This window comes from Harmonia axyridis, chromosome 2 (assembly GCF_914767665.1).
Source record: "Harmonia axyridis chromosome 2, icHarAxyr1.1, whole genome shotgun sequence".
NCBI classification, from domain to species: domain Eukaryota; kingdom Metazoa; phylum Arthropoda; class Insecta; order Coleoptera; family Coccinellidae; genus Harmonia; species Harmonia axyridis.
Window position 1 is genome coordinate 26,625,618 of NC_059502.1, and position 72,089 is coordinate 26,697,706.

At 33.5% G+C, this 72,089-nt stretch overlaps 3 protein-coding genes and 1 non-coding gene across 4 annotated transcripts; 1 reads left to right on the top strand and 3 right to left on the bottom strand.

Annotated features, from left to right (window-relative positions):
- Nucleotides 1-22,072: 22,072 nt before the first annotated feature.
- Nucleotides 22,073-23,551, bottom strand: LOC123672326. Its single transcript, XM_045606404.1, has one exon. The coding sequence runs from the start codon at nucleotides 23,549-23,551 to the stop codon at nucleotides 22,073-22,075; it is 1,479 nt and encodes a 492-aa protein (XP_045462360.1).
- Nucleotides 23,552-23,953: 402 nt separating this feature from the next.
- LOC123672327 lies at nucleotides 23,954-25,867 on the bottom strand. Its single transcript, XM_045606405.1, has 2 exons — nucleotides 25,532-25,867; nucleotides 23,954-25,078 (listed from the first exon to the last, which is right to left on the bottom strand). Exons 1-2 carry the CDS (start codon nucleotides 25,865-25,867, stop codon nucleotides 23,954-23,956), a joined length of 1,461 nt encoding a protein of 486 aa, XP_045462361.1.
- A 46-nt stretch (nucleotides 25,868-25,913) lies between these two features.
- LOC123672333 lies at nucleotides 25,914-28,427 on the top strand. Its single transcript, XM_045606411.1, has 2 exons — nucleotides 25,914-26,849; nucleotides 27,303-28,427. Exons 1-2 carry the CDS (start codon nucleotides 25,923-25,925, stop codon nucleotides 28,425-28,427), a joined length of 2,052 nt encoding a protein of 683 aa, XP_045462367.1. The 5' UTR covers nucleotides 25,914-25,922.
- A 2,780-nt stretch (nucleotides 28,428-31,207) lies between these two features.
- Trnaa-ugc lies at nucleotides 31,208-31,279 on the bottom strand. The gene has a single exon. It is a non-coding gene; the product is annotated as a tRNA-Ala (tRNA).
- Between the last annotated feature and the right edge of the window lie 40,810 nt (nucleotides 31,280-72,089).

Here is a 72,089-nt window from a genome sequence, read left to right on the forward strand (position 1 = left end):
TTGTATCATTTTTATCGTGCCGGATCACGTTGCCGCTGCTGCAGTTGACGGACAAAGGTGGCTAACATGAAGAGATAAGTTTTTCTCGGTAGAAATTTCAATTTGCATGGAATGGGCTAATAACGAGAGAGCTGACACATCGCAAAGCATTTTTCATTTCTTGTAGTGGATATAATTAGGTACTTGATGGCGTGGAACTTTTGTTGCATTTTTTAGCACACATCAGTATGCATCGTTTTCAGCTCATTTAATGAGATCAGAAATAGAATTGCATTTTAATTTGTTGCGGCGAACAATAGTGTCGCTCTTATGCTCTTTTCTCGACACAAAGTACGGACTCTTCTTGTGGTCCTGCTCTTTACTCTAATTGTAGTCTGGTTTTCACGACAAGGAATATTACAGTACGATATTTTGCCAGCACCGGAGTGCCTTGTTACGATGAACATTATTACTCTCATTCATTGTAACTTTCCACAGGCTCATTACGAAAAAGAAATTTTTATATACTAAGTGTAATGTATAGTGTTATAAGAATATCTTGTAACAGTTGAAACATACTACTCAGTATGTTTTACTGTCACTCGACAGTTAAAGTGTTACGTCTTCCAGAAATAATTTAATCGAATTATTAACATATCATCGGCAAATTGACAAAGGGACGTATCTGCAAATTTTGACATTTTGAGATAACGTCATTTCAAATACCAGAACACTGTTTCTATCAAGTTATGATAACAACCAGGCGTTCAACCCCTTCGAAACCCAAAAAAAAAGCACCTGATTTGGATGGTCGCGTTTCGTCTGAAGAATTTGACAGTGAATCGTCACCAGAAGAGCTTGTAGGAAACGAGGAAAATGAAGCGGAAGGTGAGAATATTCGCATTTTAATTATTTATTAATTTGGTTTTTGGACAACGCTGCGTAGCTACCTGTATTCTATTATAATACAAAACAAAAAACTCTGTTTGGCGATCTCATGACTGGGTATAGGTAATTATTTCTTAGGAAAAAGTCTTTATATATAATGGGGATTTGCTTTCTCTCTTTGAAAAATATTTCCATTAGCAAGAAATTTACTCCTATCAAATTTGCTGTTACGGTGAAATTGTGACGATTTTTTTCGTTTATCACAGCTAAAGAGGTCTGTTATGAACTGTACTATACTCAGCTCTCATAAACCAGTTTCTTCATATGTTTTAAACGCCTTTTTACGATGTGCTCATTCGTTACATGTAAATTTTTTCGAATTTTGTGCACGTTTCGATTCACCGATGATGAAACCGTCCTCAAATTTGATTCTGTCCGTACACCATCGATGCAAGATGCAAGAACATTTTCGAAAGGAAGAACATGGATATAAATCAAATAATTTGACAACTTTGTGTCTAATCCTTCACAATAACATATCTATATGATATATTTGAATTTTCTTATGGTTGATTATGAAATTTGTCATTTTTAGAATTGGAATATATTCCAAGACAAAAATAAACTAAATATATCATATAGATATGTTATTGTGAAGGATTAGACACAAAGTTGTCAAATTATTTGATTTATATTAAATAGCCTTCAACAAGTAGACTCATTAAACTTTTATAAGAACATGGATACTTCGCGAATGTCAAGGTAGAGTTTGTTATGTGTAAGATCCGACTAGATGTTCCATAAATAATGTCTAAAAAATTTGGTGATAGTAGAAATAGAATAATAGCATAAACCTTCGTTCTAGGGATTCACGGCTTGGCTTGATATTCAAACTACTTGGCTCAAGCTCAAGTACCTAAAAAGGAATTGACTAAACATTGAAAAACTACTACTTGACTGGAACTTGAGCTGATTTCAAGTCAAGCTCAAGCTACATGAACTTGAGCTTGAGCCAAGTAGCTTGAATATCAAGCCAAGTCGTGAATCTCTGCTTCGTTCCAAACATGTTGATCGCATAACCAGAATCAAAAAAATTTCAAGAAGAATATCGAAAAACTTTTGCCCTATATTACCGTCACCACGGATCTTGATTGTTTATATGAAATAAGAATTTAAAATTTCGTTCGTAATTTCCAGTTGATCATATCATCAGAACCATTGAAAATTCCAGAATTCCAGAAGAATATCGGAAAAAAAGGTTGAGAGGGTTGGAAGGTTATTATTATCTGACTTCTAAACCATAGATAAACTAGTTCGAGATAAGATGAGTTCTAAACGTTTCAGTGCTATGACGTCAAATTGGCCTTATTAGCGTCTCAGTCACGTGCTAGTCGATAAGAATTAAACAATTTAAATCAATTTTATTAAATTGAATTCGAGAAATAACATAATGAAAATGTTATTTTAGTATTTAAAAAACGGCCTTTAATGTGGAAAACCTAAATTTATTTGTTTTTCTGAGTTTTCTGATCACAAATTTCCCAATTCATCGATAAACAATGAAAAGTGGCTGAACCTCATTTAAACTCGTAACAAAATATTAACTTTCATGATTTTCTTCACGGTTTACTTCGACCACACTGTAACGCATCACTCCAATTAAAAATTGAAATTGAGCTCCACAATAATTTATACTTGCATGCACATCTGGCTAGTTTCCGCTCAATTTCCATACCAGAGTTGAAATAATAATTAAGCCGTACACAATTGAATAGCAAACAAATAACGAAGAATGCTCAATGCATTGCGATGCGAAATTTATAGTGGTTGTTGGTGAAACCTCAATTGCTCACATATTTTCACGTTTTTGCACGTTCGTTTCAGGGGAAAGCAGGATATCGTTGAGCCGGAATAATTGTTATTTGTTATTTCATCGAGCTGAAATTTGGGTATTTGTTATTAATGAACAAAAACAATTGTCGTGAGTATAATTCAACAGGGAGGATGAAAATTATTATTGTTGAATTTTTATACTTTTTTCACAAGCTAACTTTCAGATTTTACCGAAATTTTGTATGTGAATACAGAGGCGTACAACTTTGCTCCCGACGTTTTTTTATTAAGTATATCGTATTACCTATCGTTGGCCACTTTCGAAGCGATCCATGAATCGATCCTATTTTTTACTTCTTCATAAGACGGGAAGCGCTGATCATCCAGGCCGTGTGTCATTGATCGAAACAGGTGATAGTATGAGGGTGCAACGTCTGGAGAACACGGCATGTGAGGAAGGACTTCATTTTCAACGTTTCCAAGTATGTCTTGACCAATTTTTCAACATGAGATCGAGCATTGTCATGCTGTGAAAACACTTTGTCATGTCTCTTGTTGTATTACGGCCGTTTATCTTTCAATTCTCGGCACAAATGCATTAATTGCATTCGATAACGATCGCCTGTGATTGTTTCAGTCGGTTTTAATAGATCATAACACACTATGCCGAACTGGTCCCACCAAATACTGAGCATGACCTTGAAACCATGAATATTCGGTTTGGCTGTCGACGTGGAAGCATCCCTATGATTTTCTGCGCTTGATATTATCGTAATGAACCCGTTTTTCGTCCCCAGTCACAATGCAATGCAGAAATCCCTTCCGTCTTTGCCTTGCAAGCAGCTATTCTAACGCCGTTCAACATTTCTCGGCTTCAACTCGAACGGCATCCAATTTCCTTGTTTTTGAATCATTCCCATGACTTTTGGGCGTTTTGAAATTGCTTGTTGCGTTACTCCTAATGATCCTGCTAATTCTTGTTGTGTTTGACACGAGTCTTGATCAAGTAATGACTCTAATTCTGCATCTTCGAAAACCTTCTCTCTTGCATCACCATACTAGTCTTCTACGTCAAAATCACCGTTTTTGAAGCGTTAAAACCACTCTCGGTACGTTCTTTCACCAATAGCGGCCTCATCATAGGTATTTTAGAGCATTCGACGAGCCTCAGGATGTAATTGACATATGGTGAGGTCGAGTCAGAGGCTTTAATTAATTTTTTCAATATTCCAGGATTCATTATTTCTTATTTGTGATCAGGTGATCAGTGATCAGGTTGAAAATATCACTTTGTTTTTTTAATTTGAAATAATTGTTCATATTTTCAAAAATGACATACATTCAACTTCAATACGCGGTATTACTCAAAGTTGTCACATCTAACATGATTTTTTTATGAATTTTTGAAATTTGACAAAATTCGAAAAATTTGATTTATTCACATAAACAGGACTGAGATATCTGGTGATTGAACATAAAGCGTAAAATTCTTCCTGAAAAATCATTTTGAAGGTCAGGAGCTTCATTGAACTCATTTAATGATGAAACAACAAAAACAAATGAAAAACATCGAATTTCAGTCATGAGCCATAAAAAAAATAAAACAAAACGAATGAATTCTTTATATTGGAATTGGAAAAAAGTTATTCGCAGAGTTGTTCGAATTGAAAATCATTCGCTTATTTGCTAATATATCACAACAGTATAGTTATTTATAATACAAGTGCAGAAGGCATTGATATTCTTCCACGAGTTCAAAATTCAAAAACGAGCCACGAAGTGGCGAGTTTTGGAATGAACGAGTGGTAGAATGAGCCTTCTGTACGAGTATTATACATTATTTTCTCTAATTCATTGCATTTTCATTGAAATTAATGAAATATTTCCATAAATATAATTTAGTGATTTTTGCATTGAAAAATGTTGGTTGGCAGAACTGATTTCTTTAAGGCAATTTGATGAATTGACAGATAAAGCCGTAGCGGAAAGTTCGGAGTGCCAACATAGAATAATAAAATATAACCATGAAAACTGTGCGTTTCTGATATATTCTCGCACGATTTTGTTCTACAAGATGTGGAAGAATGAACGGAATAACCACAGAATTAGATAAATAATTTTATTCAATTAGTCTCTTGACTGGAAGTATTTAGAATTAGCCATATCCTTCAATTCTCCCCATAAGAAATAATCAAGTTGGTTGAGATCTGGACATCGGGAAGATCTTAACTGGCCTTCTTTTTCTCAAAATCTCATAAGGAATCTCTCATTTTCATTGAGGAACAACCTGTATTTACTTATGAATATGTATTGAATGCTTCTGGCTCTATATTGTTTTTTTGGCTATAAATTCTTACCAAATATCATTGAAGATAATGTGTTGAATAACTAACGAAATTTGATGTGGTGTTCAAAAAAATCGATGTGCGCTTTTAGAATATACTATTCTCGATACTTTCTGGATTGAGTGCAGGTCATCCATTTTTAAGATGATATTTTTAAATACATATGATTTTTTTATCTTTGAAGTTCATAAATAGTATCAAATTTCATGCCTTTATTGTTCATAAATTTTCATGAAAAGAATGTGTCCGATGAAAGGACGTTTTTAGACATTCCGAAATCAACTGTGAAAAAAAAGGTCGATAAATCTTTTCCAGTTAATTATTGATAATAATAAACCATTAAATAACCACTATCCTAAAACTTACTTGAACCGACTATTATAGAGCATATATGCAAGTTGAATCAGAATGGCTAGAGAGTGAAGTGACTCCCCCTCATGCACCATTCTTTCCCCTTTCTCGATTCGCCTGCGCAATGGTCGTATAGACGCACAACACGCTTTCAACTTCCAACACGTGCTTCCCAGCTCCACCGTCCTGATCTGCCCTCTGCGTGAAAACCCACGAACTAACGCGTCTGTGGTCTAAAAAATGTGGAAACTCGTAATGACTACACGAACTCGCAAACATTGCCTCGGGAACCTTCCGAAGACATGTCCTGTAGGTAACGTTAATATCCATAAACACCATAATATTGCCTTGCCCTGAAAATGATCATTGCAATTAAAGGTAATATGAGTTCATTTATTGTCTGAATGATAGTTGGAATGAGTGGCCGGGTAGGCAGCAATTATTTTATCATTAGACGAAAAAAAAAATGCGTCAAGATAGTTGTTATCCAGTCAAGACAAGTTATCTAAATCTGATTTAATTGTAACAGGGATACATTTCACTCAATCATGTATGACAGAGTTTCTGAAAATAGATCTTTCGCAACTAATGATACATCAATCATTGCTTGGAGTAGGTATATCTTATTTATTTGTATGTTATTGCATTGATTACACTTGGCTTGTTCTTGCTAATCTGTAAATATGCCTCACGGACATATCCCACTGGGTGGTGAGTGTGAAATCGTGAAGAAAAAAAGTTGTTCTTGTTGAGTGAGGTGATTATTCAGAGCTTTGAATATTTTTTGCATCTTTCAACAAAGATAATAATAACGTGAAATAAAAACACCCTGTAACAGTTGAAATACGTTAGTTGCGTTAGGGCCAGTTTCATAAACGAAAGTAAAGTCTCGTTTTCCGTGAGAAGTCCCCTTTACAAATGAAAATTTCTTTATAAACCAATTTTGAGGTTATAAGTTATAGGTTTGAAGTGTCCTTCCTCATAAAGTCCCGTTATCGGCCCTTTGAGGCAAGAAAAGGATCCATTTCTTCACGCAAGCTCTATGACTACAAAACGTATTCTATTGTGTCATTTCCATCATACGTTTTTCTCTATCACAGAAACATTCCTGTTGAGATTGTCATATTTAAAATTAAGGATCTTTCATTTACTTTCACTTTATACACAAAATTCAAATTCAATTTCATTCAACATAATTTCAATTTCTATGACATATTACCAAATGCAGACAATAAATCAATAGTTCTCAGAGTAGCCAACCCTAAGAAATTCAATAAAAATAATAATAATAATAAAAGAAAGCTTTTTCAATATTATTATTATTATTACTTCATGCTCGAAGTACTACCAAACAAAGTTGAGATCAGGTACGCTTGCACACCATTCAACTGGATCAATCCCTGAAGCTGACTCCTCTTTATTAATGTATCGGTTTATTCATCGTTACAGATAGGAATCGTTTTTCTTAATTATCATAGAACTAGAACTATATGTCGAAGCAAAATTCAGTTGAATCCTTAAAACACCATATTTTGTGAACCACTGAATCACTCTTGTGGAAGGGATGCGACCCTTAAAGCCAAACAACTAGGACATTCTTCGCCTTCTCTGATTCTGATGCGAAATCATATGCCCTTGTTTTCAGTGTGCGGCATCAGTATTCAAATTTCTGTTAGACTTATTTGCTATTAGTCTGAATTAAGAGATTTTTCCGCCTTTCAGTGAGGAGAACATTTCCAAATTTCTTCTCTTTCAATACCTACTATGTTATGAATTGAAATATTTTCAATTCAATTCAATTTACTCATCAAAAATTGTTTATATAATTTTTAATATACTTATAACTAATTTAGCAGAAGAGTGCAGCCTAAGCAAGCGCGTATAACACACGCTCTGCCAAAAATAAAAGTTTAAATTCTCCATTCTTCTGCTCTAATTCAATATAAACAATTGAAAGAAGGAAATCAACATCTGTCCTATAATATTGCTCTAAACCTCTAACAATACGGTATAATGTATGATTTTATATTATTTCTATGTTTCTCACTTCTCAAATTGAATGTCTCCTTTATTTCAGTATTGAGTAAGTTATGAAATTTAGTATCGCAATGAAACAAACTTCTCTGTGTTTTTCGTTTTTCAAATTTCGGGACTAATTACAAAAAGAAATTGGTTTGAATTTTCTCAAAAAGTTGATAATTGATACTAATTTTGGCTATGAAGCAAAGACGCTCACAGTTCACACTTTCCGAGATGGTTGAGTCATTTTGTTTAATATTTGATTTCTAGTTCCAAACAGAGTTTGATTATGCATAGTTCTAACTTCTAATGACTTAATACATATTTAACGTAGCATGTTACAACACTCAGTAGGTACCACTAGGTGCTTAGGCTTTCAGAATGTGAAAAAATTGAACAGAATGCTACAAAATAGAAAATCGTAGCTGATAACATCAAAGAGAAATAGAAGCAGGACCAAAATTCGAAAATAAAAAAAAAATTACACATACATAAAACATGAATTCTTGCTATTCTTTTGGGAGTGTGCCATCCAAAATAAAACATGAATTCATCAGATTGGATGATGAACTTTCTTGTGGCAATAACCACATTCCTCTGAAAAGTGTAAACAATATAAATTTCGAAGACTAAAAAAAAAAAATTCAATAATCTGAGTACTGCCTGAAGATATAAAAACTACATGAAATTTTTTGAAGAGTTGCATGAAGTGATTAAATCCACAGTTTAGTTGATTTGTTCAATAAAATCGTACTGCTTATTCCAAAGTTATGTCACCTTGTATTTCCGAAACTAAAAGGATACACAACAAGTTTCTTTTCTGGAAGGCCAATTAAAATTAAATATTTTATTCGTATATTGGTAATCATTTACGACACTTTCTGAAGTTCAATAACTGCAATAGATTAACAAGACTCAAAGAGAAGAATACACACTTTACAATATTAATTCATACTGATTATCTTCTTATCCGCTAATCTCCAAGTTTTAATCGTAATCCGAACAATTTATTCTGTATGCAATCGTAAATCAAAAGGACTTTAATGAGAAAATTCATTTCATGGGTTTCCTTGGATAACGAGAATTCTGCAGGTTCTAGAGTTGTTACAAGTGCATAATACCAGCAGATACAAGGCAAAAATTATGATTAATTTTGTACAGCCATCGCTTCTGATTCGAAAACAAACTATCGGCAAAAATATGTAATTACTTGCTGGAGTCTTAGGATCAATTTAGGTATGATTTATATCGTATTCATTACATTTGAGTGAATAAATTGCTGCTTTATGGGTTTCCGCTATTTCAGGCTATAAAGGGTGCGGCACTACAACTCCATTTTTTCCTAAATGCAAGGCAATATATTTTATAATCCCATTTTTTTCAAGTGAATACATACCTATAGTTATAGTTTTACAAAGTTTCAACATTCACAACGGGTTGCGGATGTTTTATATAAGGCCTAATTTTGTAACACACACTTTCAGGTGCAATAGAAAGCATAGAAACGCTATACACTTGCCTGTAAAGTATGGAACAAATTCATTTTTAGCTAAACAGACCATTCTAAGAAATAATCCTGAAACAAATCGATTTTTGATTTTAATTTACCGTATTTTAAAATAATAATTAAATATACAGGGTGAATTACTTTCGAGTAATGACGTCACCGTCATTTTTTTAATTGGAACACCTCCATTTTGTCTCCATTTTTCGATTACTCTAGCTGAGCTGATTCCAAAAGTGTATCACATGTTGTTTCCAATTGGTACAGGGTGGACAAAAATACAATAGTTTTGTGTGTGCTCATAAAGTAACGCGTAACATTCTTTATTAGTTGAATTAACAATATTATCAAAAATACTTATTGTCAAGCGGCAATTGGTTTGAATGTAACACCCTGTAGTTTGTTACATTTTTAGATTGATAAAAATGAGCTGTTTTCAAACATGTGTGGTACTTGTGGTCTAGCAGACAGAATACGAAAGAAATTATTTCTTATTTTTATACATTTTTATTAATCTAAAAATGTAACAAACAACAGGGTGTTACATTCAAACCAATTGCCGCTAGACAATAAATATTGTTGATAATATTGTTAATTCAACTAATAAAGAATGTTACGCGTTACTTTATGAGCACACACAAAACTATTGTATTTTTGTCCACCCTGTACCAATTGGAATCAACATGTGACACATTTTTGGAATCAGCTCAGCTAGAGTAATCGGAAAATGGAGACAAAATGGAGGTGTTCCAATTGAAAAAAAGGACGGTGACGTCAATACTCGAAAGTAATTCACCCTGTATATCATATTATTATTTTAAAATACGGTAAATTAAAATAAAAATCGACGTGTTTCAGGATTAATTCCTAAAATGCTCTGTTTAGCTAAAAATGAATTTGTTCCATACATTTCGGACACGGTGTAGAAACAACCTATGAATATGAATATTGGACTTCAAATTGCCATTGTCAGTTCCAAACAGTATCTGCAACATGTATACACTTATTTGATTTGTATATACCTGTTTGTATACATCTAGAGTCACTTTGATAATACAAGGATTATCCAAGTTTCTAGCAATTCATTAGAGGCCGGGGTATTTTTATTGTATATATTTACAGTATTAAATAAATCCTTATATTATATCGGATCGTCTCTGGAACTAGAATGTGTAGATTTGGTGGTTTCTATTGGCTAATATAATTCACGTTACACTGCTTGCCGATTTGGTTACTTTCATTGGCAGCAACTGTCACTTCGTTATTTTCTTTCTAATGATGGGCATAGACCAGTGCGGACCGTATGTGGATTAATGGAAAGAGCTTTTTCACTCGGTTTTAGTTCGTTGTCTAACTAATATTTCCCTTTTCTTTGGATTAAGTATATTTAAATTCACTTGAATAGGCCAGAATATTTCAAATATTCAAGAGTTTTTCAAGTTACCAGAAATTTATCAGGAAGCAGGGTCAGCAGGGAATTTATTGTCTTACTTTCTTATTATTATTATTATTACCAGTCCTTTTGAGAAGATTTCAGTATGCTAATTTCATATGTAATAGTATGTGTCGCCCATGGTTGCGGTTTGACATGACGATATGATGGTCAAAAGGTCAAAGAGATTTTTAGAGTCATTCAAGTAAGATTGGAAGAACTATACCAGAATTCAGAGATGCGACAACCGTCCTCTATGCTATGAATATATCGATGAATCTGAATGAATTCTGAATTGCAAATGAATAATGAATGTCTCAGAAATAGTTGAAGACGATGATAACTACTGGCCTGCTCAAAAACTCGAGAAATCTTATATACCTAATGATATTCCCATGTTTTTCTTTTCGCAACCCAAATTTACTACTTAGAGGAAAACGATATCAGTAGAAAGATGAAGACATAAGACTGAATTTGTAGCAAGTACTGAAGGTGGGCCTAGAAAAGTTATTTGAATTGACACCTTACTCTGAAATCTGATCAATAAATTCGATGAATTTCGATTTGTTTCAGAAAATACAGTGGAAATCTGGAAAGGTACGTCAATATAATACATAACTTAATAAGTTATATGGAAGGAATTATTTCTTTTAGAAGTGCAATGAACTAACAAAATATTCGGGGAAATGAGCAGCATAATAAACTTATGAGTTGATAAGATGCTAAGCCGTCAGCAGCAACATCCAACATAAAAATAAAATAATAATTATTATTCACAAAAGAATAGAGTAGGGGTTTCCACCCATAAACTCAAAAGCACAAAAATAAGACTAATAGTGTATTAACACATGTATTTCTACTCATTCAACCTTCTCCATAAACTTCAAGAAAGAAAATGGAAATTTTACGTAACTGCATGAAAACAGTGAATTTCCTTATTTACCAACTATGTTGACTTACTTCACTTAATAAAAAGATAACGTGAACTCGAATTGATAAATGGTATTGATAGAGAAATATACCTAATCTCAAAATTCTCCCCGCCCTATTCACACCATATTATCGTTCAATCGAGCCATCGAAAAATACAGAAAATGAATGAAATTCATCTAATCTATTCACAGCAGTGTTTAAGACACTCCCATTCATGAATATTGCAGTAGGACTGAAGTAATAAACCAAGATTGTTAATCCGATAACCACCTCAAAACTATAAAATTAATGCCACTAATGAATCTTCCTTTTAAGTCGGGACTCAAAGTCTCTCAACGCTCTCTATCGCTGGACAGAAATTGTAATCTCGTTTCCACTTTAATACTTAAATTCCTTATGAATTGAGTAATAAGACCACACGCAATTTCTGCATTTTATTTTCATGTGTATTTTCGGTTCCCCCATTTGTACAACGTGAAATTTTCGCTTGGAATAACAATTTTAATGAATTAGCTTTAATTATAGACTTTCACGGTGGGTACATGTTCGAGTGAATATCTCAGATGGTTGTTCAATGTAAGTGGAAGGGGACTCCGCCTAGGTTACCTCCTGCAAATGTTGCTTCCCATTTAATTGATTGAACAGGTACTGCAACCAATTACCAATCATAGGAGAACTTGTATGCATTATTGAGTAACAGAGATACCATTAGATACAGAGCAGAATTAAGCGGTTTGATTCAATCTTGTCAATCTTAAAGCCTAAACTTCGATCAAGAAGTTCTGATTTCTACTTGTAAATTACTTGTAAATCTCGACTAACAATTTATAATTTGAAACAGAAAGGTTATCGGGTATGTAGTCAAACTTGAACAATTTTAGCTCTTTATTGCTTCAGCCAAGCTTTCGGACAATAACTTGTCCTTCTTCAGGGCTACTGAAAATTACATAAAGTTGTAAAAAATACACAGAAATCAATACAGCAGAACTTACATCAATGTGAGTCCTAAATGTTAAAATTATTACAATGTCCATATATAACATGTAACTTGCAAGGAATAACTATACTTTTCTCAATCTTAACAACAGAATCAAACAACTAGTCAAATCTTAAAAGACATATGAACGAATAATGTCAAAGGTTCAAAACATAGAAAAAACACAAAGACAAGAGACACAGAGAGGAACGACAACAGAGGACGAGTGACGTCACAAAATGAGGAATCATAAGGCGTTTTATAGTGAGGGAATCATCTGTAATGCAAAATCATCTAATTTCACTCATATTAATCAATTGAACGATGTTGCAATAAATGGAAAAAAAAAGTTCTATTTCTGTTCATCTGAATAATCAAATGGTCTCGACTTCAATGATTCAAGGGGTGGCTCTTTCGATACAATTATAATAAACAATAACAATTCCATAATGATGATCTGATAGTTAATTATCTTAACCAGAATGAAATACTGGAACTCAATCAACGCAAACTGGCTTATGGACGGCTTTTGTCTGAAAATTTTTGCCAAATGAATTATGTAGCACCTTCTTCAATCCATCTCGTGTCTTTGCTTCTTTCATTTTCAAGATCATTACCAATAAAATTTTTAGTTAAGGCTTCAGAGACATTTTCCTTAGTTTGATTTATATTTTCTGACTGATAGAAGTGAGATCGTTAATATAGTAGAGAGGGCTCATCTGAGTTGTTCGTTCGATTTTGAGTTTTGGGTTCCTCAGGAATCAATTCATGGACCACTCATTTTCATCTTGCATATAAATGACTCATAATATCATTGATGAATTGATCACCATATTTGCATATGATACCTTCTTTGCTGTTTCACTACAGAGTTATGAAGAGTTGTTCGGCAAATGATCTTTCATCCTGACAAAAAAGTTAATCGAATGGTACTGATAAAATACTCTCATGGTTAACCTGAATTAGACTGTGTGAATTTTTTTCAATATCTGAGGTAAAAGCTCCACTCTTTCTTCTGATGAACAACTGATGTGGGATGATCATATTGAACATATCTGTAAGAATTTAAACAAGGCCTACTACGCAATAAGTAGAATTGTAGATTTACTCTCAAATCCGTACTTTAATGAGGTAATACAGAAAATGTTGATAGGATACTAAAGTCCCAAAATGAAGATTTATTTTAGGTAAGCCTAGGTCCTTCTCCACTCCCTCTTAAACATAGAATAATGACGATTTCATTCCCTTTCGATTACAGATGTTCAGTTTATATCGAGGAATGAATTAATTCAATATCAATCCTCAAAATACCATTCCTCTCATTATCAAAGTTGAAATTTTCAATAAATTACCCCTGCAGAGTGCAGATTCGATCATATGAAATCCCATCAGAAAAATTCTAAAAATGTGCTATATTCAAGGGCGTACCATTGTATAATAGAATGTTTTGATGATTCATATTTTTGTGAATTTGGTTAGGAAATATTTGTGCTTATTCATTCTTATCACGGTTTATTTAATTTCATATTGCTGAATTTTTTTTGGTTAATGAATTTATGTAACTTTTTCTTTATTCTCTTGACATTTCCCTTACATATTTTTATGTCTAAAGGGAGTAAATAAAGGTTAAAGGATTGATGATCTTATTCAAACAAGAGTTAAAATGTGAGGTAAAATTTAATTTTGAAAAAAAAGCTCTGTGCATTAACTCTCTCAGAATACATTCATAAATATAATAATTTATAAATATTAATTTCATTGATTGGGGCAATATTTTGTGGAAATTCTTTCCGTATACGTTATTTTAGAACTCATATTTCAATAATTTTTTTGAGCATCTACTTTTTCCGTCACGCTATCAAGTTCTTCTCTATGAAATACTTCTAAAATAATGATATATTTCATTGACTTAGAAAGCTTATAATAAATCAAATTATCAAAGCAGAATTGCTTTGAGAACACATGACCAAAAACAACAAATTTGTTGCATGTTATAAATATTTCTCTTTAAGTAGTTATGTAGTTATTATTAAGTAGTTATTGGTGATTTAGCTTCTGGGTCTGGTTTAGTAGAATGGCTTCTATGGTCTACAAAGCTTAATCCAAGTGACTATATAGCATGCTTTACTGGTAGTCAAACTAGATGCGAATTGGTTTGAAAAATGTTAGGGATGATGAGATAGCTGACGTTTGATCCATTCTACAATGAGACGGTTTGAAGGTGTACTTCAGTATTTGGAGCAGTGATGATAGACACTAAAACCATAGAAAACTCACAATGAAAAAAAAATGCTTCAACTCGGATTAAATTTACTTTGGGTTTGTAAAAATAACCGCACAAATGCTCATGCCAAATTTTGAGTGGATCACATAATCAGAAACCCTCAACTATGTGGTCCCCAAGGGCGCTAAAGCGCATTAATGAACGCTCAAAAGCTCCTGATAAGACGATGCTTTTTTCGATTTTTTCTATTGAAGTTTGACTGCTATAAATCAGGTCAGCATGCATGTTATTAATTTTCTACCTAGAATAAATAGCACAATGTAACATTTTGCATTCTGTAAACTGACGTTCAACCTTCTAGCATGGTGTTTCTCAACGCAATCTCAGAATGGCTTATCAACTCCTTTAGAAAGTATCCTAATGATGGATTTTATCATGATTTATGGTTAGTGTGCAGTTGATGAAATGGGTACGTAATAAAGATAATGAAAATATTATAATATGTGCATTTCTGTTGAATATTCCAGCTGTTATTAAGATATTAAATGTGAGAAATAGGATACCCACTAATCATTATATATATCATAATTTTTATTGGTGCTCATAAAATTCCCGGCCAGGTATAATTTTCAAACGATAAATGGTTACTTTCAGAATATATGGTTTCTATTCTTGGTACCGGACAAAATATCAGTTTGGTAGGTATGAGTTGTGGGATTGTTGCAAGAATATCTATTATTCGGTTTATCAACAGGGCTATTCGAATCAAAAGCCCACATTTCTTTCAAAAGTTGTTGATCGTAATGCTGACATTTTTTTGCAAAAGAATAGTCTTAAAGTCTCTTTCAATAAAAAAACTTGAAATGTTTCTTATATTGATTTTCATTTATGGTTTTTTGGTTCAATAGCGACCTTTCATGTGTTGATGCTGGGTGGGCAAATTTCGATGTTTCAGCACTACAACTTTTAAACCAGAGGAAATAGACAAAGTCTGATACCCAATTCTCTTTTTCTGAGAAACCATCGAGAGTAGTATTAATTTTTGGCAACCTCCTCTTATTTTCGAGTTATAAGCGAAAATTAGAGAAATTTTGATATCTAAAAAACTTATCTCCGCTAATACTGATGAAATTAAAACATTATACAGGCTTTTTATTACATATTATCCAGTGGCGTGCTAGTCTATCTATGTTTTTTTTTCAAATGGGAGCACTAGATTTCTGTGCCATTTTTTGAGAGCTCAATTTTTCATGATTTCAAAAATATATAACACCGTATGCTTTGTATCAATATGAATTATAGAAAACGGTCAACAACTTTTTACATCTGAAAGTCTCAATATTTCCATGGTTCCAACTGTTGATGATCACAGAAAAATTTAGCATCGTATAATTAACACAGTATCTTCCTATTAGTCTTTTCATTCCTTTGCTTTTTAAAGCAATAAACATTTTCAATAATCAATTTTTCTTCAGTACGATATAAACTTAATCATTGAGGAAATCTTATTATACCTACTATGGACGAATGTCTGGATGATAATTATGTTTCTTGGATAAAGAGAGTAATACTTCTAAATGTTCATTACCTAACTATAAAAAGATGTCCCCGACCCAGGGAAAAAATTGAAAAGCATAAAAACGTTGAAATCAAAACGTACTATAGTTAGGATGTCTAATATTCCACCTAGAAATACTCAATCAGAATCACTCATTCTTTTATTAACCCATATACATATGATTGTGCCAAGGTATGAGAGAAAATTTCATCCTCGATAATCCACAATTGCGATAAATTTAGAGCAAATGTTCAAAATCGAAGCGTCTATTTTCAAACATGCACCAAGCGTTCGTATTTTCCCAGTTTATTTGTGTCACATCTTGTTTTAGATTATGTGTCACTTCACTTATTCAAATAGTACCTAAATACAAATGAAAGTTTACATAATATTTCAGATGATCGAGATGCTCTAGTCATAAAATAATCTAATTCCATCTCATTTCATTGTCAGAGCCTCATTGGACTTATATAAACACAGTATATTATGTATTTATTTGATATCTAGTAGGTACTGTTATGGATCCCAGTAAATTAAATTTTGAAAAATTTTACAGCAAACCCAAACATGAATTCAAATCCGATAATTTAATTAACAATTTCATTTTCAAATAACAACAAAGAAAATTCAACTAACCTAATATAATTTTGAAAAATTAAACGCATTTCATACAAAAATATTAAAAATCACTTATCTCAAATACTGTTTCTTCAATTCAACGTCCCCACTATTTCCACTAAATTATATTGAGCAAACCCTATATCATTCTAAATTAAGAAATTCTTCATATACAGTATTATACAACATAAACCATTCAATTACATATTTGTTTTTCTGTTTCTATTGGCAGTTTCAATATTCTCGAATTTTATTTCATAATAATTCTCAAAAATTAATTAGCGAGATTGAAAACTGTTTTAAACACTACTCCTCACTAAATTCATCCAAAACACTTCATATCTCTCAAAATCATTTCTCCATTCTTTCAATATCCTTAGCAATACATTTTCAAAACCATACATTACTTTATGCATCTAAATATTATGTATGAAGCAAAATGAGATTTTATTTGAATTTGGATTGGTTTTCTACAGTTTCAAGATATTTTGTTTTCAATGAAATCTAAAGACTTTTCAAATTTCGATTAAGAATATCCTTAACAAAATCTCCCTAATTTGTTGACCGTCGTAATAATTAAAAAAAAAAATTCTGTGAATGGAAAACTAATTTTATCTTTTTTCTTGCACAATTATTTTTTTTATATTCAAAAAATATTTTAAACTTTCCTCTTCTTGTTCCTGAATTGGATCTTTCAATAAATAACTATTCACAAGATAATTTTTTAACGATAAATGGTCCTTCAAATTATCACATTTATATCGTTCTCTATTGGACACTCTCAGTGCTTCAACTATTACTAAATCCTTTTTTTTCTCCTTTGTTGCTCTTTTTCTTCTCGGTATTGTCTTTTGTTATTTTTTTTCTTGAGTTCTTTACTCGTATTATTCCTCTTTCTTCATTCTCTTCTAACTTTATTCTCCTTAATTGTTCTCCAGAAATATTCCATGGAAACTTTCGGATGGAATGTTCTAATATTTCTGCAAAATGTTTGTTTATTCTCTGTATTAAAAAAAATCATTCGGTATTTGTGTATTTTCAATTCCTGTTCATTTCTAGTGATATGGTATTTTTCTCTTGTTTATCTTCTTTATTTCTTATTTCTCTTCATATCTCTTATCTTATACTCTGTGTGAATTTTCTCTCCTGTTGTTTTGGATAAGGGTTGTTTGCAGGCTCTAAATTAGTTTAGGTTAGTCAAGTTTCTTTGTTGTTATTTGAAAATAAAATTTTTATTAATTATTATGAATCTAACTGAAAAGAATCATTTCAATTTGAAAATTCATATTTTCATTATGTTTGGATCTATTGTTAAATTTCTCAAAATTTAATTTACTGAGATCCATTACAGTATCTACCTAACTAGTTAAATTCGTACACGTTCCGCGATATGTTATAAAACAGTGGATGCTACTACTTGAAATAGCTCCCCAGATATCAATAGACATCTATAATTAATTCAAAGTGTGTTTCATCATCTAAATGCAAATACAATGAAGTAATTATGCACATATGACGCCCACCAGAACCACATGTTTCCTTTAGCTAGTCGTACGTTGAGGACACTCAGTTTAAAATCGACCTTTTTGTGCTCTTCTTTCAAAGAACAGGAAGCTATGACTCTACTCGAATATATTAATTAATTTTGATCGATTTCTATTTTTTTGTGACTTTTTCTAGGTAAATGGTATTGTAACGTATCATTTCAACTCTAGAAATAAATTTAATATTATTATAAATTTATTATTTCAATTAGAGAATATTTCGAGATTGTTCTAAGGATCAGGTTATAGACAATTATGAAGTATTATTGTTCGTTAATACGACAAATTTCGAATGAATGAAGCAGTTGAGAACTTGATATTTTCAGAATGGGTCTGGAATTTAAAAGTCGTGATCTAGTTTATTGATTGAATGACCTTATCGAGTGATTTAGAAGATATAGCTGAATGGAAATAATTCGAGAAATGAGTTCGAATACCTATTCAATTCCAGAAGAGGTAGATAAAAACACCGAGGGTTTTGCTTATTTTTGTGATATTTGTTCTGAAATTATGAAATATCTTGAGAACTGTAAATTCCAATAATTAAAAAAAAAACATATATCATGGTATAGTGCTTCAAGATTGTTTCAAGAATAGAGTAGTAAAACATATAATTTAACTTACACTTTGGCATATGTACTATCCCAGAAGCTCTGGTTTGAATTCTTGTCTTTTTTTTATAATATCTCAAATACTTCATAAAATAATATGAAGCAGGGTATTTCATTGGGAAACAGAAATACTCAATTGAATTCGAATAAAGGACGCCGAGGTGGTTCTAGATATACTACATTTATTGATTCTGACAGTCTGTTATCGAGATTCCTAGTGTAGGTTTTAATGAATTTTACTCATTTCTTCCTGAGATCATAAAAATCGAATCACAGTGTTTATTTTATTGATATTTGGCACATGTGTTTCTCATTTGATGTTTAAGTCAATGAGGAAATCCAGGTCCAGGATATCCCAAAATAACGAGACAGTCCTTGAAACAACACCCCTGAGTATATCGGACTTTTCATAATCCATTTCCATATTCGAATAAAGTACAAAATATTAAGATGACACTCATGCTTTACATTTCCGCGCAGATTTTTGTTATAAGGGACTTTTAATAAGAAAATATTGAAACAATTGGATCCATAATTATTTCAAAATTAGCAGGAAATTTTTCAATAAATTGATTTCAGTATTTGTAGCTGCAGAGCAACTCACTGTTTATTTTCAAGGTACTTGTTATAAGGAAAAAATTTAACGCCATGTATAAACATAAATAACTCAAAAGTATTTTGCTCACATGGGAGTTGAATATTATTTTCATGTTTAAGAGTGAGATTATTGAATTTGGATTGTGGCTATTTCCATTATGCTTTTGTAAAAATACACAATCATATCAATTCGTATCCAAACTGAAATCAAGGTATTCATGATTTTCACAGAATTTATGGATTAGTCGAATTCAATCCCATAGATTATTATATCTGAGGTCACTCAAAATATCTTACTTATTATTCTGGAATCAATAGTCAGGATCAGCTAATAATAAGAATAAAAAGAGCTAGTAGGGAAATAAAAAACAATCCTATAGTAGGTCCCAAATTTTTTGTTAACCAGGACTTTCTTGTGCTTGAAAAGTAATTAATTCCAGCTTTTAATGGGACGCTTATGTGACAAATTCGGGATATTCTTAAATGATCATAGAAATGTATCAAAAATGGGGGATATGTATTTCGAACAGTTTATTTGGTTCATTTTTTTTAAATTCAGTATTGGGTAACTATGTTCATTTGTTTCACTTCAAAATAATATTTCACATAATAGTTTAAACTAGAAAAAATCTATATAATTACAGTAGAACCTCGATCATCCGGCCTAATGGAGGGGAAACGGTTCCCGGATAATCGAAAAACACGGACAATCGAAATTCCTCAAAATACGCACAACAACTATGAAAATTAGAGAAATGTATGGGGTACAATTATTTATTAAGCAACGAAATCAATAGAATCATAATACCATATAAAAATATACAAATGAAAAACAAATCATAGCAATGGTACCTATAATACATCGAATGTATATATTTTAGTTGAAAAAGTATGTAATTTTTGTCTGTCTTTTTTTTATTATTCAACTTGTGACAAATGTGAGCCCGAATTTTCCTCAAGTGGAGGACATCAATATAATCCGTATCATTTTCTTGCTCTAAATAGTGCATCATACCATTTGCAAATCTCAACGCGTCTTTGGCAGAAACAGTGTTTCTCTAATTCTGTGGTTATTCCGTTCATTCTTCCACATCTTGTAGAAGAAAATCGTGCGAGAATATATCTGAAACGCACAGTTTTCATGGTTATATTTTATTATTATATGTTGGTACTCCGAACTTTCCGCCACGGCTTTATCTATCGATTCATCAATTTGCCTTGAAGAAATCAGTTCACCCAACCAACATTTTTCAATGCAAAAATCACTAAAAGATATTTATGGAAATATTTCATTAATTTCAATAAAAATGCAATGAATTAGAGAAAATAATGTATAATACTCGTACAGAAGGCTCATTCTACCACTCGTCCATTCAAAAACTCGCCACTTCGTGGCTCGTTTTTGAATTTTGAGCTCGTGGAAGAATATCAATGCCTTCTGCACTTGTATTATGAATAACTATTTCCTGCGTGGAAAATTCTTCAACACTTTAATCGACAATCGTCTGTATCCATACAGTGGTTAGCTTGGGAAAATTTTGATGCGATTTCTGAATCATCCAGTATCTGATAACCGGGTTCATTTAAATCCGAATTTAGCCATTCCTCAACATCATCGACTAAATTATTTTCAAATTCTACCAAATTATTACTATGGCGCATGCGTCATGAATTGAATCCCGGATAATCGAGTGGATGTCTGCTCGTGGGAACGGATGAGTGAAAATGTCGACGAGCACGGATTACAGAGTAAAACGGATAATAGGAGAACGGATAATCGAGGTTTTACTGTATTCTCATTTATTTTACTGAAACAATAAATATCGATTTACTTATAGTGCCATTATTTTTAACTTAACTTACTTAAGTACCTGAAAAATAAATATTTGATGGTATTTCAAAATAATTATGGATTCTTGGCTGAAGGACTCAGGTCGATGGCCACAAATACATTTATTATTATGGATTCAATAGATTCAATTGTTCACTATTGATGATCGTTTATAACCCTTTTTTGGTATTCAAGTTTTTCAAAACTCCACTTTCAAGTTGAAATTTCAAGCAGTCAAACTGTCTGTGCAAAAATGAAAAGCACTGTTTTAGTTGAATTCTTTGTGCTCCTTTCAAAAAGGTAAATGGATTTTCAAAACTACGATATACAGGGTGTTGTTTCAAGGATACAATCGTTTCATATTTTTTTGTGAATTGATTTAAGCATTAAATAAGAAATATGGGTGCCAAATATGAAGAAAATATACAGAGTGGTTCGCTTGTTATGACCCCAGGAAGAAATAAGTTGAATTCATAACTGTATATCTCGGTTACAAAGACATCAGTCAGCAAGGACGCTGCCGTGTATTTTGGCGATCTGCAAACAAAAATTCGCCGCCAGCCTTCACTTAATTTACCTGAATTTTCTTTCAAACTTACTTAAATTTAGTTTAAAGGACAACTTGTCGATTTCATCAAAAAACGTTCTGAATTGTTTAAGTACGACTCTCTAGTGCAAAAAGAAGACCCAATTCTTGAAGGTGCATTTTAATACATATTTGTATTTTCATATATATATTTTTTTTTTTTTTTTTTTTTTTTTTTTTTTTAACTTCACCACGATGGGGATGGTTCGCCAAATACACCGGTCCGCTTAGCGGACAAGGTGTTCAGGAGGTAGAAAGGAACTTTCGCACTATCCTTGTGGTAGCAAGAATAACCTGTTTCTGTGCAGTACTTATCAACTCTTTTTGTAGACCCAGCATGAGAGTGTACTCCTCTAGGTGTGCCTCAACCAGCCCACTGGTGGAAATTATGAGAGGGAGAATCACCACCGACCTGAGATCGTAAGTAGTCTTCAATTCGAAGGCAAGGTCTTGATACTTCGTAAGCTTCTCCGTGAATGCTTTTGATATGTTATCATCAGCTGGGACCGTGACATCCATGATTTTGGCAGATCTTCGCCCTTTGTCGAAAAGCACTATATCCGGTCTATTATGCGGTATTGGTTTGTCCGTTGTTATGACCATATCCCAATAAAGTTTATATGTGTCGTTTTCCAAAACTGTGCACGGAGTATACTCATATGCCTTCTTTGCTGTTTTTATTAATCCAGTTTCTTCAGCAATGGCACGATGAAAAACCCTTGCCATGGCATTATGCCTTTCTGTGTAGTCTGTTGGCGCTAAGAGGGAACATGAGGACACGACGTGTTGTATAGATTCCGTCCCCTGCAAGCATCTACGGCATCTATCAGTTGGTATGTTCCTTCCCGTTATGTTTTTTATATAGGATCTCGTCGGGACCACCTGATCCTGGATGGAAATGAGTCGGCCCTCCGTTTCTGGGTATAGGTATCCAGCCCTAAGGTAAGTTAGTGATTCCTTTTTATTGATGTTATTTTTTTCCAGGTTACCAGGATACCTCCCATGGAGTGCCTTGCCATGCCACTCCCGAATGAGTTGCACCTCTGTTACACCACCAACCGGCCTCTCGCGGCTGCTGAGATTTAATGCACTTAAATTCTCATCACTCCGACATATAGCCTGCAAAAGAGGTGAGTTTTGTGCATGAAAATATTCTCGCATGCTTACGATTGTTTCGTTGTATGTTTTTTCTATGTTCTGCAGACCTCTCCCTCCTTCCTGTCTTCGGATGTATAGTCGATTAGATGACGCATGTGGGTGGTGAATTCCGTGCCTTGTTAAGAGTGCTCGTGTTTTGATATCGAGCTCTTTCAATTCTGCAGCAGTCCACTTGATGACACCAAATGAGTACGACAAACACGGAAGAGCCCACCTGTTCATTGACATAAACATCGCTTTAGCATTCAGCTTGGACTGCAGTATTTTTTTTACTCTCGTAAAGTATTTTTCTCGAAAGATGTTCTTCATTTCAGGCATCTTTATGTCCAAAGCTTGTTGTATTCCTAAGTATTTATAATGTTCTTGTGCGCTAAGCCTAGGTATTGTTAAATCCTCCATGACTGCCAGCCCTTCGCCTTCCCGTATTTGCCCCCTTCTTACGTGAACCACCGCGCACTTATCCATCCCAATTTCCATCCCTATAGTCTTCGTGAAGGACGCAACTATCCTGAGAAGTTTTTTCATTTCCTCTTCATTAGCAGCATATAATTTGAGATCATCCATATATATATATATATATATCATCATCCATCATATATATATATATATATATATATATATATATATATATATATATATATATATATTTGATTAGTTAACAGTCGTACTATAAATGTCTGCAATTTTAAGGGATATCGACTGAAGCGAGGTAGATTTAAATACTCTTTATTTCTTGCCTAGCTTTCGGAAAACTTTGTTTCCATCATCAGGGCCAAAAATGTTGAGGTTATTCCTCAGTAATTACAAATAAACTTGAAAACATTGAGACAACAGTTCACAAGACAAGTAGTCAATTTTTAAAACGCAATAAATTATGCTTCGATAAATCTAACCTTAAAATAATTGATCACAGAGTATACAAATCAGTCCACAGATTATTCTGTCATAATGTTGTTCTTCTCTGACTTATTCATCCAACGGTCCATCATAAAAATTTTTTCGTTCTTTAATGTTAGGGTATGTGAGTAGATAGGTATATACATTACTTAGTTTCTGTACGTCGGTCTTTTTATTTATTGGGTCTTTCTGGTTCCTTATGTTTATCATCTCGAGTATGAGTCTTTTGTTATACTTTTTCTGAGTTGCCACTATCTCTGCACTGTCGAAGTCAATCCTATGTCCTTTCTCTACCGCATGTATGGTTAAAGCACATCGCTGGTTGTTTTTTGTGATGTCACTTTTGTGTAAGGCCAATCTGCTTTTTAGCCACTGGGACGTGTGACCAATATATGTGCACTCACATTCCGCACAATTCATCTTATAGACAACATTTGACCTAAGTAGTGTTGGTGTTTGATCTTTTATTCTGCTGTATAATCTTGAAATGCTTTTTGTATTATACGTTGCTATCTTTATATTTTCCTCCTTGAAACAATTTTTGATCTTACTAGTCAAATCTCTAATATTTGGCAGGGAACCATATTTTGTGTTTTCTGGCATTCTGTTATCATCTCCTTCTGCTGCTTCAGGTGGTTTTGGTTCAGGTTTAGGTTGTTCTGGATTATTATTTGACTCGTACAATAATTTGTTTAGTAATCCTCTCGGATAAGAGTTTTCTTGAAATATCCGGTATAATTTCTTCAGATTCGCATCCACCAAATCTGGGTGACAAATGTTCTTGATCCTGGCTTTCATTTCTTTAACACAATTTATTTTTACTTGTATTGGATGTTCTGACTGATAGTTGATGAACTTATTGGATGCTGAATTCTTTCTGTACCAGTCTAGTTTAATTGTGTTATTTATTCTACATACCTTAGTGTCTAAAAAGGGTACTGTTTTATTTTCATCTTCTCTCTCTATTGTAAATTGTATGTGTGGATCATAGCTGTTGAAAATTTGTTGTATTTCATCTATGCCTGTGTGAGGCAGTGCAAGGATTAGGTCGTCAACAAATTTCTTCAGGAAAATGAGATTGAATGACAGCAACGGTATACATACATCCAGTAGATGGTCCATTACATATTGTGACAAGATCGGGCTAAGCTTCGATCCCATGGCGCAGCCAAATGTTTGCACATAGAATTCATTCTGAAAGCAGAAGTAGTTGTTTTTTAGAATAAACTGTATTATCTCCATGAACAATGACTTAGGAATGTTGCAGTGTTCCTCAATTTTAGTCCACTTTATATCGATTACCTTCAATACCAATTCATTGTAAATATTGCCAAATAAATTTATCACATCGAGTGATGCTAGCTCATATCCTTCTGGAATGACTAGGTTGTTCATGCATTTGGAAAACTCAAAGGTGTCTTTTATGTAGTACTCATTATTTCTTTCATATGCATTCGATAGAATATTCGCCAGAAATTCCGCCAAATTTGATGTTGGGCTCTGTATGCTAGCAACTATTGGTCGAAGTGGGTGTCCTGATTTATGAACCTTTGGATTTCCATAAACTTTTGGACAAACTGAGCTGTAGCATTTCATGGCCTTTGCTTGTTCTTTACTGATAGAGTTAGATTTAAAAAGTCTACTTACATAGTCATTGCATTTGTTTTGCAATGTGGTTGTAGGATCTCTCGGTATTTGTTTGAAACTTTCTGAATTTATTATTGTATACATTTTTTGAGTATAGTCTTCTCTGTCCATGGCCACAGTGACTGCTCCTTTGTCGCTATTAAGGATGATAAGATTTTCATTAGCTTTCAGAAATTCCCTTGCAATTCTATATGGTCTGTCTGTTTGGTACATTATGTCCCTATTTTTGTGAATATAACTGGCTATGATGCTGGATACTTTTGCTCGGTATAGGTCTTGATTCTTCTCAGTTGTCTTCTGAATAATATCTTCCACATCGGCAATGAGATTGTCCATCGATATCTCCCCTACAGGTACAGCCAGACTGTTAACTAATCAAATATATCACAAAATGGGATTTTATCATGACATCGCCACAACTTATGGACAAGAAGAGGCAACAAGACTTAAAAGGTGGAGCTCAAATAATATCAAGCTGGCATCTGCCCGAAATAGGAGAATATTCCTGTTGGAGTGTAAGAGAAGAAATCTGGTACCTAATCATATAAATCACAGCATTAAAAGTGTTCAGAAGCTTTTTGAAATTGAAGGAGGGAAAAAACTAAATAAGAAAATCGATAATTTCAACAACAAGTTAACTAGTTCTATCTCACGCTTGGAGGTTAATCATGTAAACTTAAGAATCAGTCATTTAGAAACAGCTAATGAGGATATTATGAGGATGTTAAAGGACATCATGTCACGAGAATTGTTAATGGAGTTTAAGAAAAGACAGAGAATTCTATACAACAAACGATTCCATATAATAAAACTGACAAACATCAAAAAGATTGGAAAACTGGAAGAGATGAATAAGCCAAATTGGAAGAATCAAGAAAAATGGTTTAGGAATCTGTCGTCAATACAGATTCCTAAAGAAATAGAAAATTTTCTATCGTTAGGATCGAAGTTCAGCATGGCTGTACCTGTAGGGGAGATATCGATGGACAATCTCATTGCCGATGTGGAAGATATTATTCAGAAGACAACTGAGAAGAATCAAGACCTATACCGAGCAAAAGTATCCAGCATCATAGCCAGTTATATTCACAAAAATAGGGACATAATGTACCAAACAGACAGACCATATAGAATTGCAAGGGAATTTCTGAAAGCTAATGAAAATCTTATCATCCTTAATAGCGACAAAGGAGCAGTCACTGTGGCCATGGACAGAGAAGACTATACTCAAAAAATGTATACAATAATAAATTCAGAAAGTTTCAAACAAATACCGAGAGATCCTACAACCACATTGCAAAACAAATGCAATGACTATGTAAGTAGACTTTTTAAATCTAACTCTATCAGTAAAGAACAAGCAAAGGCCATGAAATGCTACAGCTCAGTTTGTCCAAAAGTTTATGGAAATCCAAAGGTTCATAAATCAGGACACCCACTTCGACCAATAGTTGCTAGCATACAGAGCCCAACATCAAATTTGGCGGAATTTCTGGCGAATATTCTATCGAATGCATATGAAAGAAATAATGAGTACTACATAAAAGACACCTTTGAGTTTTCCAAATGCATGAACAACCTAGTCATTCCAGAAGGATATGAGCTAGCATCACTCGATGTGATAAATTTATTTGGCAATATTTACAATGAATTGGTATTGAAGGTAATCGATATAAAGTGGACTAAAATTGAGGAACACTGCAACATTCCTAAGTCATTGTTCATGGAGATAATACAGTTTATTCTAAAAAACAACTACTTCTGCTTTCAGAATGAATTCTATGTGCAAACATTTGGCTGCGCCATGGGATCGAAGCTTAGCCCGATCTTGTCACAATATGTAATGGACCATCTACTGGATGTATGTATACCGTTGCTGTCATTCAATCTCATTTTCCTGAAGAAATTTGTTGACGACCTAATCCTTGCACTGCCTCACACAGGCATAGATGAAATACAACAAATTTTCAACAGCTATGATCCACACATACAATTTACAATAGAGAGAGAAGATGAAAATAAAACAGTACCCTTTTTAGACACTAAGGTATGTAGAATAAATAACACAATTAAACTAGACTGGTACAGAAAGAATTCAGCATCCAATAAGTTCATCAACTATCAGTCAGAACATCCAATACAAGTAAAAATAAATTGTGTTAAAGAAATGAAAGCCAGGATCAAGAACATTTGTCACCCAGATTTGGTGGATGCGAATCTGAAGAAATTATACCGGATATTTCAAGAAAACTCTTATCCGAGAGGATTACTAAACAAATTATTGTACGAGTCAAATAATAATCCAGAACAACCTAAACCTGAACCAAAACCACCTGAAGCAGCAGAAGGAGATGATAACAGAATGCCAGAAAACACAAAATATGGTTCCCTGCCAAATATTAGAGATTTGACTAGTAAGATCAAAAATTGTTTCAAGGAGGAAAATATAAAGATAGCAACGTATAATACAAAAAGCATTTCAAGATTATACAGCAGAATAAAAGATCAAACACCAACACTACTTAGGTCAAATGTTGTCTATAAGATGAATTGTGCGGAATGTGAGTGCACATATATTGGTCACACGTCCCAGTGGCTAAAAAGCAGATTGGCCTTACACAAAAGTGACATCACAAAAAACAACCAGCGATGTGCTTTAACCATACATGCGGTAGAGAAAGGACATAGGATTGACTTCGACAGTGCAGAGATAGTGGCAACTCAGAAAAAGTATAACAAAAGACTCATACTCGAGATGATAAACATAAGGAACCAGAAAGACCCAATAAATAAAAAGACCGACGTACAGAAACTAAGTAATGTATATACCTATCTACTCACATACCCTAACATTAAAGAACGAAAAAATTTTTATGATGGACCGTTGGATGAATAAGTCAGAGAAGAACAACATTATGACAGAATAATCTGTGGACTGATTTGTATACTCTGTGATCAATTATTTTAAGGTTAGATTTATCGAAGCATAATTTATTGCGTTTTAAAAATTGACTACTTGTCTTGTGAACTGTTGTCTCAATGTTTTCAAGTTTATTTGTAATTACTGAGGAATAACCTCAACATTTTTGGCCCTGATGATGGAAACAAAGTTTTCCGAAAGCTAGGCAAGAAATAAAGAGTATTTAAATCTACCTCGCTTCAGTCGATATCCCTTAAAATTGCAGATATATATATATATATATATTCTTTTGAGAAAGAGCAATACAAATTATTCCATTCAAACAATGAAGCATATGTGTCTATGAATCTCAGTATTAGCAGAGGAAATATAACGGGGCATCATATATTTCAACGTATGATACAAGAGAACAGATAAAAACCTCAGCAAAAACTCTGCCTCCCTGTATAGGTGTGGTGATTGGTTTATGTATTTGTTTACAAAATAAGCTGACCCATTTATATTGAAGGGCTTCTTCTTCATTCAAATGAAATCCTTTCATCCTTCCTCTTCACCAGAAGTTGACAACGCATATATTGTAATTAAATCTGAAAACAAAAAAGAAAAGAACCAGAAAGGAGCAATAAATGTTATAATTTCCATCCTATAAAACATTGAATGATGACAATTGACATCACCACAATGAATTGAAGGATAAGAAAGAATCAAATCGAAATTCATAGGCCAAAAACTAACTAATTATTTTCCAACATAATAAGCCAAAGAACAAACAGAACTCAATAGGCAATATATCAATACATAACTGCTAAAAATACTCTTTCACAGAGTTGTTCAGAAAATTTTCTTGAAGAAGGATGACCGTCACGTCATTGTCTATGACCAATGTCGACAAAATAAATCACTCTTGTTCTTAGAAATCCCTTCAATATTCAAGTGAATGGTACCAAATCTGCTCCAAAATCGGGAGGGTTTATTCAACCAGGACCGATTCTCCAAGTGATGATTTTTCGAATTCTCAGGTGTACCAGGATCGCTACAGGCCCCTTATATTGGGGAATCATCTCCCGTAGATTTATACTGATTGTATTTTATTAAAAAAAACGTTACAAAAATACAAAGAAAACATGACAACTTCTTGACAGTAGTCAATAACTAGTTGAGAAGGACTATTCGATTTCAATTGAATAAGAATTTTGTATTTCCTCCAAAAATTTGTATTTTCACTAAAAAAAACATTTTCGTATCAAAAAGTATGTCTTGTTTTACATTACCTGATTTTGCGCTCCTAAAATTTGACGCCCCGGCGAAATGTCCGGTTTGCCGGTCATGGCGGCGGCCATGTCAGTCAGACCCAGGAGACATTAAATTTGATATATCATCTAGCTAGAATCAACTCGGAGCCGTTTATTCGTATTTCAAATGAAATCTTCGTTTCCCAATGGAAAATGAAGCACCCTGTGTATGAACCAATGTACGAATTTGAAATTCGACAAATTTTTGAAAATCATGAATTTTATCGATGAAAATTTATTTTTTGGTCGATAAAAATATTTATTATTCAAAATGATGAATCAAAATTGGTTGACAGAATATTCGCTCTCCTCACTCGTAAACAGAGTATCAGGGGATAATATATAACTCGTCGTCAACTTAGTATCGCTTCGTTTCGTGTGACAGTGTCATTTCTTATAACCTCGCAGTATGTATATTCATCATGCATGCGTGATACTGCCGTTTCTGTCATTCAAAACGCTGGAACTGTGCTTTATCCGAATCCCGATGTTAGCGTAGGGACCATTACTCACTAATTATTTACACCTGACTTGAAATATTCTCGGAAATGTGTAAAAACGCCATACACGAAACGAAAGCTTATCGGGATCCCATGTCATTAAATTCAAAAGCGAGCCGCCGCCAGCACCGGCAAATCGGACATTTTGCCGGGGCGCCAAATTGTAGGGGCGCAAAACCAGTTGATAAAACAAGACACGAAAATGTTTTCTTAGAAGTAACATACTTAATAAAATTTCCAAGAGCCAATTCTTTTGAAATCGAATAGGCACTAAAATGCACCTTTAAGAACTACGTCGTCTTTTTACTATAGAGCATCGTACTTTCGAACAATTTAGGACGTTTTTTGATGAAATCGACAAAACCTCCTTTGACGAATTTGAGGAGGTGATTTTGAGTTGAAAAAGACGATTTCATATGAAATTAAAATAATGCCTGAGAGGAATAACAGAGGCTCCTTCAAAGGAAATCAGATAAATGAGGCAAAGCAGGGCAGCGAAATTTTTTTTGCCGGGGCACCAAAATATCTGGCGGCAACTGTTTCAGAAGAGCTTAGTTGTTTATGAAACAAAAAATGAATTCATTACTACCGACTTCTATTCCTAAAATGTGAAGTCATGTAGGAATTAAAGAACCCAGGAACAGATAGAATTAATCTGTCAGCTTAAGTGGACTGAATATCATATGTGAAACAGTTTCAATTCATGATTTTTGAGCCTATACGCAATTTTTGGACGCTTGTCTCCAAACTGATAGCTTTAACATTTCAAGATCTTGTACTCAAAAAAAAAAAAAATAGCTTCAAGATGGAGGGAGCAGGTGGCGTGTATAATACGAATTATCTCTTAAATATTTGTATTTTTAATTCAATATGTTTCTACCTCGGATAGAGAATGCTTATAAAATTATGAACACATTAGCATGTGCTAAATGTAAGTTTGATTAAAACTGATAAAAAGATAACTTGGAGATGCCGGGGATCGAACCCGGGGCCTTTCACATGCAAAGCGAACGCTCTACCACTGAGCTACATCCCCACAATAGTAACCAAGTAGGTTTGAAGATAATTGACATTTCATTTTCGACCTTGTCATCCATAAAGTAATTTTGTTACTAGTTACTGCATTTATAAGATATGAAACTTTCGGTTCTCACCATTCACCTATTTGTAGTGTGTGGTGGGAAAACAGTTTTCCCTTATAATTTTCGATGAAGGATTTGGATTAATTAGAGAATTTTGAAAGATGAAAACATTTTAGAGTTTTAGCTTTCAACATTATGCCATTTTTGAGAAGATAATGAAAAAAAAAAGTCTCAACAGGTAATATAGACCTTCTCTTTTACCCTTCTGTGATTTGGATATGCAAATCATCATTTACCATTGAACAAACAATTTTAGAGAATTGAATTTTATTGTTTGGTTGATGTTGACTATAATCAATATGTATATGTATACTTACTTCAAATGTATACTTCAAGTATACATTTTAAATGTTTACTTACTTTGAATTATAGATGTCGAATGAGCCTTCTTGATGAAGGCTATCTAAAATGAATATCAAGATTATCATCAAGAATATCATTGTGCCATCTGAAAATTGACATATCTTTTTGATATATACTTTTTTTCTAGAATTACAAATACAACTGACAAAATATCAAAACCAACCAAAAGGAAATAAATCATTCGAAACTGTATCTACAATTGAATTAAACGGCTAATAAATTGAATAACTGAATTAACATAGAGAGAGAAACGTACGTTTTGGAATGTTGAATTTTTTCAATAAATTTCACCTTAATTAGTACGATATAATTCAAAAAACTTACTGAATTTAAAAACTTAAAACTTGTTTATTCATTCCACTAACTTGCATCGAGAACTGAAAAGAAAGATTCCCTTCTGAAATTTACAGAGATAGTGTTCCAGAATTGGAGGTAAAAATAAAAATGAGAGATTCCTTGGACGATTTGAATAAACCAAACTATAACGCCCTGTATCTCGAAAACAAAACGTTTGCGCGCCTATGTTAATCGAAATTTTTTCTTGGAATTAACCGAGAATTTTCACATTTTTGTTTGTACAGGGTGGGCAAATAAACGAGGTAAGCGGCTATATCTCAGGATCCACTCATCGTAGAGACTTGCGGTAAAAAATTTTATCACTAAAGTGTACAAGAAAACACACTGAAAATTGTTTTGAAGTTCATACCTCTACCGCTAGGGGGCGTAATAGCTATCGTCGAGTAGAAAAATGAATTTTACTCGAAAATGTTTCATATGAAGTTGAAGAAAAAATATCATCACTGTAAACCTTGGAAAATTATTATCTATCTCTTTGAATTGTTACTTTCGATTTTACGACATCAAATAAGGGTAGGTGAAAGGGAGAAATCTGACTGATTGAAGTGGCTGTAACTTCAGTTTGGCTCAACATTTTTGAGCCAATTAGATCTCGTCTGAAAGATAATATCTTGTTGATTGAGGACAAAATATACTCATGATGAATTTGTTTTTGCTGCTTCCGATAGGGAGCGCCATGTCATAAGTTCATTGTTTTGTTCATTTTACACCGAAATTTCAAATTTAATGATAGGATTTTCTTAACAGAAATAGGAATTCCATCAAATTTGCATGAAAAAACCTGCAGGTCGCAAAGCGATAGTTTCGGGCGTTCTGGAGTTATGGCAGAAAAAAGATATTCTTCAACTAATGCACGGCAAAAAACCAAATTGTGTCTTTGAGTTCTGACAGAAACAGAAATCCCATCAAATTCGTATGAAAAACCCAAAAGGTCGCAAAGCGATAGCTTCAGGCGTTCTGGAGTTATGACCGAAAAAAGATATTCTTCAACTGATGCACTGAAAAACTAAATTGTGTCTTCTTTCGGCCATAACTCCAAAACGCCTGAAGCTATGACTTTGCGACCTTCTGGTTTTTTATACAAATTTGCTGAGATTTCGGTTTTTTTCAAAACCTAAAGACACAATTTGGTTTTTCGCAGTGCAACAGTTGAAGAATATCTTCTTTCGGCCATAACTCCAGAACGCCTGGAACTATCGCTTTGCGACCTTCAGGTTTTTTCATGCAAATTTGATGGAACTTCTGTTTCTGTTAAGAAAATCCTATCGTTACATATGAAATTTCGGAGTAAAATGAACAAAACAATGAACTTCTGACTTAGCGACCCCTATCGAAAGCTGCAAAAACAAATTTATCATGAGTATATTTTGTCCTCAATCAACAAGATATTATCTCTTAGACGAGATCTAATTTGCTCAAAAATGTTGAGCAAACTGAAGTTACAGGCATTTCAATCAGTCAGATTTCTCTCTTTCACCTACTCTTATTTGATGTCGTAAAATCGAAAGTAACAATTCGAAGAGATAGATAATTTTCCAAGGTTAACAGTGATGATATTTTTTCTTCAACTTTATATGAAACATTTTCGAGTAAAATTCATTTTTCTACTCGACGATAGCTATTACGCCCCCTAGCGGTAGAGGTGTGTGCTTCAAAACAATTTCCAGTGTGTTTTCTTGTACACGTGGTAAAAATTTTTACCGCAAGTCTCTACGATGAGTGGATCCTAGATATAGCCGCTTACCTCGCTTATTTGCCCAGCCTGTACATACCTCCAATTTAGAAAGAGCCTTTATGTAACTTTATTGTAATGCATGACTAATGAACATAGATAGTGGGAGCCTATGTTATTTTCAGTAAGCAAATTTTGTCCCCAACATGAACTAACAAATTTGACATGAAACACGCGGAAATGAAAACATATCAGTGACACGATATTTCACTCAATTCGCGAGTTTATCCTCAAAGAACGCACTCGAAATATATTATAATAACAATAACAATAATTTATTCATCGTCAATTTCAATCACAAAATTACAGTTTTCGGGAACTTGGCCTAAACAATGTTTGTGTGCTGAGGTTCCTGAAACAAAATTTAGGTATTCAACATTCTGAAAAATTAGATCAACAGTTAGAGAAAAGGACAATACAAGGAACCTTTGAGTACAGGATACGCGGAGCCACTGAATGGGAAAAAAAAAGAGAAAAAAAAATCCCGAAACTTAATTAATCAATGTCAAAATAATTTCTTAAAAAATGATGAGTTGTCAAGAATGAATGTTTTTAGTCTCCTTTTGTAAACTTTTCTATCTTTCATACAGTCTCTCAGTTCGGTGGGTAGCAGATTGTACATTTTCGGCAGCAAGAAAAGGAGAAATCGTTGATTTATGTTCTTATGATAAAGGGGCATGATCAAATTCTTACTAATGTTAAATCTAGTAGAGTGGCCGTGAGCTAGAGTTGGAAATATATCCTCTACTTCAAAAAGGAATAACAAAGAGCATAAGCAATATAAGTTGCGCAGGTTCATTAATCGGTGACACTCATATAATTCGTTGGTTGGGAATTGGTTGAGATGAATACCTAAATTTATCAGAAATTCAGAAAACAAACTTCAATCGCCCCGAACGACGTGAAACTAACAGATGATACTAGGAGAGCAATAGTTCCCAAACTTTGGATTTCAGCAAGTAGAAACAGAAAATAATGAATATTCTGCCAACAATAAATTGGACAATTAGGAAAAATATCGGATTACAAATATTCAAATTTGCATATTTAATCGGGAATCATTCAAATAAATATATTTCATTCAATATAATATACATTCATAATGATATAGTAAAATTGTGAATTTGAAAATATATCAACGTAATCTAACCATGTTGGGGATATGTAAAATTGCGTATACTCCCTCTATCTATGTTTCTAACTCTATGTTGTAATGCCACTTCGAAAATCAATGCATTTCATTGATATATCCATAACTTTCAATAGTTCTCAAGGATAACCATCCTGTCCGATTTTTTCACAAGTAGCATGAGAATAAGAACCTTCGGTTACAATTCGAAGGGGGTAACACACCACCGAACCGTCGGAGAATATTCAAATCAGTTTCTTCACAAGAACTATGGGTGGTTCCAACCCTTTTCACCCCACCTGGGAATTGCGAAAGCTCAAGTCTCCCAAAACTAAGGACCTTATGCAAATACAAGGTCTCGATTTGAATACCGCAAATACTTCTAATGTCCTCTTGCACGCAGAGGCTGATTAGATGCAAGTTTTTGTGCCCTGATGTGTGTCCGATGGCTTTTACCTGATGAACGGGAGAGAAGAAAAATTAGAAATTCAATTAAATCTGGAATATTTATAGCAAGGTAACGTACCTTTGGTGGACTTTTAAAGACTGTCGGCGTGAGAACTTCTAGGTTAGTTGGATAGTATAATAAAAATGGAAGGAAATAAAAGATCGGATTGAAATATGTATATGATTCGAGGTTGGAATAACTCGGATTGTATGGCATATGTTTGCATTTGATTTCAACGGAAATGTTTGCATGAATATCTGTCTTGAATGCAGAAATATCTGTCTTGATGAATATATTATTAGGAGGTGATCAAGAGCAGGAAAGGGTTGCTTTGCAAACAAAATCGGTCCAAAAAATCATATCTTTTCCAATTACTTCACTGAAAAGATTTCCACAATTAATCATGGAACAACATTCAGAACCAGACAGATCAATCAACAAAACAAATTTTTATTGTCGCTCAACTGAGATAAGTGTTCTCTACTAAAGGGTTTCCAATAAGAAGTTTCATTTTTATACTTCATTTTGAAACTAGAAAACGAGTATATTATAGGAGGAATAATGGATTTTTATTTCATTATAAAGGGGAAGGTATGAGAAGGTATGCAATTAGCGATGGAAATTTTGCCATAATCAACTCGCACATTCCCGGCATATGTCTTCGATAACTTTCACGCATTCCGTTTTTAAGGTCTTGAATCAATTGTGGATCATTGGCTTAGACTTTATTACCACAGGATCTCGGTAGCCAATTATGATCAACTTTTCTTCCAAATATTTTATGGTTTTGTTGCTTGTTTGGCATGTAGCGTTGAAAATAAACATCATCCACGTAAATATCTTGAAATGCCGTGCATAAAAAAATGATTAATCATAACACCTTGAGGATGGAAAGGCCTTTCAACAATTGTTCTTGATTTTTCTAAGCCTTAAAAGCAACAGTCTCGATGAAAATCCTGATGCGTTTCTGTGGATTTCAAGGACCAAATCAGCAAAAAAAGGAAGTTTCTGATGATCAATCGGCTTGCGTTCTTGTGTTAACTGAACTTTGACAGCCTTAAGACCTATGTCTTTATGCAAAATACGATGTAATGTCGTTTGTGGAATACCTAATTTTATACTTCACATCACTAAAAGCTCAAATTTTTCCACCAGTTTCACTATTGCCGATCAATAAGATACTTCTCGACTACCCAAAAGTGATTTGGTTTTGCAAACTGTAACAGCTAAATTTTCACCATTTTTGTAGTGTGCTTCCTTGAAGCGTGTATCGTTCCATTTTTAGTGATGGCGGTAGTTTTAATTTGACAATGTCAAAAGATGACAGCTTCAAAAGTTGCACATATAGGAGTCTACTCAAAAAAATTAATCGTCTTATCGGAAAACCTTTCAGAAAGATAAATGATGAATGACTCCATTTTCTGCTAGGGAACTGGATAACATTTTATAATTTAAAAGAAATTCGGAATTTATGATAAATTACAATACAAATGAAATATATAAATATAAACAAAAATACAACTTTGTGTCTATTCTATAATTCCAATTCTAAAAATGACAAAATTATGTTTGAAGTAATCATATCTCATTCAAATTAATTTGAAGATTAATTGATAAGAGTAGTTTTTCCTCCACGATTTTGTGCCAAAAAGATTAAATTAATAACCAACCAAAAGAAAATTCAAAATAACTAAAACTATACAATTGAGTAAACGATTAACGAATTTTATCTACTCCTATTGAATTATAAACTCATTATTCAACTGCTTTCGAGCAATTAATAGTATCTATTAACAAACAGCGTGATTTATAATAACTCACTACTATAACTCACTATTATAAATCGGAAAATATGGATCTGTGCTTCTATACTTCTCTGCTTCTATTCGATTGGCCGAAAGGGAACATTCCATTATTGTTATTGAGGGGAGGAATGTCCGAGGGAATGTCACTTTTGACGTTTTCAAATTAAGCTCATATCTAATTATTGTGAATGTTTTGCTGAAAACGATTAATTCAGATAGTGAAGATGAAATATTATAAAGGTATACATTTCCAACAGACAAACAGCTAATGTTACCATACAGAATTAATTGCCCGAAAAAATATAAAGGAGTTTGAAAAAATTTTCAAGATTGGTGTAGCAGTAAGATCTTTAAGTCATCGTTTACAGGGAATATTTTTTGGTATATTTTACTGCATTTTTACAGGCAATTATTAAGGTTTTTCAATAAATTTCTATGTCTGTACTCTGTACTGGATTCGAGCTAGCCGAAGCTAGTTCGATTGTGATTGCTAGCACTAAGATTCCATCTCTCTTGTACGGGATCGAGCACATTATGTTTATTTCCCGTTCCTTCTGTCTTTATTCTAAGTCTGTATTTTTTCCTTAGTATTTATTGATATAGTCGTAGATAAAGTATAGTATTCAACTTGCGGTAATGGTCATAACTCACTTGATGAATTACAGCACTCGCCTGCGGCTCGTGCTGCAAACATCATCTGCGTGAGTTATGACCTACATTACCGCTCGTTGAATAATATACTATTACTCGATTTGTATAGTCTTTGTTTGGGAATATCAATTTCGGAAAATATTGACGAGGTAAGCGGTTGCCATTATAATCTTTTTTCTGAGGTGTACCTGCTCGGTTATTATTTTTTCAATAAGTTCTTTTGTTAAACCAGCATTTTTTTATAGTTCTAGTTATTTTGTATTTTCTTTTGGTTGGTTATCAGTTCTGTCATTTTAAGAATTGGAATTTATATTCCAAGACAAAAATAAACCAAATATATCATTAAGATAAATTATTGTGATGGAATATACACAAAGTTGTCAATTTTTTTATATTTATATTGAATATCGTTCATCAAGTATAGACTCATTAAACCTTTATAACATATGAAAAACATGAACTAGATATTTCTTAATATGTAACTTCGTCTATTGTATTATATTCCATACCACTGTATAGGATAAGATTTCATTACATCAATTTCATTCTTAAATGTTCATAAAATGTGTTTTAAAATGAGAAATCTTTAATAGTCACCTAAACCTCATTTGACCTTTGATTTGGTAAAGTGGAAAAAATACAGTTTCGAATATTTTCCTTTAAATATTTTTATAAAGAATCAACTATAACATCATAATAACTGTTACATCATCGGCAGACAATCAAACGCACATTGCCCTCTTCTGACCCAGTATAATGTTTTGGCGATTTCCAAACAGAGCAACTTAATGTAGAACTTCCATAAACTTCGTGCAAACTCCTTCATCGATCCAGTAACTATTCAAGTAGAGAATATTTCAGGACAGAAAAAAAAAGGCAACAAAGAAAATATACCAACTGTTTTATGCAAACGCTAAAGGATTTATTCCATCCGTTTTATAAAAGACGATACGCTTGTTCATTTGCACTCTCAACTTTGTATACATAAATCTGCTTTCAAACACGAACTAGAGAAAAGAGAGTCTACAATAAGGGATCGCATGATTCTGTCATAAGGACAGAAGCAAATTGTTCGAAAAGAATGGCTGTAATAATTTCTCAATTCGATATTTGTTATGATCCTGTGGAGCATTCCAAATTTATTAATAATTTTCTGTATATTAAATATTTTCATCTTCATGTGAGAGTGTTTTATTGAATTTTCATTGGCTAAACTTCGGAATGAAAAATTTAAGCTCTAATCTAGAATGCAGCAAACTTGATGAAATTTCATTATCCTGATTTAAGGGATGTACACGTATTCTTCTAGTTCTTCAATTTAATTATCTTACTCAAAACTGGAAACTTTACACAATATTATTATTATTCTTGCCAAATATTTCAACTGATATAAAATAAACCTTATAATGAACGTCACCTGGATTTCAAATTTACGATAATTCATAACTTTTTCTCTATCAAGTCTGGAAAATATGATTCATTAATCATTGTCATCTTACTTATATGAGTTTTTAATTTAGTAACTGCATGTTTCGATCGCTTCTTTGTTTTGAAACTTTTTCTGAGAATAGAGAGGCAAAATCCCTCTATTCTTAGTACTGAGAAAAAATAGAGTTTTGAGATGTGCTATGTTATCACTTACGGAACTTGAAGGCCAAAGAAAATAATTGTATGAAAATTTTTCGTGAAAAATGTTATTCTTTAAATTTTTTCTTGAAGCGATAAAAAACTACACGAAAATAAGAAATATGTGTTTTTAGAGACAAATAATACATAAAATAATATTTTCTTCTCAAGTCAACAACTCAAATTCATCAAAACTCAATATTCTCAAATTAGAATCTATATTTCTTATTATTTCAGTCAATTCTACTCATAAAAAGAAGGGGTTACCTAAGCAAACCCTATATCTAAAATGAGTTAAATGAGTACTTCAAGATTTTTCGAGGAAGAACTTGAAACCGCAATTTCTAACTATGTTTAGTTTCTTATCTGTATATTCTGGAAGTCACAGACTACTACTACTTCTATGGATAAAACCATACGATGTTATATTTTTTTGAAATGAGGAAAAATTAAGCTCTCTGAAATGTGTTCCCATTTGAGAAAACATAGCTTTCGGCTTCCTAATTAAAAAACCTGTTAAAAAGACGAGCATGCCACTGGATTCTACGTTAAAAAGTGCCTGTATGATGTTTTTATTTCACAGCTCTTTATTAGCGGAGATATAAATGATTTTCGATATCGCCACTTTTCCAATTTTCGCTTATAACTCGAAAACTAAAGAAGTTGGCTAAAAATTAATATTACTCCTGTTAATTTCCCAGAAAAAGAGAACTAAAATGGGGTATCTGATTTTGTCTATCTCCTCTGGCTAACAAGTTGTAGTGCTAAAACATCGAAATTTTCCCACCCTATACAATGTATCAGTTTTGTTTTGTTGGTGATTTCGCGGTATTTTTTGACATTACCCTATGTTATAAACTTATTCAATATAAATGTCCAATACGGGTTATTGAAATTCATTTTAAAGATTTCAATATTTGTACGTAGTTTTGAATAAAAAAGATTAAAATATACCATTTCTTGGAAGTCTATTACAAGCTAAGCAATCTTTCCAATGATAATAGCAAAAAATTTTATAGATAATCATTGCCTACGTAAATATGAAAATAATTTCTTGTAGGGCAATAAAACAGCGTGATTTTCCTCAATATAATTCCAAACGAGCACTCAAAACTAACATACGTACCTATTTACTTTTCAATTTCCCGAGAGACCGAACGAAACAGAAAATACCGAAACAGCAGGAAATATCCATAAGAGAAACCATAACGATGGCGACAAACAAATGGATAAAAACCGTTTACCATACGTCAGTTTTTTTTTCTCATGCATACGAAATTAAAAAGGAAGTGTCAGCCATGTACATGTACGCACACATGGCAGCTGTACAAGTATGGAATTGTATAAGTTATGCATTAATTCTGATGAATGCGATAGAAAATCCACTCGTATGACTTGCTTACTAAGCGATTCCTCTAACAATGGACTCGTAAAACAAAAGAATGCATCTGAAAACCCTTCCATCCCCCGATTGTCGGGTTTTTTTCGTTTTTTTTTTTTCATAGCGGACGTGTCGATGTGAAAAAAACCCTTTGTGAACGACCGGACCTAAGCGGGAATTATATATATGGTTCATTCGAATGTTATATTAAATTATATGAACAACTGCTCTCTGATAAGGGAGATTTTTTTTTTAAGAGTTGGCATCGGATATCGCTGGGTGTAACTCGGTTTTCGTTCTGGGTCTTCCCTAGATGATTCTCGAAAAAAAAATGATGGTATTAGATTCCTGACGGTGTGTTACTCTAGTTTTTTTTTTTTTTGTTACAGGGTGGACATCCCACGTTTGTTCTGACTTCAACGGAGCACGACGAATGACTTCATCCAAAAAAAATTGCGATTGCATTTCGATTTATCTCATTTAGATATCAGCGTGCTTTTGAAATAGGCCGGAATCATCTGCTCTATATACCCTCTTTGTTATTAGGGATAGGGATGAGATTGAAGTTGCCCGATAGTAAGCTTGAAAAAATATTTAATTGTGAAATGAAGAACCCCTCAATGTTCACAATTTTTTTTATATATTGTTTGATTGTTGGATAAAAAACCTGAATAATTAAATTTATTAAAATTGAATTCGAAACACAAGATAAAATTACTGTGATTCTTTTATGCTTCTTCTCAGAAAAGAATTGTAGATCAATAAAGATCTATATCACCTGCTTCATTCACTATTGTCATAGATTTTTGAGTTCTTCTCATTCAAATTATAAACTTGAGAACAGAACTGATGTAAGGTCAGGAGCATTTTAGCACTCGTTCATTCATCCGCTAATAATAACGGTTGCTTATAGCGACTTGTAACAAGGGTAGCTTCTTTACGTGAAGAGGATTGAGGAAACGATTATTTTACTGAAAAATTTGCTACAAGTATGCTCAAGAAATTTATGAATCTTTATGAAAGAAGAAGAAGTGTAGGTGGCGCCCCCTACGATTGAGAGCAATAATAACATCAGGTTCGAATTCGACACCTCAAAAAACCTCTATATAATACTTATTTTTATTCAATTAAGGTCAGTATTTCGAAAATTATTTGAAAAAACCGAAAATGAAAATAAAACTCTAACACCTTTTATTGGAATCGAAGAGTTTCCACTTTCCAGATATATATTTATTTGGACGATTCATATTAGAATTTTGTGAGGAATTACCTCCTGAAGTATGTCATAGTACTTTTGAATCTCCTTGTATATTTTTGAAAAGGCAAAAAAGCGATTTTATTTGTTTGAAAAATTTTTATGATTTACATATAACAAAAAATTATTGAAATTTCAAAACTATATGCACCAAAAAAAAATTATAACACGAATGTATTCTATTGAAAAATGCCTGTACAATGTTTTTTTCATGTTTATAGCACCCCAAGAAGTTATAAGAACTTCTCATTTTACGCCATTTTCCAATTATCTGTTACCTATACAGGGTCTTTCACGAGGAACCTCACCCATATTTATACGGGAAACTACTGAACGTATTTTCATGAAATTCATCACTTATGAGTATTTCACGATGCTGATGAAATCTAAAATATTTTCAAGGCATGAGCACCTCCGGTTTTTCCGGAAATGACGTCAACTTCCGTTTTTCAAATTAGAACACCATTTTTTTATTGCAGAAATAGATTCCTTAGAAAATTTCAAGTTATTTTGATGTAACATTTTTCAGTTTTGGTTGGAAAATTCTCTCTGAGCGGGAAAATTCGAAAAAAAAATCGAAAATAGAGCTCCTATGAAACAAGAATAACTTCGAGGTTTTTGGATGGAAAATTTTCATTTTCGGAATTTTTCAAGATGTAAGATTGATGTATCCACTTTAAAAATCGAAATCGCGATTCATGATACAGGGGGTGAAAAAATCGCTTTCAAAGTTAGGGATGACAAAATCGTGAAAAATCGATTTTTTCAAATTAGAACCCCATTTTTTTATGGCAGATATTGAATCTACGTTGAAAAATAATGTGAGTGTATGCATCACACCCTTGCCATAAAATGGATATTTTCTGAGTTATTCACAAAAAACTGTTTTTCGTTTTGAATTTCAGCTATTTCTTTTCCCTTCACGCCAAAAAGATGAAATTTTCAGGAACTGTTATTTGAACCATGCTTCTTGAAACCGACTTCAAGTTACTATTAGGAGAACCATGGCAAACTCTCACAGTTATAACTAGAGAAGATGCTCAAAGTTTTGAGCGTTAATTTCTAGACATTTATTTATACGTCTCAGGAATGCTTCGTGCGTTGCTCTTCTTATTTCATCGGGAGGAAGAGATCTGCAAAAGTGTTTAAAAACCAAATTCAGTTTCAAAACTATGAATCTAAAAATCTAAACAAACCTGAACGCATTTCTGACTCGTTCTATGAAGTCCTCTTTATCAGTCAGGGGAGTTGAGTAGACAATATTTTTTATCCTACCCCAAACATAATAGTCTAAAGGAGTTAAATCGGGAGAACGTGGTGGCCAAAGATGTGGACCATTGTTCGCCAACCATCGATCTTCAAATAGCCTGTAGAGGATATTTGACACATTGAGTGAATTGTGTGGAGGCGCGCCATCTTGTTGATACCATAAGTCATTATGGTTCTGTACTAGCGGCTCAATTATTTGAGTCAATATGTCAGAATTTCATCTTTTTGGCGTGAAGGGAAAAGAAATAGCTGAAAATTCAAGACGAAAAACAGTTTTTTGTGAATAACTCAGAAAATATGCACTTTAGGGCAAGGGTGTGATGCATACACTCACATTATTTTTTAACGTAGATTCAATATCTGCCATAAAAAAATGGGGTTCTAATTTGAAAAAATTGATTTTTCACGATTTTGTCATCCCTAACTTTGAAAGCGATTTTTTCACCCCCTGTATCATGAATCGCGATTTCGATTTTTAAAGTGGATACATCAATCTTACATCTTGAAAAATCTCAAAAATGAAGTTTTTCCATCCAAAAACCTCGAAGTTATTCTCGTTTCAGCGGAGCTCTATTTTCGATTTTTTTTTCGAATTTTCCCGTTCAGAGAGAATTTTCTAACCAAAACTGAAAAATGTTACATCAAAATAACTTGAAATTTTCTAAGGAATCTATTTCTGCAATAAAAAAATGGTGCTCTAATTTGAAAAACGGAAGTTGATGTCATTTCCGGAAAAACCGGAGGTGCTCATGCCTTGAAAATATTTTAGATTTCATCAGCATTGTGAAATACTTATAAGTGCTGAATTTCATGAAAATACGTTCAGTAGTTTCCCGTATAAATATGGGTGAGGTTCCTCGTGAAAGACCCTGTATAGCTTGAACACAGTTGAACTTATAAGGTTGCGGTTTTCACCAAATTAATACTCTGAAAAATCGAGCTCGAAAATTATTCATTTTTTCTAGCTCAAAGGGATTCTGAGATCCTTTCACCAGACAACGAATTTGGACAACCGATACTCTGTCGACCTAGAACGTTATTTTATTAGACTATGCTGTAAAAAAATTTTTTGAAAAATATAATTTTTGTTTAATTCCCGGATTCTTTTCCGATATAGTATTGCATTATAAAAACATTATTGGTAATGAGACATACTATATCCCACAAGAAGCATTGTGGGTATACCTATCAATAATAACCACCTCAGGTTGTTGTTCATAAATCCAAGATTATGGTAGCTGATCTCCATCAGGATACCAACTTCGTAGTTCGGTTTATCGAGATCTCAATCTTTTGCCAATTACTCTGGCCTGTTCAACTCCTTCGCTGTCTCGTATCATATTATCACAATTTGATTGAAATAAATACCGAAGTTACAGAAATCCAAGGTTAAGTTCAAGACTGTTTCGTAATGGTCGATAATGTATGTGATCTGGCATATCGTTTGATGTTGCATTTATGACCTCCATTTGATGATTTTAGTATCAGATGAATGTTATACAGGTTGTGCACGCAATTATTTTCTTTCAGAAGTTCGAATAATTGGCAGTTAAGGATTCGATATTGAGAGAAAAAAGGGAAGGCGGTTCTGCTCTGTGCAGATATTATAACAGTTAAATTCCAAGGTGACTTTTTTTTCCGTTTTCTAATTGTATTGTAACATATTCTTTACATGTCGATTATGATGGATCTCCCTGCATATCTATTATGTTTCCTGGAATTAAATATGTTGAATGCAATTCTAATTGAAACTACTGAACATGTGATTTAGTTTTTTAATTCTTTGGAGATTAATATGTCTTTGATTTTGGCGTATTTGTGTCCATGAATCTTTCTTAACCGGAGGGAATTATTAAGATTTTTTGAGCGATGTTCTCATCCGAATAGAATACTCTATCATTTCGTCAAAATGTCTGTAGTTTTAGAATTTTGCTCCTTCGAATGTTGTCCTCAAATTTGATAATATTTCCGTTCTTATACACGATATATACGGAAGAAACTAGAACCTTGAAATATTCTGGATAGGTTTGGATCTCGAATGCCTTCGTTATTGGGCAAAATCTGACTAGGGTTTCCATAAATATGTACTTTCTAAATTTTATTTTTCTGTTGTTGTCGAAACTTTGGATTTGATCGATTTAAGATTTTGTCTTTGGAAGTATACTGGCAGTTTCAAGCCTTATGCGACAGTTCAATCACAACTCACAACTAGAACCATAGAAAAATCAAAAGATTATTGGAAAAGAAATAAGTACCAACAATTTTCGTGAAAACTGATCCGATCGGCTTGAGATTGCGTGTTCACGAAAAACAGCCATTTTAAGCTTCATGCAAAATTTCGTGTGGATAGCGTTGACAGAGCCATATATGCATTATTCATAGAGGTACCTACACAATTGTCTACCTTTTTGAACTTTGATTTTCGATGAATGTGTACAAGTTTGTGTACAAAAATTGTTTAGTTCTTCACAACATATTGCATAAAATAATCCAACGTAATGAAAACTTCTCTTCAACTTTAATTTCAATGGTTGAAAAAATTCAGAAATCGTTCAATGAACAAGACTGAAAAGTTTCGGCAACTATCTATACAGGGTGGGCAAATTTCCATGTTTCAGCACTACAAATTTTAAACCAGAGGAGATAGACAAAATATGATACCTCATTCTCATTCTCCTTTTCTAAACTAACAAGTATAGTATTCATTTGTGGCCAACTTCTTTTGTTTTCGAGTTATAAGCGAAAATTGACAAAATGGCGATATCAAAAAACATTCATATCTCCGCTAATACTGATTATAGAGCACTGAAATTAAAACATCATACATGAACTTTTTTTCGTAGAATCCAGTGGCGTGCACATCTTTTTAACAGGGTTTTAAATTACGAAGCTATGACCCAAACTTATGCTTTTTCATATGAGAACACTAGATTTCTGTGTCATTTTTTGAAGGTTTAATTTTTCCTGATCAAAAATATATAACATCGTATTTATATATTTCTATCAATATAAATACCAGAAAATGGTCAAAAACCCTTGTTTATCTAAGAGTCTCAATATTTCTATGGTTTCAATTGCTAATGAGCAAAGAAAATGGAGCTTCCTATAACAAGAGCAATGTCCTTTCGTCAATCTGATTATTTCTTTGCCTCTTACTGATTTCTACAAAATTTGAATTTAAATATATTTCATGAATTCTTATTTCAAAATAGATTCATCAGTATTAGCGGAGATATAAATGTTTTTCGATATCGTTTTCCAATTTCCGCTTATAACTCGAAAACAAAAGAAGTTGGCCAAAACTGAATACTCCTCTTGTTAGTTTTTCAGAAAAAGAACGAATAGGCTATTGATTTTGTCTATCTATATAAAAGTTGTACTTAGTGCTAAAATATCGAAATAGAATTTATGAAATGTCAACTGAAAATAAAACTTCACAAAATTAATTTGACCCCCCCTTTAACTTACTTTACTTTAACTTTACTGAAAGAGGTACAAAAAAAAACCTTTTTTTGTACCTCTTTCTACAAAAGTTTAACTAAATCCACTAGTGTTTTTCAAAATGATTTCATAAAACGAAATATATATAGAGTGGGAAACATATTGATTGCAACTTAATTTTTTCAAATGGAACACCATGAATATTTTTCTACATTTGACTAGCTCTTTTTCTCCTGATTTCGAATATATAAGATATGTTTGGCCTATCTCTTTTATTCTCAGTACCACAGAGTTTCAAATTTTAAGAACCACCTGGCATAATCCTGGTAATCAGTTTTCAAGAGGAATGCTGCGATAACTCAAAATGCCCTTTTTTGAGTTATCTCGCTGGCAACGATATATGACATACGTTTGTCATTGAATGAAACTATTCATCGGATATGCACTACACAGAAGCGGAAAAAATTTGAAATATTTTCACTTTATGTGAAGAACAATGAAAATAAGAAAGCTACAAGGAGAGAATATATGGAGTTGCATCCAAATCATCCAATTCCAATTTATAGTGGAAAACGTATGTCATATCGTTGCCAACGTGATAACTCAAAGAGGGGCATTTTGAGTTATCGTAGCCTACCATTTAAAAACTGATTACTGAGCATGACAGGTGGTTCTTAAAATTTGAAACTGTGTGGTACTCAGAATAAGAGAGATAGGTCAAACATATGTTATATATTCGAAATCAGGGGAAAAAGAGCTTGTCAAATATAGAAAAATATACAGGGCGTTCCGTTTGAAAAAATGAAGTTGCAATAAATATGTTGCCCACTCTGTATATATTTCATTTTGTGAAATCATTTTAAAAACACTAGTCGATTTGGTGAAACTTTTGTAAGAAACATTTTTTTGTACCTCTTTCAGTAACAAAATTGAAGTGGGGCGAGGGTCAAATTATGGTGAAAAACCCGGTACATATAAACAATTTTTTGCATTTTAAATACAATAACTGTTAAAAATGAAACAATTTGATAGAATTACTACACAATCAAAGAAATACAAAAATGTGTATATTTCTTAGGCAAAATTGATGCTATACCTATTTCAGTACAAATTTGTGTACATAAGGTTGACAATTGTTGAATTGTCTTTCAAGAGTGCATAGCCAGGCCTTCGTGTTCTTCGAAGAACACGAGAATGCCTTTGAATTAAAACCAGCTTCACAATTTCTTTCCCCATATTTGTGGCGTCTACCCGGAATTGTTCAAACTGGCATGAAGGAACAAAGTCCTCATCCCACAAGAAACTAATTAAGATGACATAGAACATGAAAACCTGAATCTGCCGCCCATCGCTCCGTGGTCCGTCCATCGGTAACCTGATACCACATGAGCTCAACTGGTAAAAATGCATTAATGACGGGGAGGCGACGCTCCAAGGAATCTTTTTTAATGACGCTTTGTGTCATAAATCTACTGTCTTCTAGTTGACATTGAGGTTTTATGAGATTCTTCAAATTAACCGAGACGATATCCACTGATGGAATGGGTGTGAGATTCGCGTCCTTCGACAATGTCAAGACGTGAAAGTCATGAGGATTCTCTATGGAATAATAGTTAGTAACTTTTTGAGCGCTGGTCTCCCAACAGATCGATTTATCATTTTGTTATTTTTCGCTGATAACGAATGCGTCCTCAAAAAAACTGATTTGACGTATACACATATTGCAATAGAAGATTCTTGAAGTCGAAAGAAATGCTTTCTTTCGCTGCCATTTTTTCTGGTTCGACTCGGTTGAAAAGATACTGGCTGTTGAAAACCCATCACACAATTCGATTTTCAGTTATATCTCGCAAATGGTTTTATTGAAGAAAACCATTTTCGGGATATAATTTTTCATTGAAGTGATGAATCTTCGCCGAACACAAAATTTTATCTACATTTTCCAATATCTCCAATATGACCAATACGTTCCCAAAAAATACCAAAAATTCAAAGAACCGTACTCTTAAAGATGGAATAATAATCCGAAATCGATTGCCTAAGAATAAGAATATTATAAAATAAAGTGTTTTCCTTTTTAATTTTCGCTTAATCGATCATAGAACATACTATGGAAGAATTTATTTCTGAGATAGAAAAATTGTAGATATCCAAGATCTTCCGACACCTGAAGTACGCAATGGACAAAAGACATCGTGTAAACAACCACATATATTTTCTACAACTATGCAAACTAAATGAAATCACACTTAAATTCTAAATTTTCAAGCTACCACCTAAATGTAACAGAGAAAGGATACAGAAAACACTTCTCAAAAGAGAGATTAGGAAACAATATCAGCAATATGGGATAATTGACATGAAGTTAAAATTCTTACACCACTACCTCCTGAAACACCTACATGCCATAGAATATCAGAACGTAGTAGAAAAGCTAGAAGAAGACATATATTACTTAAACTACGAATCGGGCAGAAAGAGAAGAGCAAATCTCAGAAAACTAATTGAAGACAAGAATAGACACATACAATCAAGATCGAGATCCCAAATAGAAGAAATGGGAGCAACAACATTGAACACCCATTTTACTATCGGAGGTAAACGACGAAGACGAAATGAAGGTTTTAAACCTGGGACAGAAATTTGCACCAATCTCAAAGTCTGTAGATATTTATAGGACATCCACTGATATGGAAGTACAAGTAAAAAACAACCCGGAGAACCATACAATAACGGAAATAATCTAAAAATCTATAAAAATAAAAAGGTAAGATTATGCAACCAAACCCAAATTGAAAATAATAAACATTTACAAAAGACTGTACAATTAATAAAAAAGAAAGACAGATAACATCCTTATATTAACGAAGGCAGACAAAAATGCGGGTCATGTTAGAGAAAAACCCCTACAAAAATATACGAATAACGTTCACAATACACTGAAGACAACACTTCCAACATTTCAGAAATTCAACGAGACAATTAATTCCTTAAACGAAAATAACCCACAAATTCCAAGAATGTATAGTACGATAAAACTTCATAAACCAGAAAAAATCATAAGACTAATAATATCGGCAACATCATCATCAAATCATAAGAATTTTTTGACGACATTGTTAACTCATATCTATAATGTGAGAAAAGAGGTTTGATAACGAAGTTTGAACCGAATTACTCGAAAAAATTTTTTTCTCTTGTTTCTTGTAGTCCTACTTTTTGTTATTTTGTGCTTACCCAGTTTATCGAATCTTTTTTAATCTTTGCTACAGAGTTGGTAAATAAGTACCAAAACTTATAAATATTTTATTTAATACAGCTACCTAACTGGATCTTTATAAAAATTTGGATTGACAATTTAAGTTTGACGTGTTTAGGGATTTTCCGTAAACACGTATAGTAACCAAGATCATAAATTTATTTTATTTGGCTTTTCCACACTGTGTATCGAAATCATTAAAACATTCAAGCTAGTCTTATTTTCATATATCTCAGTATATTCCGTAGAACCATGTGCCTTTTATTAATATTTAATCCATATTTGGAGAGGGCTACATTCTGGTCAAAACATACAGAGATTCTATTCATATATTAATGGCTCTCAGCACCAATTATGGCTGTATCCCATTCCACCGCATTCGAAAATATCACTCTAATTGAATATAGAGTTTTTCTCACAAATTACCCAGGCCTGAAACATTTACATCATTAAAACAATATGTTACGTCCCCTCATTTCCACATTAATAATTCAACTCTACCAATTTGGCAATGAGAGATTATTAATGTTTCCATTTATACTTGTCTGGCAGAATTAAAACAATTAGTGGTCGTTGAGTGACTCAAAAGACAATGTATTTTATGCTGGATTAATATAATGCAGATGAAAGAATTATTGTCAATTGAGCATATAATTAATTAACTTGTTACTAAGTGGACGATATACACCTTTATGTTCATGTTATTTTGGCATCTATAAGTATTTATTCATTTTTTCAAATTAATCACATCAGTTCCCAAGTTACTGAATTCATTTACGATTTTCGAACCAAATATGTGCAAACTTACAACCTACTACAAATGAAAAAACTTCATAAATATGATCTTTGTAAAATAAATGAATAAAGAAGGATTTCGAAATAAGGACGAAAGAATTCATTCAAATTTCATCAATATAGTACTATTTTGACTTATCTCCTCAATTTTCTGAGTGATATTCTCTCGTTGCATTTAATTCGGAAAAAGAACTGACGTTGAAGTCAGGAGTTATTGTATCTATCACCTATCTAGATCCCAACCTCTCCATAAATTGCTTGATTTTCAGATTATCTTAACATTCACTTCAAATGATTCTTAAAATAATCATACAACGAAATAACTACTTAAGCACATAAATCATTCATTTTAATACTACATAAACGTACAACTTTGCTTCCGCCGTTTTTTTTTCGAAATTCGAGGCTATATTGTAGAAAACTGGTTTATGATTCAAATTATTGTTCATCACTAGCCACTACTTTCTCCCATCCATGAATCGATCCAATTTTTTACTTCTTTATAAGACCGAAAATGCTCGTCAGCCAGGCCGTGTGCCATTGATCGAAACAAGTGATAGTCCGAAGGGGCAACATCTGGAAAATACGACAGGTGAGGGAGGAAATTTCCATTTCTACGTTTCCAAGTATGTCTTGACCACTTTCACAACATAGAGTCAAGCATTGTCATGCTGTTAAATCTCATTATTATGTCTCTCGTTGTATTGCAGCCGTTGGTCTTTCGATGCTCGGCTCAAACGCATTAATTGAGTTAGATAATGATCGCCGGTGACTTTTTCAGTCGGTTTTAAAAACTCATAATACACTACGCCAAGCTGGTTCCAGAGCATGACCTTGGAATCGTGAATATTCTGTTTGGCCATGGACGTGGAAGCATGTTCGGGATATCCCCATGATTTTCTGCGCTTGGGATTATCGTAATTGAACCATTTTTCGTGTCCTGTCACAATGCGATGCAGAAATCCCTTCCGTCTTTGCCTTGCAAGCAGCCGTTCAACTTCTCTCGGCATCAACTCGTACGGCACAACGGCACCCAATTTTCTTGTTTTTGAATCATTCCCATGACTTTCAGGCAATTTGAAATGGCTTGTTGCGTCACTCCCAATGATCCTACCAATTCTTGTTAGGTTTGACACGAATCTTGTTCAAGTAATGCCTCTAATTCTGCATCTTCGAAAACCTTCTCTCTTCTCCTTCTGGTTTTCGACTCTCTTCACCGTTCTTGAAGCGTTGAACCACTCTCGGTACGTTCTTTCACCAATAGCGGCCTCACTATAGATATTTGAGATGATTTGATGAGCCTCAGCCGCAGATTTCTTCATATTATAATAGAAAATTAAAACCTCCCGCAAATGAAGAGAATTTGGCTCGTGAGCTGACATATTCAATTGAGAATAACCTCATGATGCAGACACAAATCGACAAATCCATGGCGTTATGTTTACAAATACCTAAGCTTATTGTATAACATCTACGATCTATTTATTTTCAGTAGCATATACTGATGTAGCCATCTATTGCAAAACGGCGAAAGCAAAGTTGTACACCTATATGTATATACCAGGTAGCGGGAAGCGGTTTGCTTTCACAGCGTCTTTTGAGAGCGGCACCAAACTGTGACTATCAAATAATTCGAGATCTTAGTGGACTTGGTTCTAGACTTGAAAGCAACCAGATGACAAACTTGTCATCATCAAAAACTAAGTATAGACTGTCCTGATGACAATTATGTTGTCTAATCGTGCGTGAAAGGTAAAAAAAAGATTTGCTCTAAAGAACCAAACTGTAATTTTAGGGCTGAAAGAATGGGTCTTTGATCTGCTTTCGTGGATAGCCAGTCGTTCGAAAAATTTTGCTTGTTAACATACCTTGAGCTTATCGAACGAATCTGTTGAAACATTACCTAAACCTCAGAGTAATAAAATACAAAAATTAGGAAAGCACTGTAGTGAAGTAAGGTTTTTTTGAGCCCTGGTTAATTCATGAGCAAATTGCGTCCTTGGAGACCACATATACCCTTCAAATATAACACCAAGGGCACAATTGGCGAATGAATTAACAAGCGCTCAAACACTAATATAAAAACAAATGAGGAAAGCACTGACGTGAACATAGGAGCCTCTGTACGCTTCGTCAATTTCACATTGATGTAATTTTTTCAAGAAATAGCTTATGAGCTTTCAAACCATTTTCTCAAAATCTAGTAGTAGATTTATGTTAGAACGTGTTCAAAATATAATGCTTACTTTCATAAAGATATTTCAATCACTATTTACAAAATGAATGAAAGGTAAAATTTCTGCATGACAGAATGATTTTTTATATTTGTTTTCGTTCCAAGGAAGCTGTAATCACAGCCGATATAAAAAAAGTTTCGATAGCTGGAATGTGCGGATATAGTGAAACAAGTCTACCGTCTTTTACAAACCATTTTTCAGTGATACATTGTAGATCAATGTAAAAACGGTCTCGTTCCTCCAAAGTCACTTGGAGGAAGCAGAATATTACGATTATGCAAGGGTTGTCCAAGTTTCAAGAAATTACTTCGTGGACAGTGAATTTATTGTCTAACAATACTAATAATAAGTATTGAGTGATATTAAACAGATCGCGGTATCCACTTCAAAGGGATATCTGGCCAACCAATAATAATAATAATAACAGTACTTTATTGCATATGCAATTGGCCATCGACCAAGTGTCCTTCAGCCTGTATTTTAACAATTTTTGGTACATTGAATTTGTTAAAGGTAAAAGGTTATTATCATTTCATTTTTTCATATCAAGCTTTTGATTTTTGCTATAAGTGGGAGTTCTGGATGTTTTCTCTTAGATGTATTCCTTCTGTCTTCCTGGTATTGAGAAATCACTTAATCCAACTGAAGTAACCTATTATAGAATGCCTTATTCAGTCTGCTCATTCTTATCTCAATAGGTTCTATTCTGGTATTCAGATAAAGAAGACTGTTTGGAGGATTATGGCCAACCATTTTTATGGACTAGTTCAAGTGACTTTATATACTATACCTGCACTACAGTCAAAGAGATAATTTCGATGTTCTCAAACTCGAGACTTTACAATGCATAACAGCAATAGATGAAAGTATAAAATTATGAGATAATTTTGTTTTTGGGAAAAAATTGAAATATAAAACACTGAGTTCGTTACCCATGCAGCTTTACACTTATAGTGTTTTCGAGCTCAAGAAAATTTTTTTCTTCATAGGTATTACCTTAAGTGTTACTGAGTATAAATAGTGACATTGTCTTCGAAAGATTATTAGGCTGACTCAATATTGAATTTAATGAGTAGTGGGAGAACGTACGAAAATTATTAAAAGCATTGAATTCAAATGTCGACTTAACTTTCATCTAAGGCAATAATTAAAAATCCACATCTCTTCGTCAACTTTCTTCAGCTCTGTTTCGACGTGAGATCTTCCCTAATCACTTCCTCTGATCTTTAACGCAGTTTACCCTCCACTCGTCAGTACACCGAAGAGGCGTACCGGACAAATTACCATCGTACTACTTAAATGGTGGCCCATTTGAATTTTACAACTGGCGGTAATTATTGCGGTCGAATTTCGATATCAAACGCGGCAAATAAAAGGCAGCAAGTTAGCAGGCCGGTTTTACGGATGAACAATCGCCAGTGACTCATATTTTGCTGGTTAATGCAATTCCCTGCACGTAGTGCGGTTGTGGGTGTGCAAGAGAGACAGTGAGGTCATCCCGCATTACGTCTTATCATCTTAAATTAATATGTTTTCACTGCGCGCTCGTGGCCATATCTCTATTATTAATTGGCCTATTTAGTTGCCACGAAGCCAGTCCGTAACAATGATGCTTTGAACTTACGAGCGGATATGAGGCTTTATGCACTTGCGAATTCAATGAAACATGAAACGTTAACTACGAAATGGAATAACTTGTTGTGTTAGCGCCGCTTGGGAGTTTACAGCTACCGCGTTAAGTTTTTGCAGTTTCCTGCTCTGGTTGATCTTCGAGATTCTGCAGTGGTGGATGGGAGTAAATGGCTTGAAGCCATTTGATTGGGTTGTCGCTAGAAGACGACATTTCCTATATTATGAAATTTGCATTTGTCTAGGATATTCAGGGACGAGCGCAGTCCAAGATGCACCCATGACATAGGCAAATATTATAATTGCGCCCCTTCTTATTTCTATTTACCTGCAAAACTGCAAACAAAAAATTTTATCTTTCATATAAAGAGGAATAAAAGAAATATGATTATTTACTGAAACGAATTAAAGTAAATATGAAGAGAAAATTAATAGCTCCGACAAAAGAGCCAAGTGCATGTGGTCTATCTTCCGAGAGATCAGAGGTCAAAACAATGACACGGACATACATTTACCCTATAACTTGAAGACTGGCTAATGACTTCAACATGCATTTTGTCACCTCTGCTCCAGCTGCTAAAGCAGGAATTTAGACATGACATTAAAGACCGAGATAGATCAGTTTTCTTCCATCGAACCAACGAAGTTGAACTCCTTCATAAAATAAATTCATTCAGAAATAAATTGAGCTCTGGAGTAGATGGTATACCCAAGACTGTTATAAAGTACACCGCAGAAGAGATTATCAGTCCTTTGAACTTCATCATTAGTAAATTCCATTCTCAAGAAAGGAGATAAGGAGAAAATAGAGAATTATAGACCTATCCCATTGCGGCCATCATTCTCCAAAATATTGGAAGCTGTGATGTTGAGGAGATTGTCTAGCTTTCTTGAAGAAGTTATTGCTGACTCCCAACATGGTTTTAGACGAGGAAAATCTACTGAGACAGCCATATATAGTTTCCTGCAAAACATCCACCAAGCACTATAAAACGGAAAGATCACCATCGGACTTTTTCTAGATCTATCTAAGGCCTTTGATGCATTGTCCCTCGACTACATCATAGATAAGCTAAAATCATATGGAATAAGAGGGCCCGGTTTGGCTTGGTTCAAGTCTTACCTTTCAAACAGAAAGCAAATGACTACTGTAGGGAAAGATGGAGCAACTGAAATGTCAGATGTAATCAATGTCACTTTGGGAATACCTCAAGGAAGTATTTTAGGCCCAATACTTTTTATAATTTTCGCTAATGACTTTGATGACATAAAAGAGGATTTTGACAACGTAGAAATTGTGAGATATGCAGATGACAAGAAGTATTAAAGCCAATACATACCCTGAAGCTGTTTCAAAGACTCAATTGGTCATGTGCAATGCTGGTAACTGGTTCAGATCAAATGGTCTACTTCTCAATGACAAAAAAACTAAGTCAGTTTTATTCAAAACTAGCCATTCCGTATTCATCACACCGGACAAAATGATTTTGGAAGAGATTCCAATAGAACTTTTCTCATCTATCAAGTTCCTTGGTGTTCATCTAGATAAAATTTTAAATCGGACAAAACACATTGAAGAGGTATGCAAATGACTTTCAAGTATTTGCTTCTCGATGAGGGTGATATCAGGTTACCTATTTTTTTTTTCACCATGAAAACGATATACTATAGAGTCTTCGAATCCAGAGTTCGTTACGGCATATTATTTTATGGTTCCTCAAAAAAGCTGTATGATGTCATAGTTATGCAGAAAAGAATCTTGAGGATAATGCTTAAGCTGAAACCACTAGAGTCATGCAGAGGGAGGTTCAGGGATAATGGGATTCTGACAGTCCATATTCCATAACAATAGAAATGATTTCACTGAAGAAGCACCTAAAATACTTCATACTCGAAATCTAGAAATAGCATACCCAAAACATCATCTCTCATCCACTGCAAAAAGTGCTCATTACTCCTGCATAAGGTACTTCAACAAGTTGGCTATACCATCAAGAAGAGAAACAAATTACAAGAGATTCAAAAATTATTATTTTGACGATATTTCGATTCAATGCTTTCACTTGTGAAATTTTGATTATGAAATAAATGGCATTTATTATTATTATTTATTTCTTTTTGTTTTTCCTTATGCTCACTCAAATTTAAAATCAAATAATTGTATCATCACATCTCTTCCAATTCCATATCATTCATTTCAGGCCGAGAAAATCGGCAACTATTTGGTTATAGCGATGAGAATTGACTGTTTGAGTCACACCATCTTCATTTCTGAAGAAGTACTGGCCAATCACCCTACTAGACCATACTGCATACCAAACAGTGACTTTTTGCGGAGAAAAAGGTCTCTCAGCAGTTGCAAGAGGATTTTCAGGGCCCCATATGTGACAATTTTGCTTGTTTGCATAGCCACCGAGTGAAGAATGCGCTTAGTCGCTGAAAAAAACTAGATGCGAAAAATCGTCTTCCCAATGTTGTTGTCCAAGCGCCGAATCGGCATAATTTACCCGTAATGCGCGAAATGGACCTCCAATTGACAGCAAATACTGATTTTGCGGATACATCAATCAGCAAAATATTGCTTTTCCTGCCTAGGCAGCAAACCGACCACCTTCCGACATTTTCTGACAATTAATATTTTTTGCCACCTTCCTTATTTCTGGTGGAGTAAGTACTTCTAAGTCGCTATCACTGTCCATAACATAAATATATTCGATATTTTTTCAAAAAAGTGTCAGATGTTTCATAAGTTGTCAAACTTTAATTATCATGGACATATGTATATTGCAACAGCATTAGTCTTGTTATATTATTCTAAGGCATTTGATACGATCTCTCATAAGTTGAACTTGCCATGTTGTATTTCGTAGGATTCTCTGATGATGCAGTAGCATTGTTTCGGAGCTACCTTCCTTTCAGAAGTCAGCGTGTCAAAATCAATGGTTATCTGTCTGATCCTTTGCCTATTTCCAAAGGGGTGCCACAGGGGTCCCTTCTGGGTCCCCTGCTTTTCATAATTTATACTCACATGTTTGGAAGATTCCTACAATTTTGTAATGCCCATTTTTATGCTGATGACACTCAGTTCTATCTCAGTTTTGATGCTGGTGATGTTGACGAATGAGTCAAGTAGTTGAATCATGACCTTGCAACCATCCAGGAGATATCTGAGCAACACAACCTTTCGATTAACTCCAGTAAATCTTGTGCAATACTTTTCGGCAATCAGTCTGTATATGATAGGTTGAGTGAGGTGATCCATTTTTTCATTGGTGGTGATGAGATTCCTATTGTAAAGAATGTTCGTTACCTTGGTTTTATTATGGACAATTCTTTTCGTTTCAGGTTACATATCGCAAGCTGTATTAGGCGCTCGCTGTATGCCTTGAGGATTATCTATCCTCACCGATCTATTTTGCCTGTTGAGGTAAAGAGGACAGTTTGTGATTCCTTGGTATTATCCAACTTTAATTATTGCTCACAGGTTTTTTTTTCTTGTTTGAATCAAGAGACCTTTAGCTCTATCCAAAGAATTCAAAATTCTTGCTTGAGATTCATATGTGAAATTCGAAAGTTTGAACGTATAAGCCATAAATTGGTGGATATCAGGTGGTTGCACATGCGTACCAGATTTTTGGTGGAGGCTTTAGTCTGTTACCACCATATTCTAATATCTAAAAAACCATCGTATCTGTATCGAAAGATAACATTCAGGTCTGATGTACATAATCTTAACACACGTAGTAGAGGACTTATATCCCCTCTTCCTCATAGGCTATCACTATTTTCTGAAAGATCTTTTAGTTTTTCCATCTACAGATTTTATAACAGATATATTTGTAGTTCATTTATAGATTTGTCTATATAATATTTCAAAGCTGAAGTCAGGGATGTACTTTATAGATATCAGTGCGGGCTCAGTAATCTGTAATTTTTTTGTCATATGACTCACTTATATGTAAATTTTGAAACAAACTGGAAAGTTATTGAAATTTTTTCTTTGTGTTTCGTTATTTTTTTTTTTCAATCATTATTGTCTCGAGGTGTATAAAAGTTTGTGGGAATTGTAATAATTTCTAAATACAATATCCTTCATATATGATTATGAACAATCGAAGAAAAAATTATATGTTTAACTTGGCAGCAAACTAGATTGAAGGTCTTGACTGATTTCCTGGCCTCGCTTTGCCCGGCAATGAGCTATCAGTTGCGGCAGTCAATCTACTACTTTGCTGTCTAATAAAACAAAGAACTATTTTTATTAAGTTTTTACTATGTTAACAAGTTCAGCATATCGTTACATTGCTATCCTTCAACTAAACGCTTCGGATGACTGTTCTGTTTGACATATGCAGGGCTGCCGCCAGGAGCGGCATACCGGACATTTTGCTGGGGCACCAAATTGTAGAAGCGCAATGTCAGTTAATAAAACAAAACTTTTGCACTTTTTTTAAGAACCACGTTGTTATTTACTATAATCTTATGAATAAAGCGTCGTACTTTTGAAGAATGCAGGACTTTTTTTATTGAAATCGACAAAACATCGTTTGATAAATTTGACCAGGTAATTTTGAATTGAAAAATACGATTTCATATGATATCAAAAACATGTCTGAGAGGAACAGAGGCTTCTTCGAAGAAAATTCGTATAAGTTAGGCAAAGCAGGGCGGCGAAATTTTATTTTGCCAGGGCGCAAAATGTTTGGCGGCGTCCCTGGAGATATGTCATGGAAATAGAGATGTGAACTCCGAATTCTGACATGTATAACCCAGTACTAGCATCTCTTATAGCAAAATGTTTAAAAACATATTTAAATAGTAGTAACCCTTTCCTGATTCAGGAGAGTTTTGAACAAAACTGTTATTTATATGTTTTCAAATCCAATTAAAGATTCACATCGATGAATTCATACATCTGAATTTTCGGATTGAGCTAATTGTCACCATTTATCGTGTATAATCAATAGCTTTCTGTAATCCTATTATAAATGAATCATCCGTCTTAATCTTAAAGAAGGAAACATCCAAATTCGGTCGATTATTCTGTCAGAATCCATTTGGCGGGCCATGTTCTTTTGACCCACCTCAATTATACCACTGCTAGAATTCTCTGCACACTTACCCATTACTCACTCCAGTCGTACCACTTTAATTAATATCAATTAGGCTAGTTCAGCCACTTCATCATGTCATTAAGATATGTAGTTTCATCAAACTGAAATATTCACGGGAAAATAAACTTAACACATTTTGTTCTTGGCCTTATTAATCAAAACGACCTATTCGTCTACGTCTTGCTTAATATCACATTGAATGGGCTCGAGATGGCGTCTTCCGCGATAGAAACCAGAATGATATGCCAGCACTTACAGAGCTATATCCCAGAGTCGCCAGACTTTACTTATTTTCTGATTAACAAAATGTAATGCTTTGAGTAGTGTTAGGATATAGTGTACACACATCGTCAAAAGTTTTGGCCTCCTAGGTTTCTCAAGAAATGAATAATCTATGTTTTGAAAATAACATGAATATTCTCTCTATTTCATCTGCAATATATTTGATTTTAAAAAATATTTGTTTGTTATTCTTTGTTTCATGCAGGATGAGACAAAAAAGGAAGAAATCTGAATTTATCGATTATTTATTTTTGATTAATTATAGATATTCCAAATTCAATAGTCCATATTGCCTCCTCTTCTTTCAGTCAACTACCCAATACGCCTACGCATCCCACGAATAGTCATTAATGAAATTTTTAGGCATACCGTTGCATTCTTCCTGAAGTGTTACTCAATTCCTGAATAGTTGGAGGTGGATTTTGATGATTGGATATTGCTCTTTCTAAGTAATCACAAGAAAAGTAGGCACCGGACTTTGAAAGGGCACAAATGAAGTTCAAGATCGAACTCTAAGACTTATGGCCATTAGAGACCGATTTGAGACAACTCGGTCTTTGGCTGATGTGTGGTTAGGAGAACAAGGCCATCCTGTAACTATTTACCGCAAGATGAGGTCCTTTGGACATTTTCGACTCCATCTTATGTTATCTCTGATGGTTGAGCATCGCCGGAAACGATTACAGTGGCAGAGAAAATCAACATTGGAATATCGAATGGCATCAGGTCGTCTTTTCTGATGAATCCCGATTCTCGTTGGGTGCACAAGATGGATGAAGAAGGGTTAGACAGTAGGTGTTATGGTAGACGTTAGACAGTAGGCGATATGGTAGAAGACCTTTAGTCTTCATTCGAACAGCGCTGCGTTACCTTCAAGAAATTGTGGAGCCATATTTATTCCCTTACCTTAACCGGCTCATGAATCCAATATTTCAGTAAGATAACGCCCGAGCTCATGTTGCCAGAGTTAATTTATACTTTTTCGAAGCGACCCATGTGAATCTTTTGCCATGGCCGCCCAGATCCCCTGATCTTTCACCCATTTAGCATGTGTGGGACATCATGGGTAGAAGGCTTGGAAATTTACCCCAGCCCCCACGGACTTTGGTGGCTCTGAGACATAGTACAAATAGCTTGGGATAGTATCCCTCAAGAAGAAATAGACCATCCTATTGCATCAATGCCGAGACGTGTTGTGGAGTGTATAGATAATCGCGGTATTAAAAAAAATTGTAAACCCTTCGTTTTTTTTTTCAAAATTTCAATCATTTACTCCTTGCTATATATTATCTATGCTATACCAAAAAAAAATTAAGATTTAAACAGCTCATTCTGGGTGTTGCAGTTTCTTTGTCAGTTAGTATATTTTCTACGCATTTCTTGGTCAGCTGTTCTTGAGTCAACTGAATATTATATAATAATATAATATAATAAACAACAGCATCAAAGAATTACATGTCAGGTCAAAAATGAAAAAAAAACACATTTCAGTTCTTGAAGAATTCTTCCAATGAATATACTGTATTCTCTGCTTCACATTATTATTAAACTTCTTTTCTGATAATTGATTTACTGATTCAGGCAGTTTATTGTAGATTTTTGGACCCCAGAAATCAACATCCTGTTGGGAAAATTTCCGTCTGTGGTATGGAATGCTGAGCTTATCTCTTCCTCTAGTATTGAAAAGATGATATAGGCCATTGAATGGAAAATGGTCCAGATTTTTATGAACAAATGTAGCGCATTCAAGAATATATACTGCTGGAATGTTTGAATCCCCAACTTTTGGAAAGGAACCTTGCAGCTGTCTGTCTGTTCGAGATTCTTGATTATCCTTAGGTATAGCTTTTTTTTTAGAGAATCAGGAGGTCATGGACTAGTGTTGAGGTACCCCATAGGAGTATTCCATATGTTGCCACATAATGGAAGTTGGCAAAATATGTAATCAGAGCTGCTTGCCTGGAAGATATTTTAATCACTGTTGATATTGAATATATAGATACGGACAGCGTGTTCATCATTATAAGGATGAAGATGCAAATCTAGATGCAAACTACTCCGTAGCGTCCTGTAAGAGAGGCCCAAATATTGTGCGCATCTGGAAAAGCTTGGTTCTTCTTAAACACTTTCACTTAAAGCAACAATATTCAAGAATGTGAGTGCATTTGGATTATGTAAGATAACAGTAACATTTAGAATATCTTCGATTTTTTTACACATTCACCAATTGTGCGCTCAGATGGACTATTATGTTGACCATAATCTGCCAGTAATGCAAGAAACGTTCTTACCACCGAATCATCATTTGACTCAGGACAAAGGAAGCACCACATCGTTCCGCGATAAAAAAATTCTGCATTGCTCCCGAGCGCTCGCTCATTCATTCGCCAATTGGACAGAAAATACTATAATATTGGTGGTCTCCAAAGGTGCAATTAGCGCATGAATGAACGAGAGTTCAAAAAAAAGTCACGTCTGACGGCTGATCTTGGACTGCAAAAATAATCATCTGGCTCTCTAAGGCAATGAAATTAACATTTGAGCAATGGTCTCCATAGGAACTGAGTTGTTATGATATTTTTATAGGTGAATGTGATTGAGTGTACCATTTGTTGCTAATTGCTTCAAGTTCCACCGGAGGGATTGACAGGCAAGGTCGACGGCCAGGCGACAAGCGTTTTCTGCAATAATCTTTATTGAATATTTTCTTGGGGTGTTCGGAGTGTTGCTGCTGAAATATACAGGGCGAGTCTTTGACTTATACATATATTTCAATAGAAGATTCCTGAGGTAGAGGTTAATTCTTTATTCCTTTATCATTTTTGCCGATTCGGCTCGGTTGAAAAGATACAGGCTGTTAAAATTCATGAAAAATAGTATATTCTAAAACAAGTTGCCGAATGTGCTCATATTCCAACACGAATGCGAAACGAGCGACAAAGGAGCGAGTTTTCGAATAAGTGTTGGAATTGCCTTCTGCAACGAGTATTAGACGATATTTTTTCTATTTCCGTCAATTTTTGTGAGATATTGTCGAAATTCAATGAAAAATACAGATTATATAACCTAGTGACTTTTGTATTGTATCATGGCAGTTGGTGTGACTGTTATGAAAATTGACAGATTACGGAATCTGAAAATGAATCGTTTCGAATTATGAAGTAATTTACAATTATGCATTAAATTCGTGAATTATGTCTAAGGGAATCAATTTAGCACCAACAGAATTAAGAGAAATTGCGAATAATGTTGCAAATCATTTCACTATATCCAAATTATAGATACTATATTGCCAATTATTGACGTTTGTTGAAATTTGATAGGACAAAACGAGAAATATATCTGATAACGATGCTGTAATGAATTCACTACAGCACTGTCTTTAGAAGGGTAATGAACTCATTACGATACTGAAATATAGAAAATTATTTTTCAGTTATGTATATCTCGCAAATGGTTATATGGAAGGAAATGATTTTCGTTGATGTGATGAATATTCACCGAAATAAAATTCCATCTACATCTTCCAGTTTCTTCATTATGACCATTACGTTCTAAAAAAAAAACAGAAATTCTAAGAAGCTAACTCCCAAAAGTAAGTTGAAGGTTCATTATTGAATATATGACCATTTCGAGAAATATAATATATAATATATATTTAGAAGTATTCCTCATATATTATCGTCTAATGCTCCGTTTTCGAGTAATTTGTTCTTGAAAAAATCTATCTACTCGCTTTGGCTAAAAAACGACAAAAATAATTTTTTATGTTGTCAGTTGTCACGTCTCAAATTTCAGATGTGAAGCTTTAGTCGACTCAGTTTGGAAATAAAGTTATTGAATAAACTCCCCTCAACTCCTTCATTTGATCAGAAATTAGGTACTCAGCTTGGCACATCTCTGGTAATATGAAGTTAACATTCTGTTTTGAAGAATTCAGACCAATCTCACAACCTTAGTTATCAAGACCTGAAAATCCTACTGAAGACTGCTGCTACCGAACATTGATGTACATCCAAACATCACTATACAAAGATATATTTTTATGTGATTGAAAAGAGCAGAATATCCAATTGTACTATACTAGTTCATTTTCAATGCTGAATCCAGTAGTTGAGTCGACTATAACAGAAAGAATGTAACTGAGAAGTAGTTACCTTTGAAATGAAATATTCAATGTTAGTAGATTACTACAGATTTGGTTACTTCATCAACATGAAATTTTGCACGAAGCTAGAAATTATTATTTACAATCCGAAAGATTTGTAAATTTTATTTATTATCGAATTTACAGTTTCAAAGTTAACAGGAATACAAAATTTCGAACCGAATTATTAACAGAATCCCTAGTCGGATCATGGCCATTGACGAAGTTAAGTGAGATATTCAATATCCTAATCTTCCCTGGAAATTTCAAGTTCCTAGCTCTTTTCATCAAGAGGTTATAGTCGGACCGCTAGCCGGACGGACAGACATACTTGAGTTTGACCTTCATTCCAACCTTATCATTTGGAACCATTCATTTTGCAAGTGAATTTCTATAGTTTTCTGCAAAAACTCCAGAGCTCTTCACGTCAATGCTTTTCTAATTTTACGAGAATCATTTCGAATACTTTTCAAATACTGAAATTTAATCGCAAAAGGGAAACGTAAGATAATGGTCTCGTGAGAATTTTCTTATTGTTGACTTTTCGCTTTCAAAGAAGTAACAACTTTTGCTACAGTCACCGGAGCGAATAAATTCAATTATACTTCAATTGGGTTTTTATAACCTGCAATACTATCATGCAGTGGGATGTGCACAAGGACAAATCATTAAGCCTGCAGTTAGTGCAGTTGGAGTTTGTTGGCATTACGGTTTTGAATTATATCCATTCTCGAGCCTTCAATTTTCGATTAAAAAAACAGAGTGGTGTTAGCATTCTATGGTCCATCAAATTATGATAGGATATATAAAGCCATATCAAAGTATATTTTAAAAAATTAACCATTTTATTTGAGGATAACCTCAGAGTAATGAACATAGCATTTTCAGTTAGAAAATTTCATCAACGAAATGAACTATCAAATTTGACATGAAGTGCGCGGAAATGAAAACATATTAGTGATACGATATTTCACTCAATTCGCGAGATTCTCCACAAAAAACGTACTTCTTATGTCCCATAGTGAATCAACATTTCATATTAACCCAAAATATATCGAAATAAATACCTAAATATATCAGAAATTCAGTTTACACACTTCAAGCGCACCAAACGACGTGAAAAAACCAATGACACTAGGAGAGCATAAGTTGCCAAAACTTGGATTTCAGCAGGTAGATAATAAATATTCTGCTTATTATAAATTCGACAATTAGGAAAAATATCGGATTCCAAATATTCAAATTTGCATATTAAATCGGGGAATCACTCAAATGAATATATTTCATCCAATATAATATACATTCATAACGATATAGTAAAGTTGTGGATTTGAAAATATATCACAATCCGACAACGTAATCTAACCATGTTGGGGATATGTAAAATTGCTAATACTCCCTCTATCTATGTTTATTACTCTATGGGAAAAACCAAGCCAATAAATAGGAAAAGATAATCGGGAAGAATATATTGTTTCAAATTGTATATATTTTTATTGAATAGTCTAATAAGACATATCTCCTAGAATAAAACGACGAAAAAATTAATCTAATTTTTTTGAAGGAATGTATCTATCATCTGTCAAAGTTTCTCATAGAGCTTATTGAACACCCTGTATATCTTTCACGTGGAACCCCATGAATCACAGATTATCCTTTAAAGAATGTTCTCAAATTGTTTAGTTCATTTACAGAAGAGAAGAAATGCCCATATGCAAAAATATACAAAAAGGGCGAAGCTATAATTTCTGAAAAAATCGTGTATTTCATACGAAATATAAAAATTCGAATTAAGTGTTTTATTTCGAAAGGGGCTGACTTAGGAGGAGATTCAATGTATGTAGATCAACAAAAATAGATATTATGTGTTTTATTGATGAAATTTGAATCTTTTTTAAAGCTATACGGGCTTTAATTTAATTACCATCTCTGATTTAGTATGCACTTAATGTTCAAATGAACCGTTTTCAATTAGCTGTTCACTCAATCGATTTGTGATGAAGAACACAGTTTCTCAAGTTGGGCAATGCCATGTTCTTCTTCCGTTTGTTCTTATTCACCTACTATAAAACAAACCAACATCCTTTGCTCTAGGAAGCTTTTAACGTTTTCTTACAAGTCGCAACTGTTAACATGACTACGAAGAATAGGCTTAAGCGATATTCGCCAAACATGGATAATGCTTTTTTCCGATTCTTTCTCATAAAACAATCAGGATTTGAAACTGAAAATCCATCACGTTCCTTGTTTGGAGAGTTGTTATTCCAAAGAGGTTTTTCTTGTTGGGACTGAGAGTTGCGAAAATTACCACTTAAGTCATTTATTGGCACTAAGTGTTTCCGCTAGACGCACACTATGAACTATTATACTTCGGTCTGGTACATGTCCCTAACGCCATGAAGAAGAAAAAATCTTCCGAGAATCCTATATTTCCAGTGATTCATGCTAGAGCTAGCATTCTACTTTTATGCAATATTGTCCACGTGTGAAGTGGAGTCAATTTTGGTTCATGTCTTAAATGACAATGTTCCACTCACTAGTAACATTCAGTAGAATTCAAGTATGTCCTTCACCTTCCGTCACCAATAAACATATCAACTCATGAACGAAAAGAGCAAAAATTTAGACATTTTTAGAGGAAGGTTTGGATCTCCACTGTTGAGTCCGTTAATGAGCAAAATTCGACTGAATATGGCCGTTCAAATTTTAATTTTTCTATTCATTTCAACACATCAGATTAGATGTAAATTTGCATTTAAATGCACAATAACAATTCCGATTCTTTTTATAAAATTACAAATTGATTGTCCAATGAAAACCATAGAAAATTTAAGAAGAATCAACATTCTTATTAATTATTTTACCTATTTACATAAAATACTGTTATGATTGAATGGTTTATACATTAAATATATACATAATTATATAACTTTTATGAACAACAAGATGCAAAATGGAATTGCCTCGGTAGTGGAATATGTTCGTTCTATTGCTTCATGTGCTCCTAAAATTTCGTATAATATCAGAAGTACAAATGAACTCTATCTATAGATACCAGATACGAAATAAGATTCGGACCACACTTTTCAAATATTTAATATCATTGATTAAGTTGAGATATTCTGTTTGATCCAACCACTTTTTATAGTCTTATCTGTTGAGTAATAGGAACAGGATAGATGTGTCATATTCGAAATATGATTGAATATGAACATACCTCCATTAAATGTTTACAAATTATCACATTCATCGAGGGAATTAAAAAGTAAATCTTACTCGGGAATGGACCCCAAATAATATCTAAGAAATAATTTCCTCGGTCATTTCTCAGTTTCAATTTATTTATTAATTATCTGGAAGTGAAGAACTTTATCAAAGTTTTCATCTGTCCAGCCCATTTCATCTCATTGTTTCAATTGTGACAAAGTTAACATATTAACACTATTTTATTTTTTCTAGACCCGCATGAGTAGGATCTCAACATTGTCAATTTATTAGTCTCTGAATTGTATAAAGTTGATAAGTACCACACAAGATTAACGTTACTCACCACATATTTAATAGTTTGATTGATGAAGTATCCATCAAGGAGCAAAGGCGGATGAATTAAATGCATTTATATAATTTCAGCTTATTTTTATGATCAAACGTTTGAAATTACTTAGAAGTTGATGAAGACTGAACAAAATTATCGTGTTCCAGTGGTATAATATTACACTTTGCATCACTGTTAATAGATAGGGGAAAATAATTCGGATATATAAAATCTTTTCGGTTATCGTATAGTACAATTTTTTCTTCCACTAAAGGAGCGAACAATTCGATCATAGAATCAGACGTTCCTGACTTTTTGACGAATAATCAAAATTCCTTTCAATAAACAAAAATACAAAAACAAAATGTTTTGGGAGCAACGGATTATTTGGTGTACGTGGAAGCAACAACCCATAAGAAGATATCATAGAATCGGAGAAATAATGTTATAAAGGCGTCTGCCTTCATGCTGAATCTTTTTCTCTTTTGCTAGTTATTGCATCTGTTGAGGGCTTCTACAATTCAATAGGTTATTGAATTCTGAGCAGGTCTTCTGCGTCCTCTTGATATTCTGTTGTCAATCCTTCTTTCAAAGATTTTCTCGATGAAGCTGTGATGTCATGATAAATTTATCTGTTGTTCTTAGAATGAGTTTCAACATGTTCTCTTGTTTTAGTTTCAACTAGAACTTAGTCAGTTTTTCATTATGTCTCAAAATGTGTTATTTATTTTTCACTACATCTTTAATTTTACTACTTCCAATTTTTCTCTCTTATATTCTCTCAACATTCAGGTTGTAGGTACCAACAAGAATTTGCCCCCCCCCCCAGAACTAAGAAAATAAGATTTTTCGAAGATTTCAAAAAAATATTCAACCCCCCCATGAAGGTGGCATCAACCCCCAATATTTTTTTAATAGGGATGAAATGTCGAGTTTTGGTTAGTCTGAAAGTTATTTATGTGCTGTGAATAACTCAGTTTAAATTTTCAAAATTAAAAGGTGACGTTGAGCCAAAATTCAAGAACCTAAAAGTGTTGAAGAATCCAAGAATAATTTTCAAGTTCTGTATTAGGGAGAAAGAATTCCTATGACACGACATTATTCCGAAAAAACCACCTGAGGGTGGCAACAACCCTCAAATTTTTGTCGTCATAGGAATTCTTTCTCCATAATACAAAGCTTGAAAATTATTTTTGGATTCTTAGGTTTTTGAGTTCAAACGATTCAACAGTTTGTGCAACTTCGCATCGTCTTTTGACGATAAGTTCAATATTACATTATTTCTTGAGTAGTGAACCAATTTTGAAAATTTTAACTGGGTTGTGAAATTTCGTCCCGCTGCAAACAGAAGTTGACCTGTTTTTCTGAAATCTTCGAAAATTAGTTTTCGGTTCTCAGTTCTGAGGGGTTGAATTTTCGTTCGGACATACTGTATATGGTTAATGCTTCACCTCCAAAGATGAGTAAACTGCAGACATAGAGTTTAACGAAATTGTTTATATATTATGTTGGGATATTTGTTAATAATTGTATCGTGCCTATTGCACGTCTTACTGAATTTATTTTTTACCTAATCTCATGTTTCGATTCGTTTCTAAGTGTGAAATTCCTGAGGTTACTTGGATTACTCGTTTTATAGGGACATTACGAATATTACGATTGCTAGAGCTCAGTAGATACACATTCTTCGTCGAAGTCAGTGTTCTAAAGGGTTTTCGTTAAGAACTTTATATTTTGTCATTGAAAAAAATTTTCAAAATTTTTGTATTCTTGAATTATTATTTCTTCGACATATCTTAATCATAACAATTATAGAAATATATCAATGAAACTAATGACTCATTGTCATTGGAATATTATACAGCCTAAAGAAGGCTTTACCTCTAAATTCTCAGGTGTATCTTCCTCATTTCTCAATATTGGCACCTGAAAATTTTTCAATTAAAATCAACTTTGCCGATGTGTCCCTAAGGGGACATCGAACTATTTAATTATCCTATAATTGAATACGCCTCAATGAATGAGGCAATTCGAACTGAATGACCACCACGGTTGTAATTTTTGTGAGGAAGAAACAACCTCATTATTCCGGTTCGCTGTTAAATTAATCATAGCCTTCTAAAATACTGAATCAAGAAAAAAGGGGGTATTTGAATTATGGGATGAATAGGAGCCACTTTTTGCACGAGTACATTATTAATTCCTTTATATCAGAGTTTTTATTCTTTTTTCCGAATCGCATATCGTCTATCTTTTGCAGTGCATGCAGCTCTTGACACGATATCGAATTTAAAATTGGTTTCGCTTGTCGTCTTTCATTCATAAACTTTTTGATATATCCCCATGCTTGCCGCTTCATCGCAAAAAGATCAAATATTTAAAAACCGGGTTTTTTGATTCGTTCAGTTGTTAATAATTTGTCGAATCGATCAATTTTTGCGGAGTATAAACCTTTCTGGATCATTATTTTTAATAATAAAGCAATAAGGTAGAGCCTGAAGTTTTATTATTACACGATATGGCATTCGTCAAGTTTCGAGCAAACATTTCACAAAACTGGTGTGATGATGACGTGATCAGCTTGGAATTGTGCATCGATCACGTGCTCACAAAAATATTGTAAAATTTTTATTGAAATTCATTTTCGTACACATCGTCAGTAATGTGAAAAGGGCATCTAATTTTTCAGAAAATTTTACGTCAAATTGGCAGCTACGTTGCCAGATTGAAAATAGCATTTATTTATTCGTTATTTTTAGGGTAGGCAGAGTGCTATTTGATGATGATATATTACTGCTATTAAATTTGGAGCTCTTTGTTTTCAAAAAACTTCCTAAAAATCAACATTTATTTAAGAAAATTTGAATATTTTAATAATTTTGTTCGTAGAGCTTACGAAGGAAAGAACTAAGCAAAGAAAACCTTCACCTCTGCTAACAACTGCTCCGTATTTCACAAAAATCCATAATTAGATTTGGCTTAGAAAATTATATACGTGAATCAATTACCATGTTGATATAACAATGTGTTTTTTCAACCACTTCATTTTTAGTTCTGTCAGTAGCCAAAGCATTTCCATAAACACCTTGGCTGCAGGATGGATTTTTTGTAGCATTAACAGTTATATTCAGAATCAGAATAATTATTTAGAGATAAAGATATTATAACTATCGCGACCGATGGCGAGAAGTGAAATACTTCTTACTTTACTTTGATTACCTGATAAATTTTTCGATCTGGCAACGTAGCTGGCATTTCGACGTAGTAGTCATATACATGTTCATATACATACAGGGTGAGTCTTTGACTTGTACATATATTTTAACCGAAGGTTCTTGAGGTCAAAAGAAACACTTTTTTCATTTACCATTTTTTCCGATTCGGCCCTGTTAAAAAGATATAGCCATTTTAAATTTTCAAAATGAGCTAATTCACCCCTGAAAACCGGAACACTGAAGTTTTCTCAAGCATAAGATATATCTCTTGAACCTTGGAAATAAGCTACTAAATTAGAAAAACCATCATAAACTCACGTTTAACATTCCATTTGTTGAACAAAGTAGTGTTTATAATCAAATAAATGAGTTATTCCAATTTCGTTGACGCTAAAGATTAAATATTCTTCTCTTGATTTCTATTTCATTTTCGATAATTATAACGAATTGAGCTCGCTACCACCCATATTAGCTCTGATACTCATATCCATTCATTCATCATATTTCATTTACCTATATGATATCGTTGTTTATTTTTCGTGCAAGAATTAACCTTAAAATCTCAAATAAATAATATTCATCTATGAAAGATCTAACACAGACTATAGTAATCTGTGGTTTTAAGTTTGAATTTCAAATTTCGAATGATGCCAAATATAAACACAGCAGTTCGGTTCGAATAACCTATGTTCTAAGTTCTAACCTAAAATTTCCATTAACAGTTTACACTGTTATTGTTATAAGATATTTGTTATGAAATGAAGCATTTGATTTGTTCCAACTATCTCATAAAAATATTGAAATGCATCAATATTTTTGAAACCATCAGTATGAAAATATGGAAATATGTAAAATATTCTGGCTCTGTAATCAATGGAAAATGTTAGACTCCACTTGTAATCAAATTTGTTGTTAATGTGTACCTACATTATAGCCAACTTTACTACTTAATTCATCTTGATTTTGGCATTGAAAATAAATGAGAAGTATTCAATGTAAATATCCACAATAGAATATTTGGTTTCTTTCAACTC

What these genes read in the sequence shown, in the direction of transcription:
- LOC123672326 (XM_045606404.1), bottom strand. Translation starts at nt 23,551, where the DNA reads ATGGATGATCTCAAATTATATGCTGCTAATGAAGAGGAAATGAAAAAA.
- LOC123672327 (XM_045606405.1), bottom strand. Translation starts at nt 25,867, where the DNA reads ATGGACAATCTCATTGCCGATGTGGAAGATATTATTCAGAAGACAACT. An exon ending in AAAACAAATGCAATGACTAT is followed by an intron (nt 25,079 to 25,531) that starts GTAAGTAGACTT and finishes TTCTGCTTTCAG; the next exon opens with AATGAATTCTATGTGCAAAC.
- LOC123672333 (XM_045606411.1), top strand. Translation starts at nt 25,923, where the DNA reads ATGGGATTTTATCATGACATCGCCACAACTTATGGACAAGAAGAGGCA. An exon ending in AAAACAAATGCAATGACTAT is followed by an intron (nt 26,850 to 27,302) that starts GTAAGTAGACTT and finishes TTCTGCTTTCAG; the next exon opens with AATGAATTCTATGTGCAAAC.